Raw genomic sequence first — 72,089 nt, 5'->3', positions numbered from 1 at the left:
TCCCCTCGGCTGCTAATGAGACGTTACAGCAGCTTGTAATCAGTCCAGCGCGTAGCACTGATAAATCTCTGGGCAGAGTACACTGCAGGAGTCAGCTATTGTTCCTAGCCACATGGCTCATTAATATTCACTGCACACTGTGTTATTCAGTACCAGCTTTTCTGTGATCAGGAAGCAGGCAGGACATGACGACACATTTGACAGAAAAACATGGAGCCTGCCATGAGCTGTCAGGAGCATCTATCTCTGCATATACTATATACAAATTCTGTGAAATCCAAACGTGGACAGTGAAATGCATATGTAATGTAAGTACAGCCAATATTTAGCTACTGATATATGTGTTTATTTTCTCTGAGACCTTATACCTAACAGCTCCTCTTTAAAGAGAGTCTGAAGCGAGAATAGATCTCGCTTCAGACCTCATATATAGCAGGGGCATGTGTGCCCCTGCTAAAACGCTGCTATCCCGCGGCTTAACGGGGGTCCCTGTCCCCCCAAATCCCCTCCGTAATGCAGGGGAGCGCTTCCGCATTGGGGCAGGGCTAACTGCCGCAGCCCTGCCCCACGCGCGTCTGTCAGCACGTATCTCCGCCTCTCCCCCGCCCCTCTCAGTCTTCCTTCACTGAGAGGGGCGGGGGAGAGGCGGCGATGCGCGTCTGATAGACGCGACTGGAGGCAGGGCTGCAGCCGTTAGCCCTGCCTCCAGGAAGCAATAAATCACGACCAAATCAGCGACCAAGGTATGCGGGGGGTGGGTTGGGGGGTCAGGGACCCTCGTGCAGCCGCGGGATAGCAGCGTTTTAGCAGGGGCACACATGCCCCTGCTATGTATGAGAGCTGAAGCGAGATTTAGTCTTGCTTCAGTGTCTCTTTAAACACTCCCATGTGCATGCAGAGAAAGCATGCATGTTATGTAAGACCACATGCACACCAATGTACTCCTTACAGCTGGCAGCAGCTGATTGGAGGACCCTCTGTCACCATGGCCACCGACTCCACCCACCCACACCGAAGCAGCTTCTGGATAGGCCAGAGCTGCCAGCATTAACACATTTAAAGCAGCAAGCGACCTCACAACAGTACAGAGGTGCTCTGCTTGCTATAACTGAATTGCTGGTAAGTCTTTATCTTTATTTTTAACCACTACGCATGCGTTTTTCTCTTTTGCCAGCTACAACTTTTTCCATTCCCTACCTTCTACTGAAATATACCAAATGCGGTCAATTTGATGCCAACTTAATCTGATTTACTAACTACCTTTTACCACTGTTATCTAGTCCATTCCCCTATACACATTATGTAGTTTACACCGACCCATTCCTTGCAATCACCCCCCTACTATAACATATCACTTAACACTATTTTTGAAGTACTATTCTTATTACACTAACTAATAATCCATTTGTATCTTTTTATGGCAACATTTATAGCTATGCCTCTGTCCTTTGTTTACAGTTGTTTATCCCCTGCTTATTGCCTGCAGAAGTGGGCTGTGCTCGCGAAACGCGTTGCATCTTTGGGGTATTTTCAATAAATGTGTATATCTATATATTTACAGTCCCTGGTGTCTGCTTTAACGGAGGCGAGTCCACCACTTCCTCCCAGCAATTTTTAAAAAGATTTTATGTACTTTTATCCTTCTGATGCCTCGGTTCACCTACTAATATATTTGAGTCCACCCCAGGTGGAGGGGTGATCTACCCCCTTTCTTCCTATCTACGGAGAGCGACTTCTTAATCCTGAGTGAGGACAGGTCTAATCTCCTCACCTGCCTAATGAGTGGTTACCTAGGTGGTAACCCGTGTTTGTGAGTATTACCATCTCACTATTTCATTTACCCAATCAATTTTGACATAATACACCATATTGGGCTCTCGATTTCTCTTCAACTTTATGTGACATGATGAGATAGACATGGGTATGTACAGTGCCAAGCACACAAATAACTGTGCTGTGTTCCTTTTTTTCTTTCTCTGCCTGAAAAAGTTAAATATCAGGTATGTAAGTGGCTGACTCGGTCCTGACTCAGACAGGAAGTGACTACAGTGTGTCCTCACTGATAAGAAATTACAACTATAACACACTTTCCTAGCAGAAAGTGGCTTCTGAGAGCAGGAAAGAGATACAAAGGGTCAACAGTTCATAGATTTTAGCTCTGGCATACTTCAAAGAATGTGTCATTGAGCAAAAAAAAAAAAAAAAAAAAGTAAAAACTTAAAAAGTAGATTTAAACAAACTGAAACTGTGGAATGTCTTAAAAAGTCATTTTTAGGAGAAGGAAGATAGATACAATTGTTTATTTCATTACTTTATTTTCGCTTTGAGTGTCCTTTAAGAGTCCTCTGCTGGCTCCAGAAGTTCCTGGCTTGTTGGAAAATTGAGGCCTGATGCCGCTAGGCAGGATTCTCTTCTGAGGAATCTGCTTTGGGAGGCGGGTTTACAAGTCCCGCCCCCTGCTTTAGGCTGAACCTCCTCATCCATATCGGTGGGAAAATGTTCATATCTTAATATGTTATATTTTGTGCATCGCTCATCACACATGCACAATAGTAGCAGATTCCTGACCCACTAAACATACATCATTATCAGATCACACTTGGCTTTCCTAGCCTGTCCCCTTACAAAGAGATGAAATAATGTGGTTTCTGGCTGTGATATGTACACAATAATGATATGCACAGGTCCGGCTTGCTGCCAGAAATTCAGTGATATATTTTCAGGTGATCAGAAGCATGACGCCTCTTCATATCCAGCAAATATGAAATGTACCTTTATGTGTTACAGGTCCAGGCCCCATATGGGTGTGACATGCGGTCTGCAGGAAGCTCTTCTCTTAGGCCAGTGATAGGCAAACATGTCTCTCCAGCTGGTAAGGAATTACAGTCATGACTGTGGCTGTAAGACTCCTGCAATGCATTGTGGGACTTGTAGTTCATTAACAGCTGGAGAGACAAGTTTGCCTATCACTGTCTTAGGCCTGCCCCATGCTGAGATTATGCTTCTGTCACTGAGAGGGCAGACATGAAGCCTAATGAAGCTCTTCACACCTATTTGTTAGGGAAGCCTTTTCCTTTGACAGAGGAAACCCCAAAGTGTTCCTACATGGCCCAATCTCGTTTTGGATTGCAATCACAATTACTTGTGGTTCTGCCAGGACAGCAGCCAATAACTATTGCACAAATAGTCATGGCTGCCAGGTTGGGGTTAATGTCTCACACATATGATGTCACATCTCACACACGCCCAGTGTATACGAACCAAACAAATATACATTTCACTTCAACCAACTTTATTTACAACAGGCAGTAAAACACATACAGAGACATGTGACGATGCTGCTCCATGTCACACACATTGTTACAGTGCGGCAGGGATCACACTGGAGAACATGCTGCTCCATTTCACACACATTGTTACAGTGCAGCAGGGATCACACTGGAGAACACGCTGCTCCATTTCACACACATTGTTACAGTGAGGCAGGGATCACACTGGAGAACATGCTGCTCCATTTCACACATGTTGTTACAGTGCGGCAGGGATCACACTGGAGAACACGCTGCTCCATGTCACACACATTGTTACAGTGCGGCAGGGATCACACTGGAGAACACGCTGCTCCATTTCACACATTGTTACAGTGCGGCAGGGATCACACTGGAGAACACGCTGCTCCATTTCACACACATTGTTACAGTGCAGCAGGGATCACACTGGAGAACATGCTGTTCCATTTCACACACATTGTTACAGTGCGGCAGGGATCACACTGGAGAACATGCTGCTCCATTTCACACATGTTGTTACAGTGCGGCAGGGATCACACTGGAGAACACGCTGCTCCATGTCACACACATTGTTACAGTGCGGCAGGGATCACACTGGAGAACATACTGCTCCATTTCACACACATTGTTACAGTGCAGCAGGGATTACACTGGAGAACACGCTGCTCCATTTCACACATGTTGTTACAGTGCAGCAGGGATCACACTGGAGAACATGCTGCTCCATTTCACACACATTGTTACAGTGCAGCAGGGATTACACTGGAGAACACGCTGCTCCATTTCACACATGTTGTTACAGTGCGGCAGGGATCACACTGGAGAACACGCTGCTCCATGTCACACACATTGTTACAGTGCGGCAGGGATCACACTGGAGAACATACTGCTCCATTTCACACATTGTTACAGTGCGGCAGGGATCACACTGGAGAACACGCTGCTCCATTTCACACACATTGTTACAGTGCAGCAGGGATCACACTGGAGAACATGCTGTTCCATTTCACACACATTGTTACAGTGCAGCAGGGATCACACTGGAGAACACGCTGCTCCATGTCACACACATTGTTACAGTGCGGCAGGGATCACACTGGAGAATACGCTGCTCCATTTCACACACATTGTTACAGTGCGGCAGGGATCACACTGGAGAACATGCTGCTCCATTTCACACACATTGTTACAGTGCAGCAGGGATCACACTGGAGAACACACTGCTCCATGTCACACACATTGTTACAGTGCGGCAGGGATCACACTGGAGGACATGCTGCTCCATTTCACACACATTGTTACAGTGCGGCAGGGATCACACTGGAGAACATGCTGCTCCATTTCACACACATTGTTACAGTGCAGCAGGGATCACACTGGAGAACACGCTGCTCCATGTCACACACATTGTTACAGTGCGGCAGGGATCACACTGGAGAACATGCTGCTCCATGTCACCCACATTGTTACAGTGCGGCAGGGATCACACTGGAGAACATGCTGCTCCATTTCACACACATTGTTACAGTGCGGCAGGGATCACACTGGAGAACATGCTGCTCCATGTCACACACATTGTTACAGTGCGGCAGGGATCACACTGGAGAACATGCTGCTCCATTTCACACACATTGTTACAGTGCAGCAGGGATCACACTGGAGAACACGCTGCTCCATTTCACACACATTGTTACAGTGCGGCAGGGATCACACTGGAGAACATGCTGCTTCATTTCACACACATTGTTACAGTGCGGCAGGGATCACACTGGAGAACACGCTGCTCCATTTCACACACATTGTTACAGTGCTGCAGGGATCACACTGGAGAACACGCTGCTGCATTTCACACACATTGTTACAGTGCGGCAGGGATCACACTGGAGAACACGCTGCTGCATTTCACACACATTGTTACAGTGCGGCAGGGATCACACTGGAGAACACGCTGCTCCATTTCACACACATTGTTACAGTGCGGTAGGGATCACACTGGAAAACACGCTGCTGCATTTCACACACATTGTTACAGTGCTGCAGGGATCACACTGGAGAACACGCTGCTGCATTTCACACACATTGTTACAGTGCGGCAGGGATCACACTGGAGAACACGCTGCTGCATTTCACACACATTGTTACAGTGCTGCAGGGATCACACTGGAGAACACGCTGCTGCATTTCACACACAGTGTTACAGTGTGGCAGGGATCACACTGGAGTCACCGCGGTTTTCTAAGGATATTTTGCATGCAGTCAGCTGACATCACATTAGAGTCTGTGGAATATCCATATAGACTTCTGCACACGTCAGCCGGCTGACAGCAGCAATAGGAATTGCATGCGGTGTGAGAAAAAAGCAACAAAACTGTGAGGTTTTCCAAATGCGGAGGGAAAATACCATTGTACCCCACATGGCCCCAAATGACAAAGCATAGGAGGCCTTTTCTCTCAAGGGGTTGGCATGCTAAGTGGGTTGTGGCATCTTGTAGGGAAAGGAAGTGAGAGTGCTGCAGTGAGAAATGGGCGTGGCCATGACAGCCCACATCATAAGGCAGCATTTCCCCCCATGATGTGGTGGGAGGGGACATCATGGATGTGTAGAGGATAAATGTGTGTGCTGCTACCATGATATACCCCCTCCAGGCCACAGCTATCCTAACAGGCGGGGTCACATTTACATATCCCAGATTTGTGGAAAAGTATTCTGAAATGAAGACCGCATTGCCTGACAATCTGATGCTGCAATGTGGAGGACATGATACCTGAAATTGTTCTGTGGGGACAGGATGTCGGGACTTGTAGTGTGGGCGGCGTAATACCTGCTGTTATATATGAGGTGCATGGTGGCAGCATGTATTATATGGCACATGGTTATATCATTCAATAAAAAGAAGATAGGTGGGCACACACCTCCAATGCAAAGTATCTTCATTTCCACAAATATACAAAGTTGTAGGCAACAGTACATGCATAGGAGAGTAGTACAAGTGGGTGGGGGGGTCTACAGCTGTTTCATGCCATATGTCTGTGCCGCTTCATCAGCACCTGATGACCCCCCACCCAATTTTTCGGACTGACTGACCTTCATTTCTTAAAGTAATGATGGCCACTCGTTTTTCTTTACTTAGCTGCTTTTTTCTTGCCATAATATATGTAGGTAGAAAAAAACAAAGTCTTGTAAAAGTAATACCTTTTAATGGCTAACTGATAAAGTTAAATAATGCAAGCTTTCAGGGATCTAGTCCCCTTCTTCAGGCATATTTCTAGATGATAGCTGTAGTAAAACACTGATGCAGGGAAGCTGCATGAAGATGGCAGTTGTGCTGGTTGTTGTTTAGCAGTTTGATGTCAGGTGATCAGCAGGGTGGAGCCAGTGAGCTTATGCAAGCAAACATGAAATCTAGCAGGTTTCTGAAGATAGTGAAGCCAAGTTAATCATGTTACATAAGGAGTCATGAATCCCATTCCACATTTAAACCTTCTGTTAATGTCTTGAACATATTCATAAATTTGTAGTCAGAAATCTTTCTTGCTTGTTCAATTTTAAAGTTACCCTTAAGAATAAGTACTTTGAGATCTTGCATGCTGTGTCCTGGTTCGCAGAAGTGTTGGCCCACTGGCGTGTCCATTTTACCCTCATTAATTTTAAAGCGGTGATGGTTCATTCTTGTGCGCAGTTTTTGTCCTGTTTCTGCTATATAGATTCCTCTTGAGGGGCATTTCATGCAGCGCATCATGTATACATCATTGGATGATTCGCAGGAAAATTGGTCTGATATTTGATATTTCTGTGAGTTTGGTATTTGTATTTGGCTTGTGCACAAGATATAAGGGCAGGTCTCACACCTTGTGTTATTGTAGGGTAATGTGCCTGGAGTTTCTGGCGTAGATAATGCACCTCTGATAATCATTTGTCTCAAATTGGGAGGTTGTCTGAAAGCAAGCATTGGTAAATCAGGAAAAACATCCTTCAGGCGTTTGTCTTTGTGAAGTATCGGTTGCAGGGCTTTCGATATCTTCCTCAGTGTCTTTAATCTTGGGTTGTAGGTGACCACTATTGGGACTCTGTTGTTTTTGCCATAATACAAATTCTAACAGTCTATTCAGTAGGACTATCAGCTGTGTATCCACCTGACTTCACAACACAACTGATGGTCCCAACCCCATTTGTAAGGCAAGAAATCCCACTTAGTAAACCTGACAGGGCACACCTGTGAAGTGAAAACCATTTCAGGCGACTACCTCTTAAAGCTCATCAAGAGAATGCCAAGAGTGTGCAAAGCAGTAATCAAAGCAAAAGGCGGCTACTTTGAAGAACCTAGAATAGGACCTATTTTCAGTTGTTTCACACTGTTTGGTTATGTACTATACTTCCACATGTGGTCATTCATAGTTTGGATGCCTTCAGTGTGAATCTACAATGTTCATAGTCATGAAAATAAACAAAACTGTTTGAATGAGAAGGCGTGTGTGTGTGTTACATATATCTAGCTGACTTCCGTGTGTGTGTGTGTGTGTGTGTGTGTGTGTGTGTGTGTGTGTTACATATATCTAGCTGACTTCCTATCTATACACTGCTCAGGGGGATGAGTGAAATAACTGAGTGAAGCAGCCAGTAGTTGGGCGATTGCTAGAAAATGACCAGCCAGCAGCAGCACGGTTTCGTTTTCAGTGTCAGTCACTGTCACCCCCCCCACCAGGCAGCAGCACACACTGGACAGGCAGACTGGGGACCACAGTAATGGCAGTAGTAGTTGTCACTGACTGTCTGTCCGTCCCTCCAGGGCTGTGGAGTCGGTACAAAAATCCACCGACTCCTCAGTTTAGGATTCCACTGACTCAGCCTCCTCTAATTTGCATATTACAATCTTGTTGATTGAAAGTATGTAACATGAAATTCATCTCTTAACCTCCTTGCCGGTTATCCTGAGCTCAGCTCGGGGTAACCTGCGTAGGAGGATTTCTCAGGCCCCGCTGGGCGGATTTTTAAATTTTTTTTTTATTGCTCACAGCTAGCACTTTGCTAGCTGCGTGCATTTCTCGATCGCCGCCGATTCGCCGCTACCCGCCGCCCCCACCCTTCAGACCCCTTGAGCAGCCTGGCCGATCAGTGCCAGGCAGCGCTGAGGGGTGGATCGGGATTCCCTCTGACGTCGGTGACGTCATCCCGCCCCATCGCCATGGCGACCGGGGAAGCCCAGCCGGAAATCCCGTTCTGAACGGGATTTCCGATCGGAGTGGGTGGGGGGATGCTGCTGCTCAGCGGCTATCATGTAGCGAGCCCCGGGCTCGCTACATGATTTAAAAAAAAATATTTTTTTTTAAAAGTGCTGTGCAGCACCCTTGCCGCAGGAATTGGACCGGCAAGGGGGTTAACTGCCAACGCTTAGGAATTTTAAAAGACAACTGAAGTGAGAAGGATGTGGAGACTGCCATATTTATTCCCTTTAGTCATAGACTAAAACTAGTCCTTGGTAAGAGTACTTGTAAAAGGTACAGGCCGGAACAAAAAACATCTATCAGGCCCTAGGCAATGTAACGGTGGGTACATGTAAGAGTGATGTGCAGGTACTCTGCAGGGGAATGAGGAGATTCTTCCTCTATTACACATTCTTCATGCACAATCTGAACATGGATCAGGCCATAGGCAATGTAACTGTGGGTACATGTAGGAGTGATGTGCAGGTACTCTGCAGGGGAATGAGGGGATTCTTCCTCTGTTACACATTCTTCATGCACAATCTGAACATAGATCAGGCCCTAGGCAATGTAACTGTGGGTACATGTAAGAGTGATGTGCAGGTACTCTGCAGGGGAATGAGGGGATTCTTCCTCTGTTACACATTCTTCATGCACAATCTGAGCATGGATCAGGCCCTAGGCAATGTGACTGTGGGTACATGTAAGAGTGATGTGCAGGTACTCTGCAGGGGAATGAGGGGATTCTTCCTCTGTTACACATTCTTCATGCACAATCTGAACATGGATCAGGCCATAGGCAATGTAACTGTGGGTACATGTAAGAGTGATGTGCAGGTACTCTGCAGGGGAATGAGGAGATTCTTCCTCTATTACACATTCTTCATGCACAATCTGAACATAGATCAGGCCCTAGGCAATGTAACTGTGGGTACATGTAAGAGCGATGTGCATGGAGAATGAGAGGATCCTTCCTCTATTACACATTCTTCATGCACAATCTGAACATGGATCAGGCCCTAGGCAATGTGACTGTGGGTACATGTAAGAGTGATGTGCAGGTACTCTGCAGGGGAATGGGGAGATTCTTCCTCTATTACACATTCTTCATGCACAATCTGAACATGGATCAGGCCCTAGGCAATGTGATTGTGGGTAAATGTAAGAGTGATGTGCAGGTACTCTGCAGGGGAATGAGGAGATTCTTCCTCTATTACACATTCTTCATGCACAATCTGAACTAGGTTTATGGGTGATAGACAACACCTCTGTGCTCAATGTGCATAACATTCTCAGTGGATTCCCTGCAGCTCTGTGGGGAGTGCATATGTAGAGTATAGTACTACTGTGCAACAAAGTAAACCGGAGACAGATGACATTTTTTTTCAATAAAATTTTTATTGGTTTGTATTATGATATACATCAGGATTATAGTACAATGACATCTTGTATAATACACATCATAACGGTTTGTACAACTAGGATGTATTTGTACATAGAGACTGAACAAGGTATATATAAACGCTAACAGTAAACAGTAGATCATTCATGAACGATAGAATATAGCTAGTTTATCACCCGTGCAGAGATATATAAGCTATTATATCATTATTAGTATCCTTTGATAAATGTACAATGGGAGCTGGGATTCTAGTCAGCCATTCATAAAACCATATAGGCTGGTTGGCCACAGATCACCCTCCCACTGTTCTGTTGGATTGAAGCAGTGGTGCTTAGACCAATCAATCGAGAGCTGGTGCATCGGAAATAATCTTCCTGCTTGCACTGCAGCTATTAGTAGCAGGCTTATGGATGCTATATCCAGTGGGATTCAATAAAAACTTAAGAATATTATAACTTAACTATAACATAGAAAACAAAGCAAAACAACTTATCTATTTAGCATCTTTTTTTTCACCCTAAATATTTTGAGTATCCTTTAATATGGGCTCAACAGGTTCGTCGATGTCTGTAGTGACTATACCACTTCATTTAGTTGCGTCTATTCAGAGGCTATTATGGGGCTCAGATATTCCTCTAATAGCATATTGCGTTTGTGCGTTGCTAATAGGTTGGGAAGGTCATACGCATCAGCAGACTTCCAGTTATTCGAAATAGTGCATAGCGTTGCCATAATTAGATGCGTGATCTGTTTGCGAAAAGTAATATCAGCCTTGTCAATTCTGATGAGTAAAATCGCTAGTTGCGGTGTTAGATTGAAATTTGGGATGAGATTTTGTCTGATGTCATTTTGAACATATTTCCAAAGAGCTGCTACGTAGTGACATTCCCACATCATATGAATCGTGGTGCCTGTATGCAATAAACAATTCCAGCAAATGGCAGAGGTATTATCAGGAAAGGTTGCTAGCTTTCTTGGGGTAAGATACCATCTTGTAAGGATTTTTATATATTGTTCCCAGTGGGAATTGCATTTGGACATTTTTGATAGTATTTTAGTAGATGTGATTATTTAGGGTACGGACAGATTAAGCAGTTCGGCCTATCTGGACGAGCTTCCTCGTCCAGATAGGCACTGCTGGCTGGTGAGCGCGATCTGACGAGCTTCCTCGTCCAGATAGGCACTGCTGGCTGGTGAGCGCGATCTGGCGCGCCCCCGCCGCCTGCCGCTTGCCCCACGATGAGTGAATGGGAATATAATTCCCATTCACCGATCTAACTTCCCCGCAGAAATACCGACGCTTTCTCTCCAGAGAGCGCGGTATTTCTGCCCCAGGAAACTTCTCCCCAGCATTTTAGTTCCTGGATGCGAGATCGTTCGCATCCAGGACTTTTTTCACTGTGGCCAACTTGTGGCCAAATAGTAAACTGCACCCACATACATTTTTAATAAAAAAAAAAATTATTTTACATTTAAAATTAGCAGTTTCCGTCCCGCACCCAAAATTACCCACATACATTTTTTTTTTATTAAAAAAAAAATACAATTAAAAAAAAACAACAACAACATAAATAGTTACCCAAGGGTCTGAACTTTTTAAATATGCATGTCAAGAGAATATGTTATTATATTATTTAAAATTATAAGCTTATAAATAGTGATGGACGTAAATTGAAAAAATGCACCTTTATTTCTAAATAAAATATCGGCACCATAAATTGTGATAGGGACATCGTTTAAACGGTGTAATAACCAGGACAGATGGGCAAATAAAATACATGAGTTTTAATTACGGTAGCTTATATTAATTTCAAACTACAATGGCCAAAAACTGAGAAGTAATGAATTTTTTTCATTTCTTTCTTAATCTTCCTGTTAAAATGGATTTAGAAAAAAATAATTCTTAGCAAAATGTAGCACCCAAAGAAAGCCCAATTAGTGGTGGAAAAAACAAGATATAGATCAATTCATTGTAATAAGTAGCAATAAAGTTATAGGCGAATGAATGGGAGGTGAACACTGCTCGGATGCATGAGATTTTCTGCACTGCGGTGCTGAACCGGTTAATATTGAGGTCTTATGCTCAAATTTGAACATATTTACTAATGGGTGATACATTATATGTTAGGAGTTCCTCGTAACAGGTGGCTATACTCCCCAATGGAGGTGTAGCTGAGTTGAGCATGGTCAAGATCTGACTAGCTATTTGTGGGAGGCTTATGTTTTTTGTTCTTAGAAAGCTAGCGATCTTCTAGTACGTAAATAATGCATTCTCTGCTATGTTGTACCGGCTTTTGAGTTCAGCGAATGTTTTTATCTTAATCCCATCTAGTATATCATTTAGGTTTATAATATCTGCTGCTTTGAACTGTTTTAAATTCAAATCAGGAATCATGACTTGCATGGCTGTTAGAGGAATTCTGGGTGTTACATATAAGCCCTCATGGGGAGGGTGCTTGAAGAAAAGTTCCCATGACAGTAGTGTTGCTGAGATAGTCGGGAAGGTATGCCTAGGTGGCTTGTACCCTAGCTTCATGCTGGAGAGTAAGTCTCTTGGACACATTGCTAATATATCTTGTTCCATTGGAAGGTATGCCTAGGTGGCTTGTACCCTAGCTTCATGCTGGAGAGTAAGTCTCTTGGACACATTGCTAGTATATCTTGTTCCATTGGAAGGTACGCCTAGGTGGCTTGTACCCTAGCTTCATGCTGGAGAGTAAGTCTCTTGGACACATTGCTAGTATATCTTGTTCCATTGTAAGGTATGCCTAGGTGGCTTCTACCCTAGCTTCATGCTGGAGAGTAAGTCTCTTGGACACATTGCTAGTATATCTTGTTCCATTGGAAGGTATGCCTAGGTGGCTTGTACCCTAGCATCATGCTGGAGAGTAAGTCTCTTGGACACATTGCTAATATATCTTGTTCCATTGGAAGGTATGCCTAGGTGGCTTGTACCCTAGCTTCATGCTGGAGAGTAAGTCTCTTGGACACATTGCTAGTATATCTTGTTCCATTGTAAGGTATGCCTAGGTGGCTTGTACCCTAGCTTCATGCTGGAGAGTAAGTCTCTTGGACACATTGCTAGTATATCTTGTTCCATTGGAAGGTATGCCTAGGTGGCTTGTACCCTAGCATCATGCTGGAGAGTAAGTCTCTTGGACACATTGCTAATATATCTTGTTCCATTGGAAGGTATGCCTAGGTGGCTTGTATCCTAGCATCATGCTGGAAAGTAAATCTCTTGGACACATTGCTAATATATCTTGTTCCATTCTAACCCATCTCTTATATTTACTTTTTGACCACCAGTTTGGCAAATTCAAGATAACAAGTATGGTAGTAAGCCCAAATATTTGGGAGTCCTGCTCCTCCTTTTTTTGGCGTAATGTCATAGTATTGTACGCAATCCTAGGCTTCCGTCCTGCCCAGGCCAAGTCATTTATAATTTTCTTTGTTTCTATAAAAAATGAATTTTTAATAGGTATTGGTAAGGTACAGAGTAGATACAATATTTTAGGAAGTAGAAACATCTTGAAAGATGCTAGCTAGTCTTCCTGACCAGGATGGTGAGAATTTATTGAGGGTTTGGGCTTCATTTTTGAGTTTTGTTAATAGCGGGACAAAATTATATTTGAAAAGATCTGAAGCTCTTGCTGTTAAATGGATACCCCAAGTATTGCACCGCCAGGTCTGCCCAAGGGAGAATAAACTTTCGAGATATAGATTCTTTAAGCTTTGGTGGGATATTTAATCCTAGGATGAATGATTTAGTATGGATTAGTTTGTAGAAGGATGCTTCAGAGAATTTTGTTATCACAGAGAGTAGGTAATCTAATGAAATATGGGGGTTTGAGAGAGATAAGGCTATATCGTCTGCAAATAGACTGATTACATGGGTGTTCCCTCCTATGGTTATCCCTGGAATTTCGGGAGTGGAACGGATTTTTTGCGCTAATGTCTCCATAAGAAGAAGAAATATAATAGGGGATAATGGGCATCCCTGGCGGGTGCCGTTGGATCTATCAAAAGCACCAGATAAAAAGCCGGTCGCATTTACTTTTGCTGAGGGATTTGCATACAGTGCCATAATGGCGTTTAAAATCGGCCCCTGAAACCCAAATTTGGTAAGGGTTGCCCTTAGGAAGCCCCAATGTACTCTGTGGAACGCCTTCTCCGCATCCAGTGTAAGAAGCAGAGAAGGCGTTGGACAGAGCTCCAAGTGTCTCAGCACATTCAGCATGCGCCTTGTGCCATCTGAAGCCTCCCTGCCTGCCTGTAAATCCTACTTGATCTGGCAATAGTAGACCGGGCGTAATTTGCATTAGTCGGTTTGCAATCAGTTTGGCATAGAGCTTTATGTCTGAATTTAATAGAGAAATTGGTCTATAGTTATGGGGATATTAAAGAGACTCCGTAACAAAAATTGCATCCTGTTTTTTATCATCCTACAAGTTCCAAAAGCTATTCTAATGTGTTCTGGCTTACTGCAGCACTTTCTGCTATCACAGTCTCTGTAATAAATCAATGCATCTTTCCCCTGTCAGACTTGTCGGCCGGTGTATGGAAGGCTGCCAAGTTCTTCAGTGTTGTGGTTCTGCTATGAACTCCCCCTTCCAGGCCCCTCTATGCACACTGCCTGTGTGTTATGTAGGATTAGAGCAGCTTCTCTCTTCTCTCTTATCTTTTACAAGCTGGATAAATCGTCCTCTGAGCTGGCTGGGCTTTCACATACTGAAGAATTACAGACAAGGGCAAAGCTGTTTGCAGGAAGAAACAAGCAGCCTGAAACTTCAGTGCACGAGAACATGGGGAAAGAAACACACAAATGATCTCTTGAGATTCAAAAGGAATGCTGTATACAGCCTGCTTGTGTATGGATGTATTTTCTATGTGTGGACATACTGTACATCAACCTACTTCCTGTTTTGGTGGCCATTTTGTTTGTTTATAAACAAACTTTTTAAAACTGTTGTTAACCACTTTTAATGCGGCGAGGAGCGGCGAAATTGTGACAGAGGGTAATAGGAGATGTCCCCTAACGCACTGGTATGTTTACTTTTGTGTGATTTTAACAATACAGATTCTCTTTAATGATCTTTCTCCGCTTTAGGGATTACGGTTATTGTTGCCTGCAGGTATTCTTTGGGTATAGGGGTGTTTGTCATAAAGGCGATAAAGAGATCAGTTAATATTGGGGTTAGTGTGTGGGCATATATGATAAAGTACTCATTAAGAAAGCCATCTGGGCCAGGTGCTTTATTTTGTTTCAGGGACTTGATCGCCTTAATAACTTCAGTTTGAGAGAAGGGTATATTCATTTCTTCTAATTGTTCTGATCTTAGTTTCGGTAGATCAATTGAGCTACGAAAATCATGAATTGCTGTCTGGGAGGGTTAAGTGGTGTTCGGGTCTCTTTGTAGGTTATATAACTGTGAATAGTATTCAGCGAATGCATTGGCTATGTGCTTGGGGTTCATTATGTTTGATTTAGTAGTTGGGTGAATGATTGCGTGTATCATAGATTTAGAATTTCTATGTTTTATTGCATTCGCTAGAAATTTCCCCGCTTTGTTGTTTTGGGAATACTTGAGGGAGTTAGTTTTCCGTAGATTTGCCTCATATTAGTATAGGAGAAAGTTTTTCAACTCTTGCCTGAGATAAAACAACCTATTATATATGGTTGGATCTGATGTTTGTTTATGTGCTTTTTCTAAAGTTTGGATCTGGGTAAGAAGGCTTAAATATAATTTCTGTCTTTCTTTCTTAATTCTAGAGCTTTGTTGGAGGTATAGGCCTCTCATGTAGGCCTTATGTGCTGACCATATAGTGGCTTGGTCAGTATCTGGAGTGTTGTTAGTGGTAAAGAAGTTCTGTATGTGTTCTTTAAAGGCATTTATGTATTTAGGGTTAGACATACTGAGACAGATGAAATTAAAGTTTTATACATACCTGGGGCTTCCTCCAGCCCCCTTCAGGCTAATCAGTCCCTCGCTGTCCCCCTCCGCCACCTGGATCTTCTGCTATGAGTCCAGGTACTTGAGCCAGTCTGGCAAAGTGCGCATGCACACACTCCGCCCCCGGGAGCGTACTACACCTGTGCAGCACTATTGCGCAGGTGCAGAACGCTCCTGGCTGTGGAAGCGGCATGCGGCCGGACTGCGCTGACTGGCTGAATTTTCTTTTCATCCTTCTCAGGTACCATTTAATTTGTAGTCACCAAACCAAATTTTTAACAACATGTCAAATTATTTGATTTCATGAGCAAAGAGAGTGCGTACATAGAGAGTGCCATTTGCATAAGTCAGAATCAACGCAGAATTATTTCCATCTCATTGACCATCTCTGTTAGTGACACGGCTACACATCAGGCTTTATTCTTACAGCATAGATGTTGTTTAGTATATATAAGAGATTCCTGTGTACACATCATATATACAGTCACAATCAGATGTGTATATCTGACTTTAAAAATATGGGGACTGCTTTATTGAAACAGCACAAGTAATTAATTTTGATTGGTTTATTTCATTTTTGTGGACTAAGCACAGCTATTACTGTATGTATAAATTATTTATAATGAATATTATCTGAGAAATAAAACATTTTATCATATTTTCTATTTTAATTACATTTTAAATTCATTAGGAGTTGGAGTCGGTGCATTTTTTCCCGACTCCAGGCACCCAAAATTGCCCCGACTCCGACTCCACAGCCCTGCGTCCCTCCACCAGGTAGAGAGCAGAATGAAGTGTCAATGTGTGAATGGCTCCCCGGGCAGCGATCTCCGGCTCCTCTATCTTCACCAACAACTTCCAGTGAAGTTTCCCCGGGGATAGGGGCGGGACAAGCCGTCCTTCCTGTATCTGTCCCCCATTCACCAGCCTGGCTGTCTCCCTGAGAGGAAGGGGGCGGGGTCCCCGGGGATAGGGGTGGGACGAGCTGTCCTTCCTGTGTCTGTGCCCCATTCACCAGCCTGGCTGTCTCCCTGAGAGGGAGGGGGCGGGGATAGGGGTGGGACGAGCCGTCCTTCCTGTGTCTGTGCCCCATTCACTGGCCTGGCTGTCTCCCTGAGAGGGAGGGGGCGGGGTCCCCAGGGATAGAGGCGGGGTGGGCCGGCCTTCCTGTGTCTGTGCCCCTTTTAGCAGCCTGGCTGTCTCCCTGACTGGGAGGGGGGGGGGGGGTGCGAATCATTAACCCCTCATTGGCCTCCTCTCCAGCAGGAAATTCAGGTACCAGCGGCGGCGAAAACCACCACAAAACTGCAGCTTTGATGATCTGAAGATCGTCTTACCCCTGATCACGATTTTCAGTTTAAAACCGAAAATCATTCAGCCTTAGATTGCAACACCCACAAATAAAATATTGCCAAAAACTAGAGCCCCAAATTTATATGTAACACCCTTTTTTCTAAAATTAACCTCTATATGTCCCCCATTTTTTATTTTGTACCTGGTTTCTACTTCCTGTAAAACATCACTTCCTGAAATATAAGCGGCACTTCCTGAAATATAAGCAGCACTTCCTGAAATATAAGCGGCACTTCCTGGTTCCTTTGGCTTTCTGTCAAAACATCCATTAAACGCTGAGTAAACTCTCAACAAACGCACAATATATGGTAGCAGAGCGTATAACCAGCCAACGCCACAACCTGGAAAAAGCCTGACATACGCTAGGGGCCAACGCTTACAAACGCCTGCAACTGCTGGAGGAACTGAAGGAGTTAAATAGACAGTCAAAGAGCAGCAACAATCTAATGCACTGAGCAGCATGAAAGAGTCCTCGGGAATCAGTGTAAGAAAGCTGCCATGTGCGATTTGCAAGAAGTAAAACAAACATTGGAAAAGAACACTTATGGCCAAAACATTTCCCGCGCTCAGTATAGGGCTTCTCACCAGTGTGACATTTCATGTCTCATAAGGCTTCGTTTCTCTCCAAAACATTTCCCACACTCAGCACATGAATAGGGCTTCTCACCAGTGTGAGATCTCACATGTTTGACAAGGTTACCTTTCTCTCCAAAACATTTCCCACACTCAGAACATGAATAGGGCTTCTCACCAGTGTGAGATCTCTCATGTGATAGAAGTTGTCCATTCCGTCCAAAACTTTTCCCACACAAAGCACATGAATAGGGCTTCTCACCAGTGTGAGATCTCTCATGTGTAACAAGATATGATTTCCATACAAAACATTTCCCACACTCAGCACAAGAATAGGGCTTCTCACCAGTGTGAGATCTCTCATGTATGACGAGATGTGATTTCCATACAAAACATTTCCCACACTTAGCACATGAATAGGGCTTCTCACCAGTGTGAGAGCTCTCGTGACTGACAAGTTGTGATTTCTGTCCAAAACATTTCCCACACTCAGCACATGAATAGGGCTTCTCACCAGTGTGAATTCTCTCATGCTTGACAAGGTCTGATTTCTGTCCACAACATTTCCCACACTCGGCACATGAATAGGGCTTCTCACCAGTGTGAGATCTCTCATGTGTGACAAGGCTTCTTTTATCTCCAAAACATTTCCCACACTCAGCACATGAATAGGGCTTCTCACCAGTGTGAATTCTCTCATGCTTGACAAGGTCTGATTTCTGTCCAAAACATTTCCCACACTCAGCACATGAATAGGGCTTCTCACCAGTGTGAATTCTCTCATGCTTGATAAGGTCTGATTTCAGTCCAAAACATTTCCCACACTCAGAACATGAAAAGAGCTTCTCACCATTGTGAGATCTCTCATGTTTGACAAGGCTTTCTTTACGTCCAAAACATTTCCCACACTCGGCACATGAATAGGGCTTCTCACCAGTGTGAGATCTCTCATGTTTGACAAGGATTCCTTTACGTCCAAAACATTTCCCACATTCAGCACATGAGTACGGCTTCTCACCAGTGTGAGATCTCTCATGTCTGACAAGGTCGGAGTTCCGTCCAAAACATTTCCCACATTCAGCACAAGAATAGGGCTTCTCACCAGTGTGAGATCTCTCATGTGTGACAAGATATGATTTCCATACAAAACATTTCCCACACTCAGCACATGAATAGGGCTTCTCACCAGTGTGAATTCTCTCATGACTGACAAGGTGTGATTTCCGTCCAAAATATTTCCCACACTCAGCACATGAATAGGGCTTCTCACCAGTGTGAGATCTCTCATGACTGACAAGTTCTGATTTCTGTCCAAAACATTTCCCACATTCAGCACATGAAAAAGGCTTCTCACCAGTGTGAGATCTCTCATGTCTGACAAGGTCGGAGTTGTGTACAAAACGTTTCCCACACTCAGCACATGAATAAGGCTTCTCACCAGTGTGATATCTCTCATGTATGAGAAGCTGTGATTTCCGCACAAAACATTTCCCACACATGGTACAGGCATAGGACCCTCCAGCAGTGGGAGAGCTGTGCTGGGTATGAGGCCCCTCAGGGTTAGACATGTGAGGGGAGTCTGGGGGAATATTTGGGGTCACCAGGATATCTGCAGGAGACTCTTGTCCAGTGATATCATCATCCGTTGTACAGTCTGTGGATACAGAGAGACGAGTCTCTGAGAGGTTCCTGATGCCGGGACTCCACGCTGCAAATAGAGAAACATCATCACTTCCTGTTAGAGAATTCTGAGGGGAGGAGCAATTATCATTAGGGAGGGTCAGTGAGCTGCTGATAATTCCAAGTTGATGCAAAGATAATGCAGATTGGAAATGGGCCAGATGCAGCATCTGCATAACTCTGCATATAATTATAATGTAATTTGCACCATCTCAGAGTTATTGGCATGTCACTGACCATTGCTAGTTATCAGCCTGATAGAGAACTGCAGAAGGTTGTGCTCATTACAGGCGGCCAATCACATGACAATAACTTTGCGTGCACATTTTCTGTATCTTGAAATTTGAACAATGAAAATACATTGCCTGAGACAATGGCAGCAATGTGCTACTCCTGTGACAACAGACCTCTATGTACTTATAGCAAGAAATCTGTGTTATGTTTGTAGAGCAATGTGGTGTCACTTACACATTCTTATTACCATTGTATCCTCATGTCACTCATATGCCCCTTGTAATGTCCCTTTATCTCTCTCTTGTCCCCAATTGTGCAAATAAAGATATTGTGACGTTACACAACACTAAATTATAGGAGCTGCGAGGTGGAGGAATTCTCCATTTATGTCATAGAGATCCCAAACCACTAATACTTCTGTAGCTGGATATACTGTACATACATATATACTCCTATACATACAGTATAGCCACATTCCTCCTCCCATCCTTCTGCCTAATAAGAAACCAAGCAGCTGAACCCTGCAGCTCCTATTGGACAGGAGATAAGTGGAGGCGGGGAATAGGTGTGGCTAGAAATCACTGTGCCCCTCTGTAAAACTTGGGAAACCTCTCCAGCTTTATAACAAACCGGACATGACCCAATTTTTATTTTATTAATTCATTAGTGATGTCCATGGAGTTCCTCTTCCAGCGCCTCCTCTGCCTCTCCTGTGTGTCCCCTTCACTGCCTCCTCTGCCTCTCCTGTGTGTCCCCTTCACTGCCTCCTCTGCCTCTCCTGTGTCCCCTTCACTGCCTCCTCTGCCTCTCCTGTGTGTCCCCTCCTCTGCCACTCCTGTGTGTCCCCTTCACTGCCTCCTCTGCCTCTCCTGTGTGTCCCCTTCACAGCCTCCTCTGCCTCTCCTGTGTGTCCCCTTCACTGCCTCCTCTGCCTCTCCTGTGTCTCCCCTCCAGTGCCTCCTGTACCTCTCCTGTGTGTCCCCTTCACTGCCTCCCCTGCCTCTCCTGTGTGTCCCCTTCACTGCCTTCTCTGCCTCTCCTGTGTGTCCCCTTCACTGCCTCCTCTGCCTCTCCTGTGTGTCCCCTTCACTGCCTTCTCTGCCTCTCCTGTGTGTCCCCTCCAGTGCCTCCTCTGCTTCTCCTGTGTCCCCTTTCAGTGCCTCCTCTGCCTCTCCTGTGTGTCCCCTTCACTGCTTCCTCTGCCTCTCCTGTGTGTCCCCTTCACTGCCTCCTCTGCCTCTCCTGTGTGCCTCCCCTTCACTGTCTCCTCTGCCTCTCCTGTGTGTCCCCTTCACTGCCTCCTCTGCCTCTCCTGTGTGTCCCCTTCACTGCACCTCTGCCTCTCCTGTGTGTCCCCTTCACTGCCTCCTCTGCCTCTCCTGTGTGTCCCCTTCAGTGCCTCCTATGCCTCTCCTGTGTCCCCTTCACTGCCTCCTCTGCCTCTCCTGTGTCCCCTTCACTGCCTCCTCTGCCTCTCCTGTGTCCCCTTCACTGCCTCCTCTGCCTCTCCTGTGTGTCCCCTTCACTGCCTCCTCTGCCTCTCCTGTGTGTCCCCTTCACTGCCTCCTCTGCCTCTCCTGTGTCCCCTTCACTGCCTCCTCTGCCTCTCCTGTGTCCCCTTCACTGCCTCTCCTGTGTGCCCCCTTCACTGCCTCCTCTGCCTCTCCTGTGTGTCCCCTCCTCTGCCACTCCTGTGTGTCCCCTTCACTGCCTCCTCTGCCTCTCCTGTGTGTCCCCTTCACTGCCTCCTCTGCCTCTCCTGTGTGTCCCCTTCACTGCCTCTCCTGTGCTTCCCCTTCAGTACCTCCTGTGTGAATAGCAGGCATTCTACCCCCTGTAAGTCATCACATCACACAGGTTCTGCCATGAGAAGTTCTCAGGCTCGGTCACATTTGAGCTGGAACATAAATTTGCCTTCCCAAAATAGAAGGTATTTGTGATTATTCAGGTTGGAGTGAGCAAATGATGTCTCCCACAATGTATCACTGCAGAATATGCAAATCATCCCTTTGCTGTCCCTGAAAGCTAAAAGGACTTGACACATCATTGCATTCCAGCGGTTCTGAGGGTGTGTTCAGCTTTCAGGGTCAACATAGGGATGATTAGCATATTCAGCAGTGGTGCACTGTGGGACATCTCAAATGCTCTCTCCAACCTGAATAAGCACAAATACTTTCTGTGTTAAATGAACACTATCAAAGTTTACATTTTTTTCCAGACGCCCTTCAGGAGTTAGAAGAGACTTGGTAATGGTAGATAATGGTTGAAGGAAAAAATACATCCATCAGCTTATCAGACCTTGCATAGTACTAGGACAGTGCATTGGTGACAGATTCCTCTATTCAGCTTATCAGACCTTGCATAGTGCTAGGACAGTGCAGTGGTGTCGGGTTCCTCTATTCAGCTTATCAGACCTTGCATAGTGCTAGGACAGTGCAGTGGTGTCGGGTTCCTCTATTCAGCTTATCAGACCTTGCATAGTGCTAGGACAGTGCAGTGGTGTCGGGTTCCTCTATTCAGCTTATCAGACCTTGCATAGTGCTAGGACAGTGCAGTGTTGACGGGTTCCTCTATTCAGCTTATCAGACCTTGCATAGTGCTAGGACAGTGCAGTGGTAATAGGTTCCTCTATTCAGCTTATCACACATTGCATAGTGCTAGGACAGTGCAGTGGTGACAGGTTCCTCTACTCAGCTTATCAGACCTTGCATAGTGCTAGGACAGTGCAGTGGTAATAGGTTCCTCTATTCAGCTTATCACACATTGCATAGTGCTAGGACAGTGCAGTGGTGTCGGGTTCCTCTATTCAGCTTATCAGACCTTGCATAGTGCTAGGACAGTGCAGTGGTGTCGGGTTCCTCTATTCAGCTTATCAGACCTTGCATAGTGCTAGGACAGTGCAGTGGTGTCGGGTTCCTCTATTCAGCTTATCAGACCTTGCATAGTGCTAGGACAGTGCAGTGTTGACGGGTTCCTCTATTCAGCTTATCAGACCTTGCATAGTGCTAGGACAGTGCAGTGGTAATAGGTTCCTCTATTCAGCTTATCACACATTGCATAGTGCTAGGACAGTGCAGTGGTGACAGGTTCCTCTACTCAGCTTATCAGACCTTGCATAGTGCTAGGACAGTGCAGTGGTAATAGGTTCCTCTATTCAGCTTATCACACATTGCATAGTGCTAGGACAGTGCAGTGGTGTCGGGTTCCTCTATTCAGCTTATCAGACCACTGCACTGTCCTAGCAATATGCAAGGTCTGATAAGCTGAATTTTCTTTTACTACCACTATCTGCCATTACTAAGTCCATTTTAACTCCTAAAGGGCTTCAGAAAAAAACGTAAACTTTGATAGTATTCCTTTAAGAAGCAACGTTTTTGTCTTGCATAGCATTCTAGTAAGAGGGCTTGTTGGTCCTTTGTAGCCCCTTACACACTCCTGGGAGTTGTGATTCACCATGAGCTTGCTGGGCAATGTGTCAATGTGAGCTGGAGTAACAGGAGGACAGCGGATGTGATGTAACATGTGCTGTGACTTCCCATCCTTGTCATGGCTATCTATGCCACGTGTGATTTCTGTCACTGCGATGGACACAGCATACATCTCCACACTACTGATGGACGAACATCGCGAATTAATGTTTACAGACTATTCATAGACTTTTATGCAAATGTTTCCCAACAGAACGTTCGCGGGGGACTCCATTGCCTTTCATACTATCCAAAAACCAGGGCAGCTGCATGGCGGAGGGGGAAAAATAGCAAAATTTACCTCCAAAATATGTATTTTACACAAAGGCTTTATTTAGAGAGGCAGAGGCTATAAACAGAACCAGAGACGAAGAAGAAATAGACTTATACATACCTGAGGCTTCCGCCAGCTCCATAAGCCTGGATCGCTCCAACGCCGCCATCCTCCACTGCCTCTGTCTGCTGGTACCGAGTCCTGTACTTTCAACCAGTCGACGCAAATGCAGTGTGCTCCCTCCGTACTGCACAGGCGCATGCGTACAAACCCGGAGGGAGCCCCTGCGCATGCGTACAACTGGTCGCGTCCGGCGGAAGTGACAGGACCCGGTACCGGCGATAGAGGCAGCGGAGAATGGTGGCGTGGGAGCAATCCAGGATTATGGGGCTGGAGGAAGCCCCAGATATTTACAAAACCTTTTTCCATTTTTTAGGTATGCTTCGTCTCTGGTTCCCTTTAAATATTTGGCTTATACCTGCTTAATTTTTTTAAGTACACAGCAATCACAAAATATGCTGCTTGTGCCTAACACTGCACTACAAGCTCCACAGTGATGTGAAAGGCTTTGTGTGACGATGTCAGGTGACAACATTTCTACAGTACAATACGGTCACTCAACCGCTATTTTTGTGATGGGCTGTAACAGCCACACACTACACTATACTAAACAGGTGATGTATATAAGCTAAAAAGCACACCACAAACAACAACAAATAACAGCAGAATCAGTCCACAAAAGCACTTTTGGAGTCCCTAGTTGGTGGACTGCAAGGAGAAGAACACCTATGGAGGCAGCTACACAGCTCTCCCTACACTGACACCAGGCACACAGCTACACAGCACTGGATTACACAGAACAATGTCAGCAACCTATTTCTCTGTCCCTCACTCAGCAGCACAGCTCCCCCTACACTGACTGAAGGCACACAGCTACACAGCACTAAAAACACAGAACAATGTCAGCAAGCTATCTCTCTGTCCCTAAATCAGCAGCACAGCTCTCCCTACACTGACTCCAGGCACACAGCTACACAGCACTGAACAACACAGAACAATGTCAGCAAACTATCTCTCTGTCCCTCAATCAGCAGCACAGCTCCCACTACACTGCACAACTCTCCCTACACTGACTGAAGGCACACAGCTACACAGCACTGAATAACACAGAACACAGTCAGCAAGCTATCTCTCTGTCCCTCAATCAGCAGCACAGCTCTCCCTACACTGACTCCAGGCACACAGCACTGAACAACACAGAACAATGTCAGCAAACTATCTCACTGTCCCTCAATCAGCAGCACAGCTCCCACTACACTGACTGAAGGCACACAGCTACACAGCACTGAATAACACAGAACACGGTCAGCAAGCTATCTCTCTGTCCCTCAATCAGCAGCACAGCTCTCCCTACACTGACTCCAGGCAAACAGCTACACAGCACTGAATAACACAGAACACTGTCAGAAAGCTATCTCTCTGTCCCTCACTCAGCAGCACAACTCTCCCTACACTGACTGAAGGCACACAGCTACACAGCACTGAATAACACAGAACACTGTCAGCAAGCTATTTCTCTGTCCCTCAATCAGCAGCACAGCTCTCCCTACACTGACTGAAGGCACACAGCTACACAGCACTGAATAACACAGAACAATGTCAGCAAACTATCTCTCTGTCCCTCAATAAGCAGCACAGCTCTCCCTACACCGACTGAAGCCACACAGCTACACAGCACTGAATGATGCTGGATACACACCATGCGTTTCCACGTTCATTGCGTCCGTCGATACGCATCGATTCAATTATTTCCGACATGTCCGATTCCCGTTTCGATGGATTGTTAGGTCGATTTGCCATACTTTACATGGCAATCAACCTAAAAATCATCTAAATGCGTTCGGAAATGCTCGGAAATAATCGAATCGATGCGTATCGACGGACGCATTCAACGCGGAAATGCATGGTGTGTATTCGGCATAACACAGAACACTGTCAGCAAACTATCTCTCTGTCCCTCTATCAGCAGCACAGCTCCCACTACACTGCACAACTCTCCCTACACTGACTGAAGGCACACAGCTACACAGCACTGAATAACACAGAACACAGTCAGCAAGCTATCTCTCTGTCCCTCAATCAGCAGCACAGCTCTCCCTACACTGACTCCAGGCACACAGCACTGAACAACACAGAACAATGTCAGCAAACTATCTCTCTGTCCCTCAATCAGCAGCACAGCTCCCACTACACTGACTGAAGGCACACAGCTACACAGCACTGAATAACACAGAACACGGTCAGCAAGCTATCTCTCTGTCCCTCAATCAGCAGCACAGCTCTCCCTACACTGACTCCAGGCAAACAGCTACACAGCACTGAATAACACAGAACACTGTCAGAAAGCTATCTCTCTGTCCCTCACTCAGCAGCACAACTCTCCCTACACTGACTGAAGGCACACAGCTACACAGCACTGAATAACACAGAACACTGTCAGCAAGCTAATTCTCTGTCCCTCAATCAGCAGCACAGCTCTCCCTACACTGACTGAAGGCACACAGCTACACAGCACTGAATAACACAGAACAATGTCAGCAAACTATCTCTCTGTCCCTCAATAAGCAGCACAGCTCTCCCTACACCGACTGAAGCCACACAGCTACACAGCACTGAATGATGCTGGATACACACCATGCGTTTCCACGTTCATTGCGTCCGTCGATACGCATCGATTCAATTATTTCCGACATGTCCGATTCCCGTTTCGATGGATTGTTAGGTCGATTTGCCATACTTTACATGGCAATCAACCTAAAAATCATCTAAATGCGTTCGGAAATGCTCGGAAATAATCGAATCGATGCGTATCGACGGACGCATTCAACGCGGAAATGCATGGTGTGTATTCGGCATAACACAGAACACTGTCAGCAAGCTATCTCTCTGTCCCTCAATCAGCAGCACCGCTCTCCCTACACTGACTCTAGGCACACAGCTACACAGCACTGAATAACACAGAACACTGTCAGCAAGCCATCTCTCTGTCCCTCAATCAGCAGCACAGCTCTCCCTACACTGACTCCAGGCACACAGCTACACAGCACTGAATAACACAGAATAATGTCAGCAAGCTATCTCTCTGTCCCTCAATCAGCAGCACAGCTCTCCCTACACTCACTAAAGGCACACAGCTACACAGCACTGATAACACAGAACACTTTTAGCAAGCTATCTCTCTGTCCCTCATTCAGCAGCACAGCTCCCCCTACACTGACTGAAGGCACACAGCTACACAGCACTGAATAACACAAAACAGTCAGCAAGCTATCTCTCTGTCCCTCAATCAGCAGCACAGCTCTCCCTACACTGACTGAAGGCACACAGCTACACAGCACTGAATATCACAGAACACCATCAGCAAGCTATCTCTCTGTCCCTCAATCAGCAGCACAGCTCTCCCTACACTGACTGAAGGCACACAGCTACACAGCACCGAATACCAGAAAACACTGTCAGCAAGCTATCTCTCTGTCCCCCAATCAGCAGCACAGCTCTCCCTACACTGACTGAAGGCACCAGGGCTGTGGAGTCGGAGTCGTGGAGTCGGAGTCGTGGAGTCGGGCAATTTTGGGTGCCTGGAGTCGGAGTCGGGAAAAAATGCACCGACTCCTAATGAATTTGTAACTGTAATTAAAATAGAAAATATGATAAAATGTTCTATTTCTCAGATAATAGTCATTAAAAATAATGTATATATACAGTACATATACAGTAATAGCTGTGCTTAGTCCACAAAAATGAAATAAACCAATCAAAATTAGTTACTTGTGCTGCTTCAATAAAGCAGTCCCCGTATTTTTAAGGTCAGATATCCATATCTGATTGTGACTGTATATATGATGTGTACACAGGAATCTCTTATATATACTAAATAACATCTATGCTGTAAGAATAAAGCCTGATGTGTAGCTGTGTCACTAATAGAGATGGTCAATGAGATGGAAATAATTCTGCATTGATGCTGATTTATGCAAATGTATGCACTCCCTTTGCTGATGAAATCAAATATATTGATATGTTGTTAAAATTTGGTTTGGTGACTACAAATTAAAGGGTACCTGAGACGGATGAAAAGTAAAGTTTTATACATACCTGGGGCTTCCTCCAGCCCCCTTCAGGCTAATCAGTCCCTCGCTGTCCTCCACCACCCGGATCTTCTGCTATGAGTCCTGGTAATTCAGCCAGTCAGTGCTTTCCAGCCGCATGCCGCTCCCACAGCCAGGAACATTCTGCACCTGCGCAATAGTGCTGCACAGGTGTAGTATGCTCCTGGCGGCGGAGTGTGTGCATGCGCACTACGCCCGACTGGCTCAAGTACCTGGACTCCTAGCAGAAGATCCAGGTGGTGGAGGAGGACAACGAGGGACTGATTATCCTGAAGGCGGCTGGAGGAAGCCCCAGGTATGTATAAAACTTTAATTTCATCTGTCTCAGGTTTACTTTATTACACAGTAGTACTATACTCTACATATGCACTCTCCACAGAGCTGCAGGGAATCCACTGAGAATGCTGTGCACATTGAACACAGAGGTGTTGTCTGTCACCCATAAACCTTGTTCAGATTGTGCATGAAGAATGTGTAATAGAGGAAGAATCTCCTCATTCCCCTGCAGAGTACCTGCACATCATTCTTACATGTACCCACACTTACATTGCCTAGGGCCTGATAGATGTTCTTTGTTCCGGTTTGTACCTTTTACAAGTACTCTTACCAAGGACTAGTTTTAGTCTAAAGGGAATAAATATAGTAGTCTACATATCCTTCTCACTTCAGTTGTCTTGTAAAATTCCTAAGCATTGGCAGTTAAGAGACGAATTTCATGTTACATACTTATAATCAACAAAATTGTAATATGCAAATTAGAGGAGTCGGAGTCGGTGGAATCCTAAACTGAGGAGTCGGAGTCGGTGGATTTTTGGACCGACTCCACAGCCCTGGAAGGCACACAGCTACACAGCACTGAATAACACAGAACACTGTCAGCAAGCTATCTCTCTGTCCCTCAATCAGCAGCACAGCTTTCCCTACACTGACTCCAGGCACACAGCTACACAGCACTGAATAACACAGAACACTGTCAGCAAGCTATCTCTCTGTCCCTCAATCAGCAGCACAGCTCCCCCTACACTGACTGAAGGCACACAGCTAATCAGCACTGAATAACCGAGAACACTGTCAGCAAGCCATCTCTCTGTCTCTCAATCAGCAGCACAGCTCTCCCTACACGGACTCCAGGCACACAGCTACACAGCACTGAATAACACAGAATAACGTCAGAAAGCTATCTCCCTGTCCCTTAATTAGCCACACAGCTCTCCCTACACTGACTCCAGGCACACAGCTACACAGCACTGAATAAAACAGAACACTGTCAGCAAGATATCTCTCTGTCCCTCAACCAGCAGCACAGCTCTCCCTACACTGACTCCAGGCACACAGCTACACAGCTCTGAATAACACAGAACACTGTCAGCAAGCTATCTATCTGTCCCTAAATCAGCTGCACAGCTCTCCCTACACTGACTGAAGGCACACAGCTACACAGCACCGAATACCAGAAAACACTGTCAGCAAGCTATCTCTTTGTCCCCCAATCAGCAGCACAGCTCTCCCTACACTGACTGAAGGCAGACAACTACACAGCACTGAATAACAGAGAACACTGTCAGCAAGCTGTCTCTCTGTCCCTCAATCAGCAGCACAGCTCTCCCTACACTGACTGAAGGCACACAGCTACACAGCACTGAATAACACAGACCAATGTCAGCAAACTCTCTCTCTGTCCCTCATTCAACAGCACAGCTCCCCTACACTGACTCCAGGCACACAGCTACACAGCACTGAACAACACAGAACACTGTCAGCAAGCTATCTCACTGTCCCTCAATCTACAGCAAAGCTCTCCCTACACTGACTGAAGGCACACAGCCACACAGCACTGAATAACACAGAACAATGTCTGCAAGCTATCTCTCTGTCCCCCAATCAGCAGCACAGCTCTCCCCTACACTGACTCCAGGCACACAGCACTGAATAACACAGAACACTGTCAGCAAGCTATCTCTCTGTCCCTCAATCAGCAGCACAGCTCCCCCTACACTGACTGAAGGCACACAGCTACACAGCACTGATAACACAGAACACTTTTAGCAAGCTATCTCTCTGTCCCTCATTCAGCAGCACAGCTATCCCTACACTGACTGAAGGCACACAGCTACACAGCACTGAATAACCGAGAACACTGTCAGCAAGCCATCTCACTGTCTCTCAATCAGCAGCACAGCTCTCCCTACACTGACTCCAGGCACACAGCTACACAGCACTGAATAACACAGAATAATGTCAGCAAGCTATCTCCCTGTCCCTTAATTAGCCACACAGCTCTCCCTACACTGACTCCAGGCACACAGCTACACAGCACTGAATAACACAGAACACTGTCAGCAAGATATCTCTCTGTCCCTCAACCAGCAGCACAGCTCTCCCTACACTGACTCCAGGTACACAGCTACACAGCTCTGAATAACACAGAACACTGTCAGCAAGCTATCTCTCTGTCCGCCAATCAGCTGCACAGCTCTCCCTACACTGACTGAAGGCACACAGCTACACAGCACCGAATACCAGAAAACACTGTCAGCAAGCTATCTCTTTGTCCCCCAATCAGCAGCACAGCTCTCCCTACACTGACTGAAGGCAGACAACTACACAGCACTGAATAACAGAGAACACTGTCAGCAAGCTATCTCTCTGTCCCTCAATCAGCAGCACAGCTCTCCCTACACTGACTGAAGGCACACAGCTACACAGCACTGAATAACACAGAACACTGTCAGCAAGCTATCTCTCTGTCCCTCAATCAGCAGCACAGCTCTCCCTACACTGACTGAAGGCACACAGCTACACAGCACTGAATAACCGAGAACACTGTCAGCAAGCCATCTCACTGTCTCTCAATCAGCAGCACAGCTCTCCCTACACTGACTGAAGGCACACAGCTACACAGCACTGAATAACACAGAACAATGTCAGCAAGCTCTCTCTCTGTCCCTCATTCAACAGCACAGCTCTCCCTACACTGACCCCCGGCACACAGCTACACAGCACTGAACAACACAGAACACTGTCAGCAAGCTATCTCTCTGTCCCTCAATCAGCAGCACAGCTCTCCCTACACTGACTCCAGGCAAACAGCTACACAGCACTGAATAACACAGAACACTGTCAGAAAGCTATCTCTCTGTCCCTCACTCAGCAGCACAACTCTCCCTACACTGACTGAAGGCACACAGCTACACAGCACTGAATAACACAGAACACTGTCAGCAAGCTATTTCTCTGTCCCTCAATCAGCAGCACAGCTCTCCCTACACTGACTGAAGGCACACAGCTACACAGCACTGAATAACACAGAACAATGTCAGCAAACTATCTCTCTGTCCCTCAATAAGCAGCACAGCTCTCCCTACACCGACTGAAGCCACACAGCTACACAGCACTGAATGATGCTGGATACACACCATGCGTTTCCACGTTCATTGCGTCCGTCGATACGCATCGATTCAATTATTTCCGACATGTCCGATTCCCGTTTCGATGGATTGTTAGGTCGATTTGCCATACTTTACATGGCAATCAACCTAAAAATCATCTAAATGCGTTCGGAAATGCTCGGAAATAATCGAATCGATGCGTATCGACGGACGCATTCAACGCGGAAATGCATGGTGTGTATTCGGCATAACACAGAACACTGTCAGCAAACTATCTCTCTGTCCCTCAATCAGCAGCACAGCTCCCACTACACTGCACAACTCTCCCTACACTGACTGAAGGCACACAGCTACACAGCACTGAATAACACAGAACACAGTCAGCAAGCTATCTCTCTGTCCCTCAATCAGCAGCACAGCTCTCCCTACACTGACTCCAGGCACACAGCACTGAACAACACAGAACAATGTCAGCAAACTATCTCTCTGTCCCTCAATCAGCAGCACAGCTCCCACTACACTGACTGAAGGCACACAGCTACACAGCACTGAATAACACAGAACACGGTCAGCAAGCTATCTCTCTGTCCCTCAATCAGCAGCACAGCTCTCCCTACACTGACTCCAGGCAAACAGCTACACAGCACTGAATAACACAGAACACTGTCAGAAAGCTATCTCTCTGTCCCTCACTCAGCAGCACAACTCTCCCTACACTGACTGAAGGCACACAGCTACACAGCACTGAATAACACAGAACACTGTCAGCAAGCTAATTCTCTGTCCCTCAATCAGCAGCACAGCTCTCCCTACACTGACTGAAGGCACACAGCTACACAGCACTGAATAACACAGAACAATGTCAGCAAACTATCTCTCTGTCCCTCAATAAGCAGCACAGCTCTCCCTACACCGACTGAAGCCACACAGCTACACAGCACTGAATGATGCTGGATACACACCATGCGTTTCCACGTTCATTGCGTCCGTCGATACGCATCGATTCAATTATTTCCGACATGTCCGATTCCCGTTTCGATGGATTGTTAGGTCGATTTGCCATACTTTACATGGCAATCAACCTAAAAATCATCTAAATGCGTTCGGAAATGCTCGGAAATAATCGAATCGATGCGTATCGACGGACGCATTCAACGCGGAAATGCATGGTGTGTATTCGGCATAACACAGAACACTGTCAGCAAGCTATCTCTCTGTCCCTCAATCAGCAGCACCGCTCTCCCTACACTGACTCTAGGCACACAGCTACACAGCACTGAATAACACAGAACACTGTCAGCAAGCCATCTCTCTGTCCCTCAATCAGCAGCACAGCTCTCCCTACACTGACTCCAGGCACACAGCTACACAGCACTGAATAACACAGAATAATGTCAGCAAGCTATCTCTCTGTCCCTCAATCAGCAGCACAGCTCTCCCTACACTGACTAAAGGCACACAGCTACACAGCACTGATAACACAGAACACTTTTAGCAAGCTATCTCTCTGTCCCTCATTCAGCAGCACAGCTCCCCCTACACTGACTGAAGACACACAGCTACACAGCACTGAATAACACAGAACACTGTCAGAAAGCTATCTCTCTGTCCCTCAATTAGCAGCACAGCTCTCCCTACACTGACCCCCGGCACACAGCTACACAGCGCTGAATATCACAGAACACCATCAGCAAGCTATCTCTCTGTCCCTCAATCAGCAGCACAGCTCTCCCTACACTGACTGAAGGCACACAGCTACACAGCACCAAATACCAGAAAACACTGTCAGCAAGCTATCTCTCTGTCCCCCAATCAGCAGCACAGCTCTCCCTACACTGACTGAAGGCACCAGGGCTGTGGAGTCGGAGTCGTGGAGTCGGGCAATTTTGGGTGCCTGGAGTCGGAGTCGGGAAAAAATGCACCGACTCCTAATGAATTTGTAACTGTAATTAAAATAGAAAATATGATAAAATGTTCTATTTCTCAGATAATAGTCATTAAAAATAATGTATATATACAGTACATATACAGTAATAGCTGTGCTTAGTCCACAAAAATGAAATAAACCAATCAAAATTAGTTACTTGTGCTGCTTCAATAAAGCAGTCCCCGTATTTTTAAGGTCAGATATCCATATCTGATTGTGACTGTATATATGATGTGTACACAGGAATCTCTTATATATACTAAATAACATCTATGCTGTAAGAATAAAGCCTGATGTGTAGCTGTGTCACTAATAGAGATGGTCAATGAGATGGAAATAATTCTGCATTGATGCTGATTTATGCAAATGTATGCACTCCCTTTGCTGATGAAATCAAATAATTTGATATGTTGTTAAAATTTGGTTTGGTGACTACAAATTAAAGGGTACCTGAGACGGATGAAAAGTAAAGTTTTATACATACCTGGGGCTTCCTCCAGCCCCCTTCAGGCTAATCAGTCCCTCGCTGTCCTCCACCACCCGGATCTTCTGCTATGAGTCCTGGTAATTCAGCCAGTCAGTGCTTTCCAGCCGCATGCCGCTCCCACAGCCAGGAACATTCTGCACCTGCGCAATAGTGCTGCACAGGTGTAGTATGCTCCTGGCGGCGGAGTGTGTGCATGCGCACTACGCCCGACTGGCTCAAGTACCTAGACTCCTAGCAGAAGATCCAGGTGGTGGAGGAGGACAACGAGGGACTGATTATCCTGAAGGCGGCTGGAGGAAGCCCCAGGTATGTATAAAACTTTAATTTCATCTGTCTCAGGTTTACTTTGTTACACAGTAGTACTATACTCTACATATGCACTCTCCACAGAGCTGCAGGGAATCCACTGAGAATGTTGTGCACATTGAACACAGAGGTGTTGTCTGTCACCCATAAACCTTGTTCAGATTGTGCATGAAGAATGTGTAATAGAGGAAAAATCTCCTCATTCCCCTGCAAAGTACCTGCACATCATTCTTACATGTGCCCACACTTACATTGCCTAGGGCCTGATAGATGTTCTTTGTTCCGGTTTGTACCTTTTACAAGTACTCTTACCAAGGACTAGTTTTAGTCTAAAGGGAATAAATATAGTAGTCTACATATCCTTCTCACTTCAGTTGTCTTGTAAAATTCCTAAGCATTGGCAGTTAAGAGACGAATTTCATGTTACATACTTATAATCAACAAAATTGTAATATGCAAATTAGAGGAGTCGGAGTCGGTGGAATCCTAAACTGAGGAGTAAGAGTCGGTGGATTTTTGGACCGACTCCACAGCCCTGGAAGGCACACAGCTACACAGCACTGAATAACACAGAACACTGTCAGCAAGCTATCTCTCTGTCCCTCAATCAGCAACACAGCTTTCCCTACACTGACTCCAGGCACACAGCTACACAGCACTGAATAACACAGAACACTGTCAGCAAGCCATCTCTCTGTCTCTCAATCAGCAGCACAGCTCTCCCTACACTGACTCCAGGCACACAGCTACACAGCACTGAATAACACAGAATAATGTCAGAAAGCTATCTCCCTGTCCCTTAATTAGCCACACAGCTCTCCCTACACTGACTCCAGGCACACAGCTACACAGCACTGAATAAAACAGAACACTGTCAGCAAGATATCTCTCTGTCCCTCAACCAGCAGCACAGCTCTCCCTACACTGACTCCAGGCACACAGCTACACAGCTCTGAATAACACAGAACACTGTCAGCAAGCTATCTATCTGTCCCTAAATCAGCTGCACAGCTCTCCCTACACTCACTGAAGGCACACAGCTACACAGCACCGAATACCAGAAAACACTGTCAGCAAGCTATCTCTTTGTCCCCCAATCAGCAGCACAGCTCTCCCTACACTGACTGAAGGCAGACAACTACACAGCACTGAATAACAGAGAACACTGTCAGCAAGCTATCTCTCTGTCCCTCAATCAGCAGCACAGCTCTCCCTACACTGACTGAAGGCACACAGCTACACAGCACTGAATAACACAGACCAATGTCAGCAAACTCTCTCTCTGTCCCTCATTCAACAGCACAGCTCCCCTACACTGACTCCAGGCACACAGCTACACAGCACTGAACAACACAGAACACTGTCAGCAAGCTATCTCTCTGTCCCTCAATCTACAGCAAAGCTCTCCCTACACTGACTGAAGGCACACAGCCACACAGCACTGAATAACACAGAACAATGTCTGCAAGCTATCTCTCTGTCCCCCAATCAGCAGCACAGCTCTCCCCTACACTGACTCCAGGAACACAGCACTGAATAACACAGAACACTGTCAGCAAGCTATCTCTCTGTCCCTCAATCAGCAGCACAGCTCCCCCTACACTGACTGAAGGCACACAGCTACACAGCACTGATAACACAGAACACTTTTAGCAAGCTATCTCTCTGTCCCTCATTCAGCAGCACAGCTCCCCCTACACTGTCTGAAGGCACACAGCTACACAGCACTGAACAACACAGAACACAGTCAGCAAGCTATCTCTCTGTTCCTCAATCAGCAGCACAGCTATCCCTACACTGACTGAAGGCACACAGCTACACAGCACTGAATAACCGAGAACACTGTCAGCAAGCTATCTCTCTGTCTCTCAATCAGCAGCACAGCTCTCCCTACACTGACTCCAGGCACACAGCTACACAGCACTGAATAACACAGAATAATGTCAGCAAGCTATCTCCCTGTCCCTTAATTAGCCACACAGCTCTCCCTACACTGACTCCAGGCACACAGCTACACAGCACTGAATAACACAGAACACTGTCAGCAAGATATCTCTCTGTCCCTCAACCAGCAGCACAGCTCTCCCTACACTGACTCCAGGCACACAGCTACACAGCTCTGAATAACACAGAACACTGTCAGCAAGCTATCTCTCTGTCCGCCAATCAGCTGCACAGCTCTCCCTACACTGACTGAAGGCACACAGCTACACAGCACCGAATACCAGAAAACACTGTCAGCAAGCTATCTCTTTGTCCCCCAATCAGCAGCACAGCTCTCCCTACACTGACTGAAGGCAGACAACTACACAGCACTGAATAACAGAGAACACTGTCAGCAAGCTATCTCTCTGTCCCTCAATCAGCAGCACAGCTCTCCCTACACTGACTGAAGGCACACAGCTACATAGCACTGAATAACACAGAACACTGTCAGCAAGCTATCTCTCTGTCCCTCAATCAGCAGCACAGCTCTCCCTACACTGACTGAAGGCACACAGCTACACAGCACTGAATAACCGAGAACACTGTCAGCAAGCCATCTCACTGTCTCTCAATCAGCAGCACAGCTCTCCCTACACTGACTCCAGGCACACAGCTACACAGCACTGAATAACACAGAACACTGTCAGCAAGCTATCTCTCTGTCCCTCAATTAGCAGCACAGCTCTCCCTACACTGACTGAAGGCACACAGCTACATAGCACTGAATAACACAGAACACTGTCAGCAAGTTATCTCTCTGTCCCTCAATCAGCAGCACAGCTCTCCCTACACTGACTGAAGGCACACAGCTACACAGCACTGAATAACACAGAACAATGTCAGCAAGCTCTCTCTCTGTCCCTCATTCAACAGCACAGCTCTCCCTACACTGACCCCCGGCACACAGCTACACAGCACTGAACAACACAGAACACTGTCAGCAACCTATCTCTCTGTCCCTCAATCTACAGCAAAGCTCTCCCTACACTGACTGAAGGCACACAGCCACACAGCACTGACTAACACAGAACAATGTCTGCAAGCTATCTCTCTGTCCCCCAATCAGCAGCACAGCTCTCCCTACACTGACTCCAGGCACACAGCACTGAATAACACAGAACACTGTCAGCAAGCTATCTCTCTGTCCCTCAATCAGCAGCACTGCTCCCCCTACACTGACTGAAGGCACACAGCTACACAGCACTGAATAACACAGAACAATGTCTGCAAGCTATCTCTCTGTCCCTCAATCAGCAGCACAGCTCTCCCTACACTGACTGAAGGCACACAGCTACACAGCACTGATAACACAGAACACTTTTAGCAAGCTATCTCTCTGTCCCTCATTCAGCAGCACAGCTCCCCCTACACTGACTGAAGGCACACAGCTACACAGCATTGAACAACACAAAACACAGTCAGCAAGCTATCTCTCTGTTCCTCAATCAGCAGCACAGCTCTCCCTACACTGACCCCCGGCACACAGCTACACAGCACTAAATATCACAGAACACTGTCAGCAAGCTATCTCTCTGTCGTTCAATCAGCAGCACAGCTCTCTCTACACTGACTCCAGGCACACAGCACTGAATATCACAGAACAGTGTCAGCAAGCTATCTCTCTGTCCCCCAATCAGCTGCACAGCTCTCCCTACACTGACTGAAGGCAGACAACTACACAGCACTGAATAACAGAGAACACTGTCAGCAAGCTATCTCTCTGTCCCTCAATCAGCAGCACAGATCTCTCTACACTGACTCCAGGCACACAGCTACACAGCACTGAATAACACAGAATAATGTCAGCAAGCTATCTCTCTGTCCCTTAATTAGCCGCACAGCTTTCCCTACACTGACTGAAGGCACACAGCTGCACAGCACTGAATAACACAGAACACTGTCAGCAAGATATCTCTCTGTCCCTCACTCAGCAGCACAGCTCTCCCTTCACTAACTGAAGGCACACAGCTACACAGCACTGAATAACACAGAACACTGTCAGCAAGCTATCTATCTGTCCCTCAATCAGCAGCACAGCTTCCCCTACACTGACTGAAGACACACAGCTACACAGCACTGAATAACACAGAACACTGTCAGCAAGCTATATCTCTGTCCCACAATCAGCAGCACAGCTCTCCCTACACTGACTGAAGGCACACAGATACACAGCACTGAATAACACAGAACAATGTCAGCAAGCTCTCTCTCTGTCCCTCATTCAACAGCACAGCTCCCCTACACTGACTCCAGGCACACAGCTACACAGCACTGAACAACACAGAACACTGTCAGCAAGCTATCTCTCTGTCCCTCAATCTACAGCAAAGCTCTCCCTACACTGACTGAAGGCACACAGCTACACAGCACTGAATAACACAGAACACTGTCAGCAAGATATCTCTCTGTCCCTCAATCAGCAGCACAGCTTTCCCTACACTGACTGAAAGCACACAGCTACACAGCACTGAATAACACAGAACACTGTCAGCAAGATATCTCTCTGTCCCTCAATCAGCAGCACAGCTCTCCCTACACTGACTGAAGGCACACAGCTACACAGCACTGAATAACACAGAACACTGTCAGCAAGCTATCTCTCTGTCCCTCAATCAGCAGCACAGCTCTTCCTACACTGACTGAAGGCACACAGCTACACAGCACTGAATAACACAGAACACTGTCAGCAAGCTATCTCTCTGTCCCTCAATCAGCAGCACAGCTCTCCCTACACTGACTGAAGGCACAAAGCTACACAGCACTGAATAACACAGAACACTGACTGCAAGCTATCTCTCTGTCCCTCAATCAGCAGCACAGCTCTGCCTACACTGACTGAAGGCACACAGCTACACTGCACTGAATAACACAGAACACTGACTGCAAGCTATCTCTCTGTCCCTCAATCAGCAGCACAGCTCTCCGTACAGTGACTCCAGGCACACAGCTACACAGCACTGAATAACACAGAACACTGTCAGCAAGCTATCTCTCTGTCCCTCAATCAGCAGCACAGCTCTCCCTACACTGACTGAAGGCACACAGCACTGAATAACACAGAACACTGTCAGCAAGCTATCTCTCTGTCCCTCAATCAGCAGCACAGCTCTCCGTACAGTGACTCCAGGCACACAGCTACACAGCACTGAATAACACAGAACACTGTCAGCAAGCTATCTCTCTGTCCCTCAATCAGCAGCACAGCTCTCCCTACACTGACTCCAGGCACACAGCTACACAGCACTGAATAACACAGAATAATGTCAGCAAGCTATCTCTCTGTCCCTCAATCAGCAGCACAGCTCTCCCTACACTGACTGAAGGCACACAGCTACACAGCACTGAATAACACAGAACACTGTCAGCAAGATATCTCTCTGTCCCTCAATCAGCAGCACAGCTCTCCCTACACTGACTCCAGGCACACAGCTACACAGCACTGAATAACACAGAACACTGTCAGCAAGCTATATCTCTGTCCCACAATCAGCAGCACAGCTCTCCCTACATTGACTCCAGGCACACAGCTACACAGCACTGAATAACACAGAACACTGTCAGCAAGCTATCTCTCTGTCCCTTAATCAGCAGCACAGCTCTCCCTACACTGACTCCAGGCACACAGCTACACAGCACTGAATAACACAGAACACTGTCAGCAAGCTATATCTCTGTCCCACAATCAGCAGCACAGCTCTCCCTACATTGACTCCAGGCACACAGCTACACAGCACTGAATAACACAGAACACTGTCAGCAAGCTATCTCTCTGTCCCTTAATTAGCAGCACAGCTCTCCCTACACTGACTGAAGGCACACGGCTACACAGCACTGAATAACACAGAACAATGTCAGCAAGTTATCTCTCTGTCCCTCAATCAGCAGCACAGCTCTCCGTACACTGACTGAAGGCACACAGCTACACAGCACTGAATAACACAGAACAATGTCAGCAAGCTCTCTCTCTGTCCCTCATTCAACAGCACAGCTCCCTTACACTGACTGAAGGCACACAGCTACACAGCACTGAATAACAGAGAACACAGTCAGCAAGCTATCTCTCTGTCCCTCAATCAGCAGCACAGCTCTCCCTACACTGACTCCAGGCACACAGCTACACAGCACTGAATAACACAGAACACTGTCAGCAAGCTATCTCTCTGTCTCTCAATCAGCAGCACAGCTCTCCCTACACTGACTCCAGGCACACAGCTACACAGCACTGAATAACACAGAACACTGTCAGCAAGCTATCTCTCTGTCCCTCAATCAGCAGCAAAGCTCTCCCTACACTGACTGAAGGCACACAGCCACACAGCACTGAATAACACAGAACACTGTCAGCAAGCTATCTCTCTGTCTCTCAATCTGCAGCACAGCTCTCCCTACACTGACGGAAGGCACACAGCTACACAGCACTGAATAACACAGAACACTGTCAGCAAGCTATCTCTCTGTCCCTAAATCAGCAGCACAGCTCTCCCTACACTGACGGAAGGCACACAGCTACACAGCACTGAATAACACAGAACACTGTCAGCAAGCTATCTCTCTGTCCCTCAATCTGCAGCACAGCTCTCCCTACACTGACTGAAGGCACACAGCTACACAGCACTGAATAACAGAGAACACAGTCAGCAAGCTATCTCTCTGTCCCTCAATCAGCAGCACAGCTCTCCCTACACTGACTCCAGGCACACAGCTACACAGCACTGAATAACACAGAACACTGTCAGCAAGCTATCTCTCTGTCCCTAAATCAGCAGCACAGCTCTCCCTACACTGACGGAAGGCACACAGCTACACAGCACTGAATAACACAGAACACTGTCAGCAAGCTATCTCTCTGTCCCTCAATCTGCAGCACAGCTCTCCCTACACTGACTGAAGGCACACAGCTACACAGCACTGAATAACAGAGAACACAGTCAGCAAGCTATCTCTCTGTCCCTCAATCAGCAGCACAGCTCTCCCTACACTGACTCCAGGCACACAGCTACACAGCACTGAATAACACAGAACACTGTCAGCAAGCTATCTCTCTGTCCCTCAATCAGCAGCACAGCTCTCCCTACACTGACTGAAGGCACACAGCTACACAGCACTGAATAACACAGAACACTGTCAGCAAGCTATCTCTCTGTCCCTCAATCAGCAGCACAGCTCTCCCTACACTGACGGAAGGCACACAGCTGCACAGCACTGAATAACACAGAACACTGTCAGCAAGCTATCTCTCTGTCCCTCAATCAGCAGCACAGCTCTCCCTACACTGACTCCAGGCATAAAGCTACACAGCACTAAATAACACAGAACACTGTTAGCAAGCTATCTCTCTGTCCCCCAATCAGCAGCACAGCTCCCCCTGCACTGGCTGAAGGAACACAGCTACACAGCACTGAATAACACAGAACACTGTCAGCAAGCTATCTCTCTGTCCCTCAATTTGCAGCACAGCTCTCCCTACACTGACTCCAGGCACACAGCTACACAGCACTGAATAACACAGAACACTGTCAGCAAGCTATCTCTCTGTCCCCCAATCAGCAGCACAGCTCCCCCTGCACTGGCTGAAGGCACACAACCACACAGCACTGAATAACACAGAACACTGTCAGCAAGCTATCTCTCTGTCCCTCAATCAGCAGCACAGCTCTCCCTACACTGACTGAAGGCACACAGCTACACAGCACTGAATAACACAGAACACTGTCAGCAAGCTATCTCTCTGTCCCTCAATCAGCAGCACAGCTCTCCCTACACTGACTCTAGTCTGACTGTAACATGACTGCTAGATTTGTTTGTTTTACAGGCATGTGTGGCCCATATGGTAAAATGCTTAATTGGCTGTCCTGACTTGATGCAGGAAAAAAGTGAAGCAGGCACCACCAAGGGAGGGATCTGTGTGAGAGTAGGGCTCAGTTTAGCCATAGTAAATATTACAGTACAGGAAATACTACAGATATTTTTCTATAAAAATCTAGTAGTAGAATATTGCTAATGTTAGTGAGATTCTACTAGCAGCGATTCCCTGCGCCCTTTTTCCAGGCATCTTTTTTCATGTATACATTTTCCCTTTTACCAGACTTGAGGTTGAATATGGCACCATGTTAAAGTATGGGGCGAACGTGAACTTAGCATAAGGTTTGCGGTAAATACCAACGGCTAATGTTTGCTGTGAACTGTCCACTGATGTGAACTGCAGGATATCACTAGTCAGAATATGCTTAGCCCAGGATCTGTTGACATGTCAATTTGCCGGTTGAAGGCTTAGTGAGAACAGAGCCTGATACACCGAGGTGATGGGAGGAGTCAGGCAGTGGGTGCAGGGCACTAAAGCAAGCCTGACATACTGAGGTGATGGGAGGAGTCAGGCAGTGGGTGCAGGGTAGTAAAGCAAGCCTGACATACCGAGGTGATGGGAGGAGTCAGGCAGTCGGTGCAGGGCACTAAAGCAATCCTGACATTCTGAGGTGATGGGAGGAGTCAGGCAGAGGGTGCAGGGTAGTAAAGCAAGCCTGGCATACTGAGGTGATGGGAGGAGTCAGGCAGTGGGTGCAGGGCACTAAAACAAGCCTGACATACTGAGGTGATGGGAGGAGTCAGGCAGTGGGTGCAGGGTAGTAAAGCAAGCCTGACATACCGAGGTGATGGGAGGAGTCAGGCAGTCGGTGCAGGGCACTAAAGCAATCCTGACATACTGAGGTGATGGGAGGAGACAGGCAGAGGGTGCAGGGTAGTAAAGCAAGCCTGACATACAGAGGTAATGGGAGGAGTCAGGTAGTGGGTGCAGGGCACTAAAGAAAGCCTGACATACTGAGGTGATGGGAGGAGTCAGACAGTGGGTGCAGGGTAATAAAGCAAGTCTGACATACTGAGGTGATGGGAGGAGTCAGGCAGTGGGTGAAGGGCACTAAAGCAAGCCTGACATACCGAGGTGATGGGAGGCGTCAGGCAGTGGGTGCAGGGTAGTAAAGCAAGCCTGGCATACTGAGGTGATGGGAGGAGACAGGCAGTGGGTGAAGGGCACTAAAGCAAGCCTGACATACCGAGGTGATGGGAGGAATCAGGCAGTGGGTGCAGGGTAGTAAAGCAAGCCTGACATACTGAGGTGATGGGAGGAGTCAGGCAGTGGGTGCAGGGTAGTAAAGCAAGCCTGACATACTGAGGTGATGGGAGGAGTCAGGCAGTGGGTGCAGGGTAGTAAAGCAAGCCTGTCGTACTGAGGTGATGGGAGGAGTCAGGCAGTGGGTGTAGGGCACTAAAGTAAGCCTGACATACCAAGGTGATGGGAGGAGTCAGGCAGTGGGTGCAGGGCACTAATGCAAGCCTGACATACTGAGGTGAGGGGAGGAGTCAGGCAGTGGGTGCAGGGCACTAAAGCAAGCCTGTCATACTGAGGTGATGGGAGGAGTCAGGCAGTGGGTGCAGGGCACTAAAGCAAGCCTGACATACTGAGGTGATGGGAGGAGCCAGGCAGTGGGTGCAGGATAGTAAAGCAAGCCTGGCATACTGAGGTGATGGGAGGAGTCAGGCAGTGGGTGTAGGGCACTAAAGCAAGCCTGACATACTGAGGTGATGAGAGGAGTCAGGCAGTGGGGGCAGGGTAGTAAAGCAAGCCTGGCATACTGAGGTGATGGGAGGAGTCAGGCAGTGGGTGCAGGGTAGTAAAGCAAGCCTGACATACTGAGGTGATGGGCGGAGTCAGGCAGTGGGTGCAGGGCACTAAAGCAAGCCTGACATACTGAGGTGATGAGAGGAGTCAGGCAGTGGGGGCAGGGTAGTAAAGCAAACCTGACATACTGAGGTGATGGGTGGAGTCAGGCAGTGGGTGCAGGGCACTAAAGCAAGCCTGTCATACTGAGGTGATGGGAGGAGTCAGGCAGTGGGTGCAGGGCACTAAAGCAAGCCTGACATACTGAGGTGATGGGAGGAGTCAGGCAGTGGGTGCAGGGTAGTAAAGCAAGCCTGGCATACTGAGGTGATGGGAGGAGTCAGGCAGTGGGTGTAGGGCACTAAAGCAAGCCTGACATACTGAGGTGATGGGAGGAGTCAGGCAGTGGGGGCAGGGTAGTAAAGTAAGCCTGGCATACTAAGGTGATGTGAGGAGTCAGGCAGTGAGTGTAGGGTAGTAAAGCAAGCCTGACATACGAGGAGATGGGAGGAGTCAGGCAGTGGGTGCAGGGTAGTAAAGCAAGCCTGACATACTGAGGTGATGGGAGGAGTCAGGCAGTGGGTGCAGGGTAGTAAAGCAAGCCTGACATACTGAGGTGATGGGAGGAGTCAGGCAGTGGGTGTAGGGTAGTAAAGCAAGCTTGACATTCCGAGGTGATGGGAGGAGTCAGGCAGTGGGTGCTGGGCACTAACGCAATCCTGACATACTGAGGTGATGGGAGGAGTCAGGTAGAGGGTGCAGGGCACTAAAGGAAGCCTGACATACCGAGGTGATGGGAGGAGTCAGGCAGTGGGTGCAGGGCACTAAAGCAAGCCTGACTTACTAAGGTGATGGGAGGAGTCAGGCAGTGGGTGCAGGGCACTAAAGGAAGCCTGACATACCAAGGTGATGGGAGGAGTCAGGCAGTGGGAGCAGGGTAGTAAAGCAAGCCTGACATACCGAGGTGATGGGAGGAGTCAGGCAGTGGGTGCAGGGCACTAAAGCAAGCCTAACATACTGAGGTGATGGGAGGAGTCAGGCAGTGGGTGCAGGGCACTAAAGCAAGCCTGTCATACTGAGGTGATGGGAGGAGTCAGGCAGTGGGTTCAGGGTAGTAAAGCAAGCCTGGCATACTGAGGTGATGGGAGGAGTCAGGCAGTGGGTGTAGGGCACTAAAGCAAGCCTGACATACTGAGGTGATGAGAGGAGTCAGGCAGTGGGGGCAGGGTAGTAAAGCAAGCCTGACATACTGAGGTGATGGGAGGAGTCAGGCAGTGGGTGCAGGGTAATAAAGCAAGCCTGACATACTGAGGTGATTGGAGGAGTCAGGCAGTGGGTGCAGGGCACTAAAGGAAGCCTGACATACTGAGGTGATGGGAGGAGTCAGGCAGTGGATGCAGGGCACTAAAGGAAGCCTGACATACCAAGGTGATGGGAGGACCAAGGCAGTGGGTGCAGGGCACTAAAGGAAGCATGACATACCAAGGTGATTGGAGGAGTCAGGTAGTGGGTGCAGGGCGCTAAAGAAAGCCTGACATACCGAGATGATGGGAGGAGTCAGGCAGTGGGTGCAGGGTAGCAAAGCAAGCCTGATAAGTATACCTTGGGTGATGGGAGGAGTCAGGCAGTGGGTGCAGGGTAGTAAAGCAAGCCTGACATACTGAGGTGATGGGAGGAGTCAGGCAGTGGGTGCACGGTACTAAACCAAGCCTGCCATACTGAGGTGATGGGTGGAGTCAGGCAGTGGGTGCACGGTACTAAACCAAGCCTGCCATACTGAGGTGATGGGTGGAGTCAGGCAGTGGGTGCAGGGCGCTAAAGAAAGCCTGACATACCGAGATGATGGGAGGAGTCAGCAAGTGGGTGCAGGGCACTAGAGCAATCTTGACATACTGAGGTGATGGGAGGAGTCAGGCAGTGGTGGAGGGTAGTAAAGCAAGCCTGACATACTGAGGTAATGGGAGGAGTCAGGCAGTGGGGGCAGTGTAGTAAAGCAAGCCTGACATACTGAGGTGATGGGAGGAGTAAGGAGTGGGTGCAGGGTAGTAAAACAAGCCTGACATACCGAGGTGATGGGAGGAGTCAGGCAGTGGGCGGGCACTAAAGCAAGCCAGTCAGCCATTTCACACTGGTGGCCGCTTCTTCCGAGGCTGCATTGCTTTACAGCCATACCTGTGGGTGTGTAAACCCAGCGCTGCATACTCACCTACAGATGATGTCACCATACTCCGCCTCTGGGTGTAAGGCTGTGCGCCTCAGTTGTGTCAGACACAGGAAGAGCTGAGACGCAGGCAATTCCCCATAGATCTTAGCAACCAGGGATCACACTAAGGTGGCTGAACAATGACATAAGGGCATCAGCGCTGGCACTAAATTAGCAGAAATGTAACACTATTAGGTAATCAGTGCTGCTGACACCAGCAAGCGGCCCCTGCTACAGTGTCAGAGGAAAGGAGGGCAGCCCAGTGTGAGAGAATAAAGAGACCTTTCCCTTCCCCAGGGTGTCTGTACTGCTATTGTTAGTAAGCGGTCACCCAATACTGTCATAATAGTTATAGATGGCAAAATCTAACATGAGCACATAGCATAACCCCTAATATGGCCAGTCTGTGAGCAGTGACATAACAGCAATACAGATACACATTTATTCTATATACACTGCTGATTACTCACCTGTTCTGCCCTCTGTAACATTGTCCTCCTCTTTACATGTCCTCATCATGTCACCCTTCTCCATAGACTGCTGATCACTCCTCACATATGTCTCTTCTTCCTCTTTACTTGTCCTCATCATGTCACCCTCCTCCATACACTGCTGATCACTCCTCACATATGTCTCTTCTTCTTCCTCTTTACTTGTCCTCATCATGTCTCCCTCCTCCATAGACTGCTGATCACTCCTCACATACGTCTCTTCTTCTTCCTCTTTACTTGTCCTCATCATGTCACCCTCCTCCATACACTGCTGATCACTCCTCACATACGTCTCTTCTTCTTCCTCTTTACTTGTCCTCATCATGTGATCTTCCTCCATAGACTGCTGATCACTCCTCACATACGTCTCTTCTTCTTCCTCTTTACTTGTCCTCATCATGTCACCCTCCTCCATAGACTGCTGATCACTCCTCACATACGTCTCTTCTTCTTCCTCTTTACTTGTCCTCATCATGTGATCTTCCTCCATAGACTGCTGATCACTCCTCACATACGTCTCTTCTTCTTCCTCTTTACTTGTCCTCATCATGTCACCCTCCTCTATAGACTGCTGATCACTCCTCACATATGTCTCTTCTTCCTCTTTACTTGTCCTCATCATATCACCCTCCTCCATACACTGCTGATCACTCCTCACATACGTCTCTTCTTCTTCTTCTTTACTTGTCCTCATCATGTCACCCTCCTCCATAGACTGCTGATCACTCCTCACATACGTCTCTTCTTCTTCTTCTTTACTTGTCCTCATCATGTCACCCTCCTCCATAGACTGCTGATCACTCCTCACATACGTCTCCTCTTCTTCCTCTTTAATTGTCCTCATCATGTCACCCTTCTCCATAGACTGCTGATCACTCCTCACATACGTCTTCTCTTGTTCCTCTTTACATGTCCTCATCATGTCACCCTTCTCCATAGACTGCTGATCACTCCTCACATACGTCTCCTCTTCTTCCTCTTTAATTGTCCTCATCATGTCACCCTTCTCCATAGACTGCTGATCACTCCTCACATACGTCTTCTCTTGTTCCTCTTTACTTGTCCTCATCATGTCACCCTCCTCCATAGACTGCTGATCACTCTTCACATATGTTTCTTCTTCTTCCTCTTTACTTATCTTCATCATGTCACCCTCCTCCATAGACCGCTTATAGCCCCGCATATATGTCTCATCTTCTTCACCTTCCTTGTTATTTGTCCTCATTAAGTCACCCTCCTGTGTAGACTGCTGATCACTCCTCACACACACCTTTTTTTCTTCCTCTTTAATCACATCATTTCCTTGTATAAGTTCTCTATCCTAAGTGCACAAAGTGAGAGATAATGTACAATGTAAAAGACAGATAACAGCATACTCACGAGAAAAGAATGTGTCATGGTTTGGAGTCTCTGGTGACCCTCAGCCCCACCTACCTGATAATGCCGGGGGATGGCGGGGTCTTCCTGAGGACAATCCCGGGAATAAAGAGGACCTGTACATCTCTCTGGTGGATTTCTGTTACTGGATACATCTGTAGGAAACACACACAATGACTGAATACATTGTCTCTATGTGATTATCAGATGATGGGGGATCTAGGCGGACAATCCTGGGAATAAAGAGGACCTGTACATCTCTCTGGTGGATTTCTGTTACCGGATACATCTGTAGGAAACACACACACTGACTGAATACATTGTCTCTATGTGTTTATTAGATGCCATTTGTGAGTGGGGGGGGGGGGGGGGGGGGGGAAGGGTCTGCACTCTTCTTTACAAAACATGAAAGTCTCCTCTTACCGGTTGATGTGAAGGGAGGCATATTCTCCATCATGGTGTCCTTGTAGAGGTCCTTGTGTCCTTCTATATACTGGCATCCCTCCATGGAGGAACAGACAGTGACATCCTGACACTTTTCAGGAACCTGACACATACAATGATACAGTCATCACCCAGACACACCCCTTGCTGTTTCTGCATAATATCCCATAATTCCCAGCACCGCTCACCTCTCCTATCAGCAGCTCCATCATCTTCCTGGTGACTTCCAGAATCTTCTCCTTATTGTGTCTCCCAGAGTGAGGTGGGGGCACTGTGATGGTCACATGATCACCAGACTTCACTGGAGGAAAACTCTGTATAGAAAGACCAACAATATTGTTACATGATCTCCCAGAATCCTCCTCACCTCCCCAGTCAGCTGTGTAAGGGCCGGGAAAAGGTTATCCAGCACTAGAGGTGGAGAGTTCAAAGTGTCCCCCTCCGGTTGTGTAGTCCCCCCTCCCCCCAGTGTAGGTAGCAGATGGAGCCCCAGTATTACAGGAAAACTCATTTATAGAAATATTTAAATTGAACCTGTGAGGGATGTTCATAAATGATTTCTCCTTTGTGGGTGGGGAGTGGCAGCATTACAGTTACTTAGAAGAAGACAGCAGAGCTAAACCTGCACATTCATCAAAAAAATCCAATTTAGTGGGCATGCTGTGGGTTTTCAGCAGTACCGATATATAAGGCAGCATGGTGGTGTAGCGGTTAGCTGTCTCGCCTTGCATCACTGGGTCCCCAATCACAGCCAAGGCACTATCTGCATGGAGTTTGTATGTTCTCCCCATGCCTGTGTGGGTTTCCTCCGTGCACTCCGGTTTCCTCCCACGTGCCAAAAACAACAAGTTATCTGTCTCCCACCCTAAATTGCCCCCAGACTATGATACATACATAGACTACAGACATACAGTGGTTTGCAAAAGTATTCGGCCCCCTTGAAGTATTCCACATTTTGTCATATTACTGCCACAAACATGAATCAATTTTATTGGAATTCCACGTGAAAGACCAATACAAAGTGGTGTACACGTGAGAAGTGGAACGAAATTCATACATGATTCCAAACATTTTTTTACAAATAAATAACTGCAAAGTGGTGTGTGCATAATTATTCAGCCCCCTGAGTCAATACTTTGTAGAACCACCTTTTGCTGCAATTACAGCTGCCAGTCTTTTAGGGTATGTCTCTACCAGCTTTGCAAATCTAGAGACTCAAATCCATAGTCATTCTTCTTTGTAAAACAGCTCCAGCTCAGTCAGATTAGATGGACAGCGTTTGTGAACAGCAGTTTTCAGTTCTTGCCACAGATTCTCGATTGGATTTAGATCTGGACTTTGACTGGGCCATTCTAACACATAGATATGTTTTGTTTTAAACCATTCCATTGTTGCCCTGGCTTTATGTTTAGGGTCGTTGTCCTGCTGGAAGGTAAACCTCCGCCCCAGTCTCAAGTCTTTTGCAGTCTCCAAGAGGTTTTCTTCCAAGTTCGCCCTGTATTTGGCCCCATCCATCTTCCCATCAACTCTGACCAGCTTCCCTGTCCCTGCTGAAGAGATGCACCCCAAAGCATGATGCTGCCACCACCATATTTGACAGTGGGGATGGTGTGTTCAGAGTGATGTGCAGTGTTAGTTTTCTGCCACACATAGCGTTTTGCATTTTGGCCAAAAAGTTCCATTTTGGTCTCATCTGACCAGAGCACCTTCTTCCACATGGTTGCTGTGTCCCCCACACAGCTTGTGGCAAACTGGAAACGGGACTTCTTATGCTTTCTGTTAACAATGGCTTTCTTCTAGCCACTCTTCCATAAAGACCAACTTTGTACAGTGCATGACTAATAGTTGTCCTATGGACAGAGTCTCCCACCTGAGCTGTAGATCTCTGCAGCTCGTCCAGAGTCACCATGGGCCTCTTGACTGCATTTCTGATCAGCGCTCTCCTTGTTCGGCCTGTGAGTTTAGGTGGATGGCCTTGTCTTGGTAGGTTTACAGTTGTGCCATACTCCTCCCATTTCTGAATGATCGCTTGAACAGTGCTCTGTGGGATGTTCAAGGCTTTGGAAATCTTTTTGTAGCCTAAGCCTGCTTTAAAATTCTCAATAACTTGATCCCTGACCTGTCTGGTGTGTTCTTTGGACTTCATGGTGTTGTTGCTCCCAATATTCTCTTATACAACCTCTGAGGCCCTCACAGAGCAGCTGTATTTGTACTGACATTAGATTACACACAGGTGCACTCTATTTAGTCATTAGCACTCATCAGGCAATGTCTATAGGCAACTGACTGCACTCAGATCAAAGGGGGCCGAATAATTATGCACACACCACTTTGCAGTTATTCATTTGTAAAAAATGTTTGGAATCATGTATGATTTTCGTTCCACTTCTCATGTGTACACCACTTTGTATTGGTCTTTCACGTGGAATTCCAATAAAATTGATTCATGTTTGTGGCAGTAATATGACAAAATGTGGAAAACTTCAAGGGGGCCGAATACTTTTGCAACCCACTATATTTACCAATGTGTTTTTTCTTGGCTAGGCCCTTGAAAAGTCCAACAACCCACTTTTTGACTACCTCCCACCACTCTGACCTGTTGCCAAAGCAGTCCAGGATGGTAACCTGCCCCTGAAAAAATTTCTCAACAGATTGTCTTATACTCTCTTCCAGCAATACAGTTGAATTAAGTCTCCAGATACCCCTACCCCTGGGAGGAGCATCCGAAACATTCAGGTCCACCGATAGAATACAGTGATCAGAGAATTCTACCGCCTGTACCCTAGGGGACGAGGTAGCAAGACTATCTATAACAAAAAACCTGTCTATTCTACTCTGACTAGTAGCTCTAGAAAAAGTGAACCTAGTGAGGTTTGGTGAATGTCGATTGTGAACATCCACCAAACCAGCCTCACTAACTATCCTATTTAATAAAATACTATCGCAACCCAGCCAAGTATTGGCACCTCTCCTGTCCATTGACCTGACAATGGTGTTAAAATCACCACCGAATACTACATGCCGGGTTGTAAAAAGGAAAGGCCTGATCGCTGTAAAAAGGCATTTCCTCTCCCATTTGGACTGGGGGCCATAGATGTTAATTAGCCTGAGGTCCTGCCCCTTCACAACAACGTCTAGGACCAGACATCTCCCCATTTCTAACTCAAACACTCGCCGGCAAGTTACTAAACCAGTTCTAAAAAGCACCGCCACACCACTGTAGGGCTCAGCCGCAAGAGACCAATAACTCGGACCAGATCTCCAGTCCCTCTTGGCCAGGTGGATATCAGCCAAAGAGGTGAGCCTAGTCTCTTGCAAAAACAAGATGTCAGCATCAAAACAGCTGAATAAAAATAAAGCTAACTTACGAGCTCTTACTGATTTTATGCTGGCAACATCTGAGGAGAGTATGGACACAACAGATTCTGGGCAGAAGAATACATCCTAATGTTGTCTCTGTCTTATGTTTTTCTATTTTTTTTGTCCTTAGTGAAGTAAGTTGGAGGGATTCTACCTTAAACACTCAAATGGCTGTTTCCCCACCATTTAAACTGGCAACCATTAATGTTGCCAGTATAAAATCAGTAAGAGCTCGTAAACTAGCCTTATTTTTTCTCAGTGAGTTTGATGCTGACATTTTGTTTTTGCAGGAGACTAGGCTCACCTCTTTGGCCGATATCCATCTGGCCGAGAGGGACTGGAGGTCCGGTCCGAGTTTTTGGTCTCTTGCGGCTGAGCCTTACAGTGGTGTGGCGGTGCTTTTCACTGGTATGGTAACTTGCCGGCGAGTGGTTGAGGTGGAGATGGGGAGATGTCTGGTCCTAGATGTCGCTGTGAGGGGGCAAGACCTCAGATTAATTCATATCTATGCACCCCAGTCGGCCTGGGAGAGGAAGTGCCTCTTTACAGCGATCAGGCCTTTCCTTTTTACGACCCAACCGGTAGTGTTTGGTGGTGATTTCAACACCATTGTTAGGGTTATGGACAGGAGTGGTACCAACACTCAGCTGGGCTCTGACAGCAAATTTCTTAATAGGATAGTTAGTGAGGCTGGTCTGGTGGATGTTCACGTTCGACAATCACCAGGCCTCACTGGGTACACCTTTCGTAGATTAGACAGGTTTTTTGTTACAGAGCGTTTCACTGCCACGGCCCCTAGGGTACAGGCAGTGGAATTCTCAGATCACTGTATTCTATCGGTGGACCTGAATGTTTCAGATGCTGCTCCCAGAGGTAGGGGTATCTGGAGACTAAATTCGTCTATGCTACTGGAAGAGAGAGTAAGACAATCTGTTGAGGAATTTTTTCAGGCACAGATTACCATACTGGACTGCTTTGACAACAGGTCGGAGTGGTGGGAGGTAGTCAAAAGACGTGTTGTTGCTCTTTTCAAGAACCTAGCCAGAAAAAGACAAATTGGTAAATATGTTGCTTACCAACGATTGAGGAAAAGGCTTGAAGTTCTTGTTTCGGAAGGCGGAGATCATGGGGAAATCTCTGAGGTCAAGGCTCAACTTAGGCAGCAACAGTATGACCATCTGTCCTCTCTGTGTTTGGAGAGGGATTATGGCAAATACCACTCGCCTGATCCCTATCTGAATTGCAGACAAGGCGCAGCCTTTAAAACGGTCAGTGGTCTCAGGGATGGATCGGGTTCGGTGGCAAAGTCCAGGCTTGGAATCCTATCCGTCGCTAGAAGTTTTTATGTTGATCTGCTTGGGGAAAAGCCAATTAACCAAGCAAAAATGGAAAGTTTTTGGGTCTCAACTCCAGGTCTGGGTGATGCAGATGCTTCTGACATATGTCTGGCAGAAGAGATCACCACGGAAGAAGTAGTGAGAGCTATTGATAGTCTCACACCCAAAAAGACACCTGGTCCAGATGGGTTGACGGCCGAGTTTTACAGGGCTTTCAAGTCATTTCTGGCACCACAATTGGCAGAGCTTTTTAATCAATGTCTTGCTGAGGGTGAGTTACCACCATCCATGAGACAGTCAGCGGTGATTCTTTTGTCAAAAGGCAAAGATCCTGAGATGATTGAGAACTGGCGCCCCATCAGTCATCTCAACATCGACAGGAAGATTCTGCCAAAAACTTTGTTCTGGCAATTGTCTCAGGCGACATGTGTGCTTTCTCGCCACCAGTACTGCTCGATTTCAGGAAAAAGTACTTTCTCGGCACTTTTGGCTGTCCAGGAAGTCATGGAATGTTGCAGGGCTGAGGGCTGGGGAAAGTATTTGCTGGCACTGGATGTCTAAAGCCTTTAATCGGGTCAACCATGAGTACCTATGGAGGCTAATTTGTGTGTACGGCCTACAGGGAGGTTTTGTTGACTGGCTTCGTACTTTGTACAAGGGGGCAGAGAGTTTCATGCTTATTAATGGCTGGGTTGGCGGACCTTTTGAAGTAAGTTCTGGTGTGCGTCAGGGTTGTCCGCTGAGCTCCCTCCTGTACGTATTTGCGATCGATCCTTTCGTGAGAAGGTTGGAGAGCAGTGCGCTCAGTGGAGTTCCTGTGGACATCCCTGGTGTCTCACCCTTCAGGGTTGTGGCCTATGCTGATGATGTGACTGTGGTGATCTCTAAGGCAGAGGAAGCAGAGGTGGTAGTCTCAGAGATTGCCGAGTACTCAGAAGCATCAGGCTCACAAGTCAATCCAGACAAGTGTGAAATTTTCTGGATGGGGAATGATGGAGAGAGCTTTGTACTTCCTGGCTCCTTTCCCGTGCCCGAAAATCAAGATTCTTGGCATCGAATTTGGACCTGGTGACTATGGTCATCAAAATTGGGTTAGTAGGCTGAATGATGTCAGCACCAAAGTAGCACGATGGAAAGGTTGGAAATTAACCTTTAAGGAAAGGGTGGACCTGATCAAGAGCCATCTGGTTCCAATCCTCTTATATGTCAGCTATGTTGCAGTTTCTTCTGCTCAGGGATTTATAATCCTTTGTTTTGCTTGATACAAGTTTGCAATATGGATAATTAATCACCTTGTGTAAATAGTATTGTTGCTAATACATTATGTATAGGATATACAATGTATATATCGATTATGTATGTTTTGCTTTTGTGATCCCGTTTTGTGATCACGAATATCATTATTGTTTATTGTATTGTATATTTTGTATATATTTTTTCAATAAAAATCAATATATAACAAGTATGCCCACCCCGACCTCTGCTCTGCTCAATATATAACAAATATGTCCACCCCGACCTCTGCTCTGCCCAATATATAACAAGTATGACTACCACGACCTCTGCTCTGCCCAATATATAACAAGTATGTCCACCCCGACCTCTGCTCTCCCCAATATATATCAAGTATGTCCACCCTGACCTCTGCCCTGCCCAATATATATCAAGTATGTCCACCCCGACCTCTGCTCTGCCCAATATATAACAAGAATGCCCACCCCGACCTCTGCTCAATATATAACAAGTATGTCCACCCCGACCTCTGCTCTGCCCAATATATAACAAGTATGCCCACCCTGACCTCTGCTCTGCCCAATATATAACAAGTGTGCCCAACCCGACCTCTGCTCTGCCCAATATATAACAAGTATGTCCACCCCTACCTCTGCTCTGCCCAATATATAACAAGTATGTCCACCCCGACCTCTGCTCTGCCCAATATATAACAAGTATGTCCACCCCGACCTCTGCTCTGCCCAATATATAACAAGTATGTCAGCCCCGACCTCTGCTCTGCCCAATATATAACAAGTATGTCCACCCCGACCTCTGCTCTGCCCAATATATAACAAGTATGTCCACCCCGACCTCTGCTCTGCCCAATATATACCAAGTATGTCCACCCCGACCTCTGCTCTGCCCAATATATAACAAGTATGTAAACCCCGACCTCTACTCTGCCCAATATATAACAAGTATGTCCACCCCGACCTCTGCTCTGCCCAATATATAACAAGTATGTCCACCCCGACCTCTGCCCAAAATATAACAAGTATGTCCACCCCGACCTCTGCTCTGCCCAATATATACAAAGTATGCCCAACCCAACCTCTGCTCTGCCCAATATATAACAATTATGTCCACCCCGACCTCTGCTCTGCCCTATATATAACAAGTATGTCCACCCCGACCTCTGCTCTGCCCAATATATAACAAGTATGTCCACCCTGACCTCTGCTCTGCCTAATATATAACAAGTATGACCACCCCGACCTCTGCCCAATATATAACAAGTATGTCCACCCCGACCTCTGCTCTGCCCAATATATAACATGTATGTCCACCCCCGACCTCTGCTCTGCCCAATATATAACAAGTATGTCCACCCTGACCTCTGCCCTGCCCAATATATAACAAGTATGTCCACCCCGACCTCTGCTCTGCCCAATATATAACAAGTATGTCCACCCCGACCTCTGCTCTACCCAATATATAACAAGTGTGTCCACCCCGACCTCTGCTCTGCCCAATATATAACAAGTATGTCCACCCCGACCTCTGCCCTGCCCAATATATAACAAGTATGTCCACCCCGACCTCTGCCCTGCCCAATATATAACAAGTATGCCCACCCCGACCTCTGCTCTGCCCAATATCCAACAAGTATGTCCACCCCGCCCTCTGCTCTGCCCAGTATATAACAAGTATGTCCACCCCGACCTCTGCTCTGCCCAATATATAACAAGTATGTCCACCCCGACCTCTGCTCTGCCCAATATATAACAAGTATGTCCACCCCGACCTCTGCTCTGCCCAATATATAACAAGTATGTCCACCCCGACCTCTGCTCTGCCCAATATATAACAAGTATGACCACCCCGACCTCTGCTCTGCCCAATATATAACAAGTATGCCCCCCCCCCCCCCCCCCCCCCCCCGACCTCTGCTCTGCCCAATATATAACAAGTATGTCCACCCTGACCTCTGCTCTGCACAATATATAACAATAATCACACAATTACCTCTTACAGCCGTGTGTCTCAAACTCCAACAACTCCTCTTGCTGTTACATCACATCCTCTCTGTGGCTTCATTACTTCCTGTCTGTGCGTTCCACCTGGGAAGTGAGCGTTCGCCATCTTGTGGTGAATAGGCTAACTGCAGCCTCTGGTTGTGGAACTGCATGCACTGACTCAGCCATCTGAAAATTGAAAATAGCTGTACGCTTATACTACCTGTGAGATTTCATACATACAGGGTGCATTTCTCTATGATCTCCTGTCATGTGTAAGAGTCCAGGTACACTGTAATAGGAAGCTGTGAGATGTGACTGTGCCCCTGTACCCCACACCTCACCTCCGGAGGGGAAGCCTCTGGACCCTAAAGAGTATTCCCCGTCCTGCACTGACCGGATCCAGCGTTTAGATCCGCAGGCCACCTGCACAGTCAGTAGAACGTAGCTGATCAAGCTAAGGGTATTATATATTACCCAGTAACAAAGCTGGCCCTAGACTATGATGGGCAGATGCCTGCGGTAGGGATTAGATTGTGAGCTCCTCTGAGGGACTGTTAGTGACAAGGCTATATATAAATCCTAAATAATATTAATAATTTAAAAAGAGGAGGATATGAACTTGTGTCCTCTCAAGTGTCAAGGAAGACAATTTAGAGTGAGAGATAAAATAAAAACTCTCACAGGGGTTGAAGCAACAAAGGCTGATAATATTGCACACCACGTGGCAATGTGACCGGCCTGTACCAAACCTAGAAACGCTTGTTGTGCTGATATCGTTACCATAGCAATGCACATAAACAGTGTACGCACTGCACGGCAGTAGTGTAGTACGCTACCCCCATACCATGCGTACACGGTTTACGCGCACTGCTATGGTAAAACTCTCACGTTACCGGCACAAAGAGCATTATTATGTTCAGTACAGGCTGGTTACATTGGTGTGCAGTGTGGAATGTTATCAGCCTGTTCTGCATCAGCTCTAGAGAATGCAACGCGTTTCTCAGGACTAGGTTCCAGCTTCATCAGGCAAATATCCAGAGCAAAATCTCAAAGAGTGCCATAAGAAAGCCCAACATCTCAGTGACAGCTGTTTTGTAGGACATTTCAGTCTACCTGAGCAGAGGGAAGCTGGTTTATACAGAGGCTTCCCTTGTCCCTCTCCTCCGACAAGAGCCTTGTCAGCAGGTCACACATACGCAGTAGCGCCGCCACGGTCGGTCTCTGGCAGATAAAGCCGAGCCTGATTGGGTCCATGCTACTGAGCAGGCGTGAGCTGTCTGCACTTGCGTAATAGCATGGACCCGATCAGGCCCGGCTATTTCTGCTACCAGGGTCGGACTTGTACCTTTCACCGCCCAAGGCCCACTGTCACCCACCACCCCCTCCATGTCTCCTACCTGCTATATAGCGGTCCCCAAAAGTCCTACAAACGTTTCCGGCAGCGTGTGATTTGCCTGTCCAGCTGGTGCTCTCCTCCATTAGTCCATGCCTTCCCATCTTCATCCTCGCTGGCTGCATCTTCTCAGTAACCCGGCAGCATGTATAATGTGATAATATGCACCAGATCACAGAGGAGAAGTGGGGCATGGGGGGAACAAAGTCAGCATTAATATCACTTACTAGAGGGGGTGTCAGTGGGGGGGGGGGGGGGCAGGGTAATTGGCTAATTTTGCCTGGGGCCCTGTAGTGAAGGGGGTCTCAGGGAACTTTTGATGAGTAGTTTTTCTTACCTCCCAGCTGTCAGCAGCAGCTGCTCTCACACCACCGATCACACCAGGGCCTGCATTGATGGGTCCCCCTGTCATGTGTGGCATCACTGGAGGAGGCTTTATTACTGGTATTAGGAGATCTCGCTCTGCACCTGCACCCTGGGGTATCTTGTCCTGTCCATCAGCCCCAGCGGCACAGTGAGACCTCCCCTTGCTTTGTCCTCCTGGTTGGCCCTGCAATGTCTGCCCCTCTCCTCTGCTCATTGGTTGGAGGCTGTGGAGGAGGGTGCAGATGGTTGCCTTAGTCACAGTGCACACATGGATTGCCGGACACATAGGAGCCGCCGGTCAGGCCAGGGAAAGGGACAGGACAGCAGGCCAGGTTAGGTAAGAGAGAAGGTCATGCAGCGCACAGCCCATCCCTTCCTCTGTGGCCACTGACAGCAGCAGCACATAGTGTCAGTGTGCAGAGCAAAGCAGGGCGGCCGGGGCTGTGGAACAGGAGAGATCTGATCCTTTTTTCCACAATAAATTTTTATTGAGTTTTAAACAGTTTAACAAATAGACATTTAGCCAGTGCAGAGGTGAATCTGCATCAACAGAGTAGGAGATAAGCATATATTAAGCTATCATAGGTATGTTTTACACTTTACAGTTACATGTAGGATCGTAGATATCAATACAATAAACGCTCTTAATAACAACCTTAGATAATGAGAGTACATTGAAGTTTGAATTACCTACTCGTTAGTAACAAAAGTTGTAGTTGAAATAAAGTAACGTGTAACGTAATATGGGGGGGTGGTAGTCATGGAGGGGGAACTGTGGGTAACAGTGGAGTAGAGGAAAACATAGAATTGTACATATATGGTATGTTAAAGCGTAATGTTGGGGAAGTTATATGATCTTGTTTAAGAGTGTGGTTTTAGGAAAAAGTTTTGGCCAGAGGGTCACTTTGTTATTAAACGTCTCTAGGGATTTGGCTGAGCCAAGGCGTCTGATTATTGATTGTTCTGCATGGAGACAAAAATCTGATCTTTTTAGCATACTCTGTAGGTCTCAGATTTCCAAGCACTTCCATCTCTCAGCAATGGATATTCTGGTTGCAATTAGTATGTGGGAGATGATTAGTTTTGAATGTTGTGGGATAAGATGACTGTGTAGATGGAGGACCGCTAATTGGGGGGGGGGGGGGGGGGAGTAGAGATTTCATTCATATGGGAAGAAGGTTAAGATGGTTACTTATCTTTTGCCATAGCGGCTGGATAAATGGGCAGGACCAGAATATGTGGGAGAGTTCCTTTTTGTCCGCAATTTTTCCAACAAAGTGGCGAGTAGAGATGGCCCGAACGGTTCGCCGGCGAACGGTTCCAAGTGAAGGCGAACTTTCCCGGAAGATCGATTCGCCCCATAATGCTCTATGAGGGTCAAGTTTGACCCTCTACATCACAGTCAGCAGGCACAATGTAGCCAATCAGGCTACACTCAGCCCTAGAGCCACTCCTCCCCTTATATAAGGCAGGCTCCGCCGGCCATTACGCTCACTCGTGTGCCTGCTGTAGTGAGAGAAGGGCGAGCTGCTGCAGATTGTTTCTCCTAGGGAAAGATTAGTTAGGCTCTTGGCTTGTTAGCTTGCACCTGGCTGAATCTTATTGCTGTAATAGCACCCCTCAACAGCTCTTTTCAGAGCTAATCCTGTTCTTGTGATCTATTTTTTCTTCTTCTGTGTGTCCCACTGACACTTGTGTTGCATAGACAGCCTTGATAATTCATACTGTGTGTGTGCCACTTCCAGCGGCCCAGCACATTCAGTGACTACCTGTGTGTGTGTGTGTGTGACAGGGAGCTGCACATTGTAATACCCAGTACTGCATATACCCGGCACCCGTTAGTTAACCCACCTCATCACTGCATATACCTACCTTTGTGTTGCATGAACCCACCTCACTGCATCTACCTAGCTGTTGTGTTAAGTGAACCCACCTCACTGCATATACCTAGCTGTTGTGTTGAGTGAAACCACCTCACTGCATATAACTACCTTTTGTGTTGAGTGAACACACCTCACTGCATATACCTAGCTGTTGTGTTCAGTGAACCCACCTCACTGCATATAACTACCTTTTGTGTTGAGTGAGCCCACCTCACTGCATATAACTACCTTTTGTGTTCAGTGAACCCACCTCACTGCATATAACTACCTTTTGTGTTGAGTGAACCCACCTCACTGCATATACCTAGCTGTTGTGTTCAGTGAACCCACCTCACTGCATATAACTACCTTTTTGTAACGATCGGTGTAACACAGAGAGGATCTTATTACCGGTGATCTGCAGTATCACCGAGAATGCAGATATATACCCGATTATTGATGATCTGCAGTATCACCGATAATCAGATATAACTCTAACCTCTGGACACCTGAGTAACAAGTGAGTGTTTGGTGCAACAGTAATACTTTGAGTACTGCACCTCAGGAGAAGGTACAGAAGCAGTAAGGAGTACTGCACAGAAGAATGTTCCTTCCGTTGGCCTAGACTCTCCCGGGGGAGGAGCTAGGCTGAGAGTAGGAAGGACAGAGCGTGAGTGACACCAGTGAGAGGGTGTCACTGACAGGTCTGGGAACTGCCTCTAACAGTAAGGCCAGTTCTCGAGGTCGGGCAGGCCAGGTCGTTAACACACAGACAGATAAGGTACAAATTCAGGAGACAGATACGGAATCCAATGAACAGGCAAGGATTGGCAACGGAGTATCAGAATAGCAAGGTACAGAATCAGGTGGAAAATACAGAGTCCAGGAACGAGCAGAGTTTGGCAACAGGATATCAGAAATAGCAAGGTACAGAATCAGAGTTCAGAGGAATAGTCAGGCAGGCAGAAGGTCATAACAAATAATACAGATCAATATTCCTAATGCTAAGGTGTGAGTTCCTTGATCATCAACACCTTTGGAAACTATGCTAGAACACAGATACAGACAAGGTCTGAGTGCTACCACGTAGTGATCGCAATGCCAGACACCAGAGAAATGACCAGTACCCAGTATATATACTATAGCGCTCTCCAGCGCCACCCCTAAGTGCTGGACCAATGGAAGGTGGTGAAAATGTCAGCTGACCAGCTTGGTCAGCTGACTCTTCTCTGGCTGTCATATAAGCTCTGCCTCTCAGCGCGCGCGCGCGTCCTTCTGAACCTGTGTGGACTAGCAGTCCCAGCCACACCAGACATGTTTTGCAATGTATCCGCTGATTCGGGCGCGGGGGTCGCCGCACCGCTCTCCAAGCCAGCGGCGGCTTCCCCGCGTCCAACCACAATGTCAGTAGTATTGCTATGCGCGCAATCCGCCGCATCCAACGCGGACTCCACCGCTCTGCCCATGCGGCATGCAGCGGTTTCCTCGCATTGTGCCACCATGTTGGACGCGGAAACAGCCGCCTCACTCTGAGCACTTGCGGCGGCTTTTCCGCGTTTCCTCACACTTTTGTGTTGAGTGAACCCACCTCACTGCATATACCTAGCTGTTGTGTTGAGTGAACCCACCTCACTGCATATACCTAGCTGTTGTGTTGAGTGAACCCACCTCACTGCATATACCTAGCTGTTGTGTTGAGTAAACCCACCTCACTGCATATACCTAGCTGTTGTGTTGAGTAAACCCACCTCACTGCATATACCTAGCTGTTGTGTTGAGTAAACCCACCTCACTGCATATACCTAGCTGTTGTGTTGAGTGAACGCACCTCACTGCATATAACTACCTTTTGTGTTCAGTGAACCCACCTCACTGCATATTATCATTATTATTATTATTATTTATAAAGCGCCAACATAAGGCGCTTTAAGAAAACAAACAAGGGATACATAATGATACAGACAATGATATACATCAAATATGAACACTGATACAAAATACAGCACTGCTGTTTACAATTTGATTTAACATGATGACTAAAATGTATAAATGTGTAACAGTGTGCAAGCAATTACATTAATAACATTCCATGACACAAAAGGGTGAGAGCCCTGCCCTTGCGAGCTTACAATCTAAAGGAATGGGGTGGAAACAAGAGGTGGGGGAAGTATACAGTATATGTACAGGCAGTGCGTAATTAGGTTATTTAGTGGGTGCATGGCCAAAGCTAAAGAATATGCTTGTCGGAAAAGGTGGGTTTTGAGGGAGCATTTAAAGATTTCAAAGGTGGGAGAGTGGCGGATGTGTTGTGGAAGGGCATTCCAGAGGAGGGGTGAGGCACGTGAGAAGTCTTGTACCCGAGAATGTGAGGAGGTAATTGTAGAAGAGAATAGATGAAGCTCGTGTGCAGATCTGAGATTGCGGTTGGGTTGGTATCTGGAGACTAGTGAGGAGATGTACAGGGGAGAGAGAGTGTGGAGAGCTTTGTAGGTTAGGGTTAAGAGTTTGAACTGAATCCTCTCATTAATTGGTAGCCAGTGAAGAGCTTGACAGAGAGGGTCAGCAGAGGAAGAGCGAGAGGAGAGATGAATGAGTCGAGCAGCAGAGTTCAGTACAGAATTGGGCAGTGCTAGTCGGTTAGTTGGAAGTCCACCAAGCAATATATTGCAATAGTCCAATCGAGATATAATAAGAGCATGTACTAACATTTTGGTTGTGTCATGGGCGAGAAAAGGTTGGATACGTGCTATGTTTTTCAGTTGGAAATGGCAGGAGCTGGTTAGGGAGTTAATGTGAGGAGTAAATGAGAGAGAAGAATCAAATATTAACCCCATGCACCGTGCTTTGGGAACTGATGTTATAGACGTGTTGTTAACATTTATTGTAATATCAGGCAAAGGGGTAAACAGGGATAGTGGAAAGACTATTAGTACTATTAGTTCAGTTTTATTCATATTAAGTTTTAAGAAGCGAGAGGACATGAAAGAGGAAATAGCGGACAGGTAGTCGGGAACCCATGTGAGGAGAGAGTTAAGGTCTGTGTTGAGTGAACCCACCTCACTGCATTTAACTACCTTTTCTGTTCAGTGAACCCACCTCACTGCATATAATTACCTTTTGTGTTCAGTGAACCCACCTCTCTGCATATACCTAGCTGTTGTGTTGAGTGAACCCACCTGACAGCATATAACTACCTTCTGTGTTAAATGAACCCACCTCACTGCATATAACTACCTTTTGTGTTCAGTGAACCCACCTCACTGCATCTACCTACCTTTTGTGTTGAGTGAACCCACCTCACTGCATATAACCACCTTTTGTGTTCAGTGAACCCACCTCACTGCATATACCTAGCTGTTGTGTTGTGTGAACCCACCTCACTGCATTTAACTACCTTTTGTGTTCAGTGAACCCACCTCACTGCATATAACTACCTTTTGTGTTCAGTGAATCCACCTCACTGCACATACCTAGCTGTTGTGTTGAGTGAACCCACCTCACTGCATATAACTACATTCTGTGTTCAGTGAACCCACCTCACTGCATCTACCTACATTTTGTGTTGAATGAACCCACCTCACTGCATATAACTACCTTTTGCGTTCAGTGAACCTTCCTCACTGCATATAACTACCTTTTGTGTTCAGTGAACCCACCTCACTGCATATACCTAGCTGTTGTGTTGAGTGAACCCATCTCATTGCATATAACTACCTTTTGTGTTGACTGAACCCACCTCACTGCATATGCCTAGCTGTTGTGTTGAGTGAACCCACCTCACTGCATATAACTACCTTTTGTGTTCAGTGAACCCACCTCACTGCATATACCTAGCTGTTGTGTTGAGTGAACCCACCTCACTGCATATAACTAACTTCTGTGTTTAGTGAACCCACCTCACTGCATATAACTACCTTTTGTGTTCAGTGAACCCATCTCACTGAATATAACTACCTTTTGTGTTCAGTGAACCTTCCTTACTGCATATAACTACCTTTTGTGTTCAGTGAACCCACCTCACTGCATATACCTAGCTGTTGTGTTGAGTGAACCCACCTCACTGCATATAACTACCTTTTGTGTTGAGTGAACCCACCTCACTGCATATAACTACCTTTTGTGTTGAGTGAACCCACCTCACTGAATATAACTACCTTTTGTGTTCAGTGAACCCACCTCACTGCATTTAACTACCTTTTGTGTTGAGTGAACCCACCTCACTGCATATAACTACCTTTTGTATTGAGTGAACCCACCTCACTGCATTTAACTACCTTTTGTGTTCAGTGAACCCACCTCACTGCATTTAACTACCTTTTGTGTTCAGTGAACCCACCTCACTGCATATATCTAGCTGTTGTGTTGAGTGAACCCACCTCACTGCATATAACTACCTTCAGTGTTCAGTGAACCCACCTCACTGCATTTACCTAGCATCCCCCCGAGATGGACAAAATTGACAAACCAGGTAGAGGAAGAGGTAGAGGCAGACCCAGAGGAAGGCCACCTGGCACCAGCAGGTCTGTGCGAGGTCGTGTTGATGTGATTTCGGTACAGTGCTCAGAAGAAGGCATGTTCCATCACTTCCCAAGATTGTCAGGACGTGCTTGACTATTTAACACAGAACACCTCATCTCCCGCAGCCACCAGCGCTACTACAAGCACCAAATCCGCTGCATTTGACACTTCGCAGGAGTCATTTGGTGTGGAAATCACTGATTCACAGCCAATACTGCTACAACAAGATGAAGGCGCTAAGCAAGTTACACCACCTCATACATCTAAGTTAGGTGGCGATAGTATGGAAGTAACATGTGAGGAGGGGGATGATGAAGTACCTGGTGTTGGTGAAGTTTTGGAGGTGTCTGAGGAAAGTGAAGCTGGGCAGGAGGATTATGATGACGATTATACGGATGCCACGTATGTTCCCAATAGAGGAGATGACCAGGGGGACAGATCAGAGAGGGAGTCAGAGAGGAGTAGGAGGAGACGAGTCCATGAAAGAAGCAGAGGGAGCTCGTCCTCAGAAACAGCTGGGGGCAGTGTCCAGCGCCATGTATCGCCAGCTATGGACAGCCAGCCAACATGCCCTTCAACGTCAGCTGCTGATGCCACCATAGTGCCATCACCCCACGGGGGGCTTAGCGGTTTGGAAATTTTTTAACGTGTGTGCCTCAGATCGGAGCAAAGCCATCTGTTATCTCTGCCTCCAAAAATTGAGCCGTGGAAAGGCCAACACTCACGTAGGGACAAGTGCTTTACGAAGGCACCTGTAGAAAAGGCACAAACAGCTATGGCAAGAACACCTGAGGAAAAGCAGCACCCAAAAGACAAGCCACCCTCCTTCTCCTCTTCCTCCTTCAGGTGCAGCATCTTCAGACGCTTTCTCTCTTGCACCTTCACAGCCACCCTCCTCCACACCGCCTCTGCCCTTGAGCGGTTCCTGCTCCTCTGCCCACAGCAGCCAGGTGTCCGTGAAGGAAGTCTTTGAGCGGAAAAAGCCAATTTCTGCCAGTCATCCTCTTGCCCGGCGTCTGACAGCTGGCGTGGCGGAACTATTAGCTCGCCAGCTATTACCATACAAGCTGGTGGAGTCTGAGGCTTTCCGTAAATTTGTGGTCATTGGGACACCGCAGTGAAAGATACCAGGCCGCAATTATTTTTCTAAAAAGGCCATACCCAAACTGTAGAGGCAAGTGGTGTCATCTCTGGCGAAGAGCGTTGGGTCAAGGGTCCACCTGACCAAGGATGCCTGGTCTGCCAAGCACGGGCAGGGCCGCTACATTACGTACACAGCCCATCGGGTCAACCTGGTGACCGATGGCAAGTAGGGAGTATGTGGCTGCGCAGCGGACAAACTTGTGACATCTCCACGGCTTGCAGGCAGGCCTCCTGCCACCTCTTCTCCTTCTACATCCTCTTCGCTGTCATCCTCCTCCTCCTCCTTGGCTGAGTGGCAGTTCAACTCTAGTGGTGCTGCTATCTCCTCCTCTCCAGCTACACAGCCCCATCTCCCCAAAGCCTACGCTGCATGCCAGGTACGACGGTGTCACGCCATTTTAGACATGCCTTGCCTCAAAGTGGAGAGTCACACTGGACCAGCTCTCCTGGCTGCTCTTAACAAAGAGGTGGAGGAATGGCTGACCCCGCACCAGCTGGAGATTGGCAACGTGGTGTGTGACAACGGCAGCAATCTCCTTTCCGCCTTAATTTTGGGAAAGCTGACACATGTACCCTGCATGGCACATGTGCTGAATCTGGTAGTGCAAAGATTTGTGTCAAAATACCCAGGCTTAGAGGACATCCTGAAGCAGGCCAGGAAGTTGTGTGGGCATTTCAGGCGGTCTTACTCCGCCATGGAACGCTTTGCAGACATTCAGCGGAGAAACAACTTGCCGGTGAGACGCTTGATATGCGATAGCCCGACTTGCTGGAATTTGACCCTGCTCATGTTCTCCTACCTGCTAGACCAGGAGAAAGCCGTCACCCAGTACCTGTACAATTACAGTAGAAGGACACAATCTGGGAAGATGGGGATGTTGTGGCCCAACAACTGGACACTGATGCAAAATGCATGCAGGACCATGCGGCCGTTCGAGGAGGTGACCAACCTGGTGAATCGCGCTGAAGGCACTATTAGCGACTTGATTCCCTACGCTTACTTCCTGGAGCGTGCCGTGCATAGAGTGGTGTATAAATCTGTGGAGGAGCGTGAAGAAGAACAGTTATAGCAGGAGGAGTCATGGGAGCAATTGTCATCCGAACCAGATGTTTCCTCAACACCTGCGGCAGCACAGAGGGGGGAGGAGGAGGAAGAAAAGGAGTCGTGTGGGGAAGAAGAGGAGTCAGACTCGGATGACTCGTGGCTGGGGGGAGTAAGAGGACTTACGTGACGTCACTCAGGAAGAGCAAGAGGAGATGGAGAGTACGTCTGCATACAGCTTTGTGCAGATGGCCTCTTTCATGTTGTCCAGCCTGTTGAGGGACCCCCATATCAAAAAACTCAAGGGGAATGACCTGTACTTGGTGGCCACGCTACTAGACCCTCGGTACAGGAACAAAGTGGCGGACCTGTTACCAACTCGACAGAAGGCATAGAGGATGCAGCACTTGCAGAACAAGCTGGCAAGTAAGCTTTACAATGCATTTAATGGTGATGTCACACCACAACGTAAAGGTACCACTGCCAGTAATCCTCCTCCCATGTCCACGCAAGCAAGGACAGGATGCTCCAGGGATCTTATGGTGATGTCGGACATGTGGACATTCTTTAGTCCAACGCCTCGCCGTAGTCCTTCTGGATCCACCCTCCACCAACGCCTGGACCGGCAGGTAGCCGACTACCAGGCCTTAACTGTGGATGTAGACACTGCGAGCAGCGACGATGAACCCTTGGACTACTGGGTGCGCAGGCTTGACCTGTGGCCAGAGCTGTCCCAATTTGCCATCCAACTTCTCTCTTGCCCTGCCGCAACCGTCCTGTCAGAAAGGACCTTCAGTGCAGATGGAGGCATTGTCACTGAGAAGAGAAGTTCCCTAAGTCACAAAAGTGTTCAGTACCTCACCTTCATCAAAATGAATGATGCATGGATCCCGGAGGGCTACTGCCCGCCCGAAGACTAAGTCAGTCCCCACACACAGCATCTCTGCCTGCAGGCCGCTTGCCTTCTCCGCCACCACCAACAGGGTCCAGGACTCTAGGCGGATTCCTGAATTTTTAAGGCCGCTGCTAGCAGCGGCCGCTATACTCATTTTTCTGGTGAAAAATATGACCGCCGGCTATATGAGTGTCTCGGGTGGGAGTGGCACACCAAAGATAATAAGGTCATTGCTTCATTGTGGTCAGACCAAATTTGATCAGCTGGACAGTCACTGTTGTTCTATCATTGAGCTACCACAGCCCGGCGACCATATGGGCTGGAAAAGCGCCACGGCCTGCACTCTGGCCATGTTGCACACCAGTCCACCACGGCCGTCACTACGCAAACAGCTGTTTGCGGTGCGTTACACAGTGAGTTTGGTGTGTCAGTGTGAAGCAGTACTCTAATTACACTCCCTGATTGATGTATACACATGCAAGATGTTTGAAAGCACTTTAGGCCTGCAATTTAGCATTCAATGTGATTTCTGTCCTTAAAACGCTGCTTTGCGTCAAATCCAGATTTTTCCCCTGGACTTTTGGCGTGTATGCCACTCTGCCATGCCCCCCTCCAGGTGTTAGACCCCTTGAAACATCTTTTCCATCACTTTTCTGGCCACTGGCCAGCATAAGTGTTTCCAGTTTTCAAAGTCCGCCTCCCCATTGAAGTCTATTGCGGTTCACGAAAGCTTGCGCGAACTGAACCTTCTGCGAAAGTTTGCGAACGGGTTTCACGAACCGAAAATCGGAGGTTCGCGACATCTCTAGTGGCGAGTTGTCTTTCTGGAATCTGCTTAGCTTGTCTGGTGATAGGTATCACTGCAAGGTCATTTTTAGGAAGTTTTCCCAATGGGACACACAATGGGATATTTTTTTAACCACATAAAGGACTTACGAGGCCAAAATGGCTAAAAAAGCCAAGTACCTGCAAGATGTTTAAATGTACGGAGGACGCCGTCCGCGCCCTCCGTGCAGTTCCGTCGGGTCCCCTTCCTGAGATCGCCCCCCGTGCCGATCGCGACCCCACAGGCCGGGTCGGGCTCTCGTGCCGTTTCCAATATGGCCGCTTCCTCTGGTTGCGGCTGCGCAGTCCGCCTGGCCGCGGGTGCGGCTGCGCAGCTCTAGGGCCAACCCCCCGAACCACGCACTGTGGCGTGGATCGGAGGGGTTGGCCCTAGAGCTGCACAGCCGCATTCGCGGCCAGGTGGACTGCGCAGCCGCGGCCAGAGGAAGCGGCCATATTGGGAGCGGCACGAGAGCCCGACCCGGCCTCTGGGGAGGACGCGGACGGCGTCCTCCGTGCATTTAAACATCTTGCAGGTACTTGGCTTTTTTAGCCATTTTGGCTTCGTAAGTCCTTTAAGGACCAGGGGATTTTCCAATGATCGGTGCTGCGTGGGCTCTCCAGCCCACAGCACAGATCAGGTAACAGGCAGGGTGATCAGACTTCCCCCCCCCTTTTTTCCCCACTAGGGGGATGTCCTGCTGATCGCCGCCGGCTATTAATGATTAGCGGGGGGGGGTCCTCCGCAGCGTTTTCAACCCGCTCTGACATTCCCTCCCTCTCCCTCTTCCACACAGCTGCGCCTCTTAGGATAGGCTTTAGCCTATCAGATGCCAGTGATCCTCGGCCAATCAGAGGCCGGGGATCGCCGATCTCCTTTACGGCAGAGCCGTATTGATGTAAACAGCGGGGATTTCTTCCCCGCGTGTTTACATTACGCGTGCGAGCCGCGATCGGTGGCTCGCACACTGTTCACGGAGACACCCTCCATGAACTGGCATGGAAAGGCCGCTCGAACGTGCGGCCGTTTCCATGCTATACCACTAACGACCTGCCGACGCCTATCGGCGTTAGGCGGTCGTTACGTTTTTCTCTAGCTGCGTCTTGCCATTCTGAGGGATGGAAGTTTATTTCAAAGGTTTTGCACCATTGCAATAGGTGCCAATTCTGCTGGCGTTGTCCAGATAAGTTAAGGGCCGGGTAGAGGAAAGTAGTGCCTTTTTGAAGGGGTTGTGATTTGTTAAAGAGGTTTGCCAAGTTGTAAGAGATTTCAGGTGAGGAGAAATTGGAAGTGGAAAGGAAGTGTTGGACTTGGAGGTATTTAAAGCAGTCCTGGGGGGAATTCCAAATTCACTTCCAAGCTCTCTGAAGGATTTTAGCCCATTGGAATTATATAAGTCCTCAATGTTTTTTATACCTGCTAGTTCCCAGCTTCCCAAGGATATGTTTTCGATACAGGCAGTTAGGGTAGAAATGGGGAGTTTTAGTGAGATATTTTGTAAAGGGGAGTAAAGGTGTAATTTGGGTATCTGTTTCCAGTGCTCTAGTGTGTTTGAAGTTATGTTTCCTAATTTAGGAGTGGGTTGGTCTAGTAAGGCCGCAGCTAAACAGTCCTTATAAGATTTGTTAGTAAGGTTTTCATTTTCTAGTGCTGTCCAAAGTTTAGTTTTGTCTTCCCTCCAAATAGGAGCGGATAAGTCTAGGATTGCAGCTTTATAGTATGCTTCCAGAATCTAGATTAGGTAGACCAAACCCTAGGTTGTATAGGGGATTGGGTAATATATGATTTGCTATAGGCGGCTTTTTATGGCCCCATATAAATTTGTTTATCATAGACTCTAGAGATTTGAAGTAATGGTGTGACACTGGAATGGGAAAGTTCCTGAATAAGTATATTAGTTGAGGTAACACGAACATTTCAAAGGCCCCCACTTTGCCCAGCCAAGAAAACTCATGTTTGGCCATCTCTTGTAGTTTTAGGGGAAGGTTGGTGAGCCAAGGTTTGTAGTTTACTTGAAAGAGTTGGGAAACCGAGGGGGTAATGTATATACCTAGATATTTAATATGGGAAGAGGACCATCAGAAAGGGCAGATTTGTTTTAGGGTAGATTTGTAGCTGTCTTTTATGTGTAAAGGTAGTATTACTGTGTTTTGTGTGCTTTGTTTGTAATATGATACTTTAGTGAATTTATTAAGATCTTCTAGAATAGCCGGGAGAGAAGTTGAGGGGTTTGCGATTGAGATTATAATATCGTCTGCGGAAAATCCCAATTTAGACACAATTTGATGAATTTTTATTCCTTAAAATAGCATTGTTATCTCTAATAGATTGGGATAGGAGTCAAGGAGTAGAATAAATATGAGGGGGGAAAGTGGACATCCTTGTCGGGTATCGTTGGTTTTGGGAAAAGCTTTGGATGAGAAGCCAGAGTTGGAAACCACTGCTGAGGGGTTGGAGTATAGGGATAAGATGGCTCGTGAGATGAAACCACTAAAGCCAAATGTTAAGAGCACTTTTTGTAGATAAGTCCAGTGTACCCTGGTGAACGCCTTCTCTGCATCCAAAGAGATGAAAAGAAAAGGCGTTCGACAGGTTTTCGGCATTTTGTAAAAGGGCTAGCACTTTCCTTGTGCCCTCACTTGTATGTCTACCTTTAACGAAACCTACTTGGTCTGAATACAGAGGGTTGCAAAAGTATTTGGCCCCCTTGAAGTTTTCCACATTTTGTCACATTACTGCCACAAACATGCATCAATGTTATTGGAATTCCATGTGAAAGACCAATACAAAGTGCTGTACACGTGAGAAGTGGGACGAAAATCATACATCATTCCAAACATTTTTTACAAATAAATAATTGCAAAGTGGGGTGTGCATAATTATTCAGCCCCCTGAGTCAATACTTTGTAGAACCACCTTTTGCTGCAATTACAGCTGCCAGTCTTTTAGGGTATGTCTCTACCAGCTTTGCACATCTAGAGACTGAAATCCTTGCCCATTCTTCTTTGCAAAACAGCTCCAGCTCAGTCAGATTAGATGGACAGCGTCTGTGAACAGCAGTTTTCAGATCTTGCCACAGATTCTCGATTGGATTTAGATCTGGACTTTGACTGGGCCATTCTAACACATAGATATGTTTTGTTTTAAACCATTCCATTGTTGCCCTGGCTTTATGTTTAGGGTTGTTGTCCTGCTGGAAGGTGAACCTCCGACCCAGTCTCAAGTCTTTTGCAGACTCCAAGAGGATTTCTTCCAAGATTGCCCAGTATTTGGCTCCATCCATCTTCCCATCAACTCTGACCAGCTTCCCTGTCCCTGCTGAAGAGATGCACCCCCAGAGCATGATGCTGCCACCACCATATTTGACAGTGGGGATGGTGTGTTCAGAGTGATGTGCAGTGTTAGTTTTCTGCCACACATAGCGTTTTGCATTTTGGCCAAAAAGTTCCATTTTGGTCTCATCTAACCAGATCACCTTCTTCCACATGGTTGCTGTGTCCCCCACATGGCTTGTGGCAAACTGCAAACGGGACCTTTTTATGCTTTCTGTTAACAATGCCTTTCTTCTTGCCACTCTTCCATAAAGGCCAACTTTGTACAGTGCATGACTAATAGTTGTCCTATGGACAGAGTCTCCCACCTGAGCTGTAGATCTCGGCAGCTCGTCCAGAGTCACCATGGGCCTCTTGACTGCATTTCTGATCAGCGCTCTCCTTGTTCGGCCTGTGAGTTTAGGTGGACGGCCTTGTCTTGGTAGGTTTACAGTTGTGCCATACTCCTTCCATTTCTGAATGATCGCTTGAACAGTGCTCTGTGGGATGTTCAAGGCTTTGGAAATCTTTTTGTAGCCTAAGCCTGCTTTAAATTTCTCAATAACTTTATCCCTGACCTGTCTTGTGTGTTCTTTGGACTTCACGGTGTTGTTGCTCCCAATATTCTTTTAGACAACCTCTGAGGCCCTCACAGAGCAGCTGTATTTGTACTGACATTAGATTACACACAGGTGCACTCTATTTAGTCATTAGCACTCATCAGGCAATGTCTATAGGCAACTGACTGCACTCAGATCAAAGGGGGCCGAATAATTATGCACACACCACTTTGCAGTTATTTATTTGTAAAAAATGTTTGGAATCATGTATGATTTTCGTTCCACTTCTCATGTGTACACCACTTTGTGTTGGTCTTTCATGTGGAATTCCAATAAAATTGATTCATGTTTGTGGCAGTAATATGACAAAATGTGGGA

At 47.0% G+C, this 72,089-nt stretch overlaps 1 protein-coding gene across 1 annotated transcript; it reads right to left on the bottom strand.

The window, feature by feature from the left end:
- Positions 1 to 16,929: 16,929 nt before the first annotated feature.
- Positions 16,930 to 46,190, bottom strand: LOC137535550 (zinc finger protein 84-like). The gene is made up of 2 exons (XM_068257380.1): positions 46,021 to 46,190; positions 16,930 to 19,482 (listed from the first exon to the last, which is right to left on the bottom strand). Exons 1-2 carry the CDS (start codon positions 46,154 to 46,156, stop codon positions 17,783 to 17,785), a joined length of 1,836 nt encoding a protein of 611 aa, XP_068113481.1. The 5' UTR covers positions 46,157 to 46,190; the 3' UTR covers positions 16,930 to 17,782.
- Positions 46,191 to 72,089: the final 25,899 nt, after the last annotated feature.

The sequence above is a fragment of the Hyperolius riggenbachi genome, chromosome 10, assembly GCF_040937935.1.
Source record: "Hyperolius riggenbachi isolate aHypRig1 chromosome 10, aHypRig1.pri, whole genome shotgun sequence".
Taxonomy (NCBI): Eukaryota; Metazoa; Chordata; class Amphibia; order Anura; family Hyperoliidae; genus Hyperolius; species Hyperolius riggenbachi.
This window is presented reverse-complemented; position numbering and strand designations above follow the sequence as displayed.

Coding starts and splice junctions, on each gene's coding strand:
- LOC137535550 (XM_068257380.1), bottom strand. CDS start 46,156: ATGGAGGAGGGTGACATGATGAGGACAAGTAAAGAGGAAGAAGAGACA. Junction 19,483..46,020: donor TGTTACAGAGGGCAGAACAG/GTGAGTAATCAG, acceptor CTCTATTTGCAG/CGTGGAGTCCCGGCATCAGG.